This window comes from Copadichromis virginalis, linkage group LG3 (genome assembly GCF_057382275.1).
Source record: "Copadichromis virginalis isolate Kocher_CV1m ecotype Utaka linkage group LG3, C_Virginalis_male_GT1.1, whole genome shotgun sequence".
Classification (NCBI taxonomy): Eukaryota; Metazoa; Chordata; class Actinopteri; order Cichliformes; family Cichlidae; genus Copadichromis; species Copadichromis virginalis.
In genome coordinates, this window is record NC_140620.1 from 17,467,950 (window position 1) to 17,540,038 (window position 72,089).

At 40.9% G+C, this 72,089-nt stretch overlaps 4 protein-coding genes across 9 annotated transcripts in view; all 4 read left to right on the forward strand.

Moving 5' to 3' along the window:
* Positions 1-5,142: 5,142 nt before the first annotated feature.
* On the forward strand, positions 5,143-16,943 carry LOC146713127 (NLR family CARD domain-containing protein 3-like). Of its 2 annotated transcripts, XM_085452273.1 has the most exons (10): positions 5,143-5,198; positions 5,596-5,698; positions 6,067-6,180; positions 6,843-6,956; positions 8,205-8,317; positions 8,480-10,253; positions 12,790-12,960; positions 14,437-14,610; positions 15,146-15,180; positions 15,647-16,943. In XM_085452273.1, the coding sequence occupies exons 2-9, from the start codon at positions 5,625-5,627 to the stop codon at positions 15,165-15,167; spliced, it is 2,556 nt and encodes an 851-aa protein (XP_085308399.1). In that variant the 5' UTR covers positions 5,143-5,198; positions 5,596-5,624; the 3' UTR covers positions 15,168-15,180; positions 15,647-16,943. The 2 variants fall into 2 exon arrangements, with proteins under 2 accessions (XP_085308399.1, XP_085308400.1); XM_085452274.1 differs by lacking the exons at positions 14,437-14,610; positions 15,146-15,180; positions 15,647-16,943 and having other exon boundaries at positions 11,684-12,857.
* A 3,490-nt stretch (positions 16,944-20,433) lies between these two features.
* On the forward strand, positions 20,434-37,844 carry LOC146713128 (protein NLRC3-like). 5 transcript variants are annotated; one of them, XM_085452267.1, is made up of 10 exons: positions 20,435-22,431; positions 22,876-23,008; positions 23,552-23,671; positions 24,180-24,299; positions 27,240-27,379; positions 27,453-29,229; positions 30,375-30,545; positions 32,056-32,229; positions 35,079-35,107; positions 35,219-36,852. In XM_085452267.1, the coding sequence occupies exons 2-9, from the start codon at positions 22,908-22,910 to the stop codon at positions 35,092-35,094; spliced, it is 2,619 nt and encodes an 872-aa protein (XP_085308393.1). In that variant the 5' UTR covers positions 20,435-22,431; positions 22,876-22,907; the 3' UTR covers positions 35,095-35,107; positions 35,219-36,852. The 5 variants fall into 5 exon arrangements, with proteins under 5 accessions (XP_085308397.1, XP_085308393.1, XP_085308394.1 ...); XM_085452268.1 differs by having other exon boundaries at positions 20,435-22,362; XM_085452269.1 differs by having other exon boundaries at positions 20,435-23,008; positions 36,464-37,844.
* Positions 37,845-43,001: 5,157 nt separating this feature from the next.
* On the forward strand, positions 43,002-59,967 carry LOC146713129 (uncharacterized). Its single transcript, XM_085452323.1, has 3 exons — positions 43,002-43,247; positions 56,920-57,025; positions 57,476-59,967. Exons 2-3 carry the CDS (start codon positions 57,008-57,010, stop codon positions 58,457-58,459), a joined length of 1,002 nt encoding a protein of 333 aa, XP_085308449.1. The 5' UTR covers positions 43,002-43,247; positions 56,920-57,007; the 3' UTR covers positions 58,460-59,967.
* Positions 59,968-71,451: 11,484 nt separating this feature from the next.
* Positions 71,452-72,089, forward strand: part of LOC146713130 (butyrophilin-like protein 2) — a 3,632-nt gene continuing 2,994 nt past the window's right edge. The window contains exon 1 of the mRNA XM_085452426.1: positions 71,452-71,668. Within this exon, the coding sequence (XP_085308552.1) occupies positions 71,596-71,668 (73 nt within the window). The 5' untranslated portion in view covers positions 71,452-71,595. The remainder of the gene's footprint in view (positions 71,669-72,089) is intronic.

Below are 72,089 nucleotides of genomic sequence, written 5' to 3' on the forward strand. Positions count from 1 at the left end.
GAGCAACACGGACTTTCAACTCCCGCCACAGATTTTCTATGGGGTTGAGGTCTGGAGACTGGCTAGGCCACTCCAGGACTTTCAAATGCTTCTTACGGAGCCACTCCTTTGTTGCCCGGGCGGTGTGTTTTGGATCATTGTCATGTTGGAAGACCCAGCCTCGTTTCATCTTCAAAGTTCTCACTGATGGAAGGAGGTTTTGGCTCAAAATCTCACGATACATGGCCCCATTCATTCTGTCCTTAACACGGATCAGTCGTCCTGTCCCCTTGGCAGAAAAACAGCCCCATAGCATGATGTTTCCACCCCCATGCTTCACAGTAGGTATGGTGTTCTTGGGATGCAACTCAGTATTCTTCTTCCTCCAAACACGACGAGTTGAGTTTATACCAAAAAGTTCTACTTTGGTTTCATCTGACCACATGACATTCTCCCAATCCTCTGCTGTATCATCCATGTGCTCTCTGGCAAACTTCAGACGGGCCTGGACATGCACTGGCTTCAGCAGCGGAACACGTCTGGCACTGCGGGATTTGATTCCCTGCTGTTGTAGTGTGTTACTGATGGTGACCTTTGTTACTTTGGTCCCAGCTCTCTGCAGGTCATTCACCAGGTCCCCCCGTGTGGTTCTGGGATCTTTGCTCACCGTTCTCATGATCATTTTGACCCCACGGGATGAGATCTTGCGTGGAGCCCCAGATCGAGGGAGATTATCAGTGGTCTTGTATGTCTTCCATTTTCTGATGATTGCTCCCACAGTTGATTTTTTCACACCAAGCTGCTTGCCTATTGTAGATTCACTCTTCCCAGTCTGGTGCAGGTCTACAATACTTTTCCTGGTGTCCTTCGAAAGCTCTTTGGTCTTGGCCATGGCGGAGTTTGGAGTCTGACTGTTTGAGGCTGTGGACAGGTGTCTTTTATACAGATGATGAGTTCAAACAGGTGCCATTCATACAGGTAATGAGTGGGGGACAGAAAAGCTTCTTACAGAAGACGTTACAGGTCTGTGAGAGCTAGAGATTTTCCTTGTTTGAGGTGACCAAATACTTATTTTCCACCCTGATTTACGAAAAAATTCTTTACAAATCCTACCATGTGGATTCATGGATTTTTTTTTCACATTCTGTCTCTCACAGTTGAAGTGTACCTCTGGTGCAAATTACTGACCTCTGTCATCATTTTAAGTGGGGGAACTTGCACAATCGGTGGCTGACTAAATACTTTTTTGCCCGACTGTATGTGCTTAAACTCAAATTTGTAAATTCAAAACACAGATTCCTCTGTCCTCTCAAATTTCAGGCCTATTTCAAAGCTTCCCTTTCTATTTAAAATTTTGGAAACTATTGTATTTGTTCAGCTGCAATCTTTTGTAAATGGACACAATGTTCTTAAGAGGTTTCAGTCTGGTTTTAAAGCTCTTCACAGCCCTGAAACTGCACTTTTAAAAGTTCTTAACAATCTTTATTAGCCACTGACTCAGGAGACTCAGCGGTGCTTTTGCTTTTGGATCTGACAGCTGCCTTTGATATTGTTGATCACAGCATCTTGATCTCATGACTGGAGCATTGCGGCATCAAGCTCATTCCATTAGAGTGGTACAAGTCATACCTATCTGACAGGACTTCCTCTGTGAGCTTTGGAGATCTAGTTGTGGTGTCCCCCAGGGATACTGGGGCCAAATTTATTCTCTATTTATATGCTGTCTCTAGGTCAAATTTTTAGCAAATATAACATTTGTTGCCAGTGACACTCAGATCTATCTTTAACTGAAGAGAAGCTCCAGCACCTCTCATGTTAACCTGCAAAGTCCTGAGCCTTTTATTAAATTGCATGCCAAAAATTTGGGGGTTATATTTGACAGCAATTTCACCTTGGAAAAACAGATTGGCTCAGTTGTACAGTGTTTTTTTTTTAACTGAGGCTTTTATCAGGAGATGACCAGGGGAAGGACATTGCAGGTCACAATGTCCTTCCCCTGGTCATCACAGATCACCTCCCACACATTAGACACAAAACAGTCCTTAATAACCTCATCGCTCTCCTCTGACCATCTCTGCACTGTGCGGTTGATTTGTGGCTCTCAGCGCACTAAGGGTTTGTACACAGGGACAAGGTGCACCAGGCTGTGATCGGATCTTCCCAGAGGTGGATGTGATGAAATGTATGCCTCCTTTGTGCTGGCTTAATACAGTAAGTCCAATGTTTTATTGTCTCTGGTGGGGCATGACACATACAGGGTGAAGGTGGGCAGTGTGGAGTCCAGAGATGCATGATTTTAGTCCCCTGATATTAGAAAAAGGGTTCTCAGAGATTGCAATTGCAGTCTGCTGTTAGCTCGTCCATATTATTAGGGAGCAATCACACATTTCCCATGATTACAGAAGGGAGAGATGGTGTGTTTTGTCTCCCTTTTGGGTGACGACGCTCCTTCCCGGCACGACACCTCGTCTATTTCTCCTGATCTCGCTAGGGATGTCGGGTCTTTGAATTGAATGGGTGTCTTTGAATTAAATTTACCAAATAAAGTTATAATAAAGTTCCATTTAATTGTCTGGGTAACCGCAAATTATGACAAACCAGTACTTTTGATTTCTGTACCTTAGTAGCCACAATGGGCTTGCAATTGGCTTTAACACACACACATAAATATATGCAAGTATGGTTATAGGCATATATATATTTGTGTTACAGTTAACATTTTCTATCATAACAGACACATTGCAGTGTGATTATAGGTATATTTTACAATAGTTTTATTAAATGAATCTTAAAAAGAATACCAATGCACCACTATCTTTGTCCAAATTGCCTACGGGTGATCGTGGCTCAAGAGTTGGCAGTTTGTCTTGTAATCGGAAGGTTGCCGGTTCGAGCCACGGCTCCGACAGTCTCGGTCGTTGTGTCCTTGGGCAAGACACTTCACCCGTTGCCTACTGGTGGTGGTCAGAGGGCCCGGTGGCGCCAGTGTCCGGCAGCCTCGTCTCTGTCAGTGCGCCCCAGGGCAGCTGTGGCTACAATGCAGCTTGCCATCACCTGTGTGTGAATGTGTGAGTGAATGGGTGGATGACTGGATGTGTAAAGTGCTTTGGGGTCCCTAGGGACTAATAAAGCACTGTACAAATACAGGCCATTTACCATTTAATGAAGAAATCTTCAGAAGAAGGGGACAGGCTTTACTTGCTGCCAAGACTGATCACATTCACATTAAAGAACTGTGACATTGAGACATCAAAGTAAGACTGTTTCAGCTGCAAGACCAGCCAACATCTGTCATTTACTGATTCCTTGGGACTGAAGTAAACAAAACAAAACATAATTACATATTGCATATGTCCTGTGTTTTACTCCAAGAGTTCACTTATTTGTTTCATCTCATTTCTCTTTTAATCCGTTAATCTGTTTTACCCTTATCATACAGCATTTTAGCATCACATTCTATTTTGCCTGGTCTAAAGGTTAAATGCACTGTAAGAGGCTTTAAATCAAACAGAAACAGTTGTTCTGTGACACACACACACACACACACACACACACACACACACACACACACACGACCTTTATGTAAATACAAGTTTTAAATAACAGCAATCCCAAAATAAATATTGAAAACTTTCCAAATGACAAAGTGCTCAGTGAGAGCTTCACTCTTTCACTCTCCCTCTCATTTCATTTTTTTTCTTAAGTTGCTGATTTAAAAAAAAAAAAAAAACATTACTAACATATTAGAAACCCCCTGAATAGTCGTGTAACAGATCAAAGACACAACTATTAGTCATCTCTGACACACAACCAGAAAACATGTCTTGACTGGAATGCAGTTCAGCAGGTTTTGCTTTAGTCAGAAAAACGTCAGCTAAAGATTCTACAACACATTTTAACACAAATGTATACTTAGACTCTATCTAGAGCCACAAAGCTACACAGACATAATGTCAATATAGCGAGATATATAGCTATTTATTTTCAGTTGGATTTTATTTTATTTTATTTAATAAAACAATAGTAAAACACTATCGATGGAGGTCTGAGGACTGTGATTGAAAATAAATTGAGTTCAACTGACTGGTGTGTAGGTTGTGGAGCAGGGAAATTATTTTACTGCTATTGTTAAATAATCATCATCATTACTAGTGCATTAATAATATAATCTGCAGCATTGATATTGTATTCAGAGGTTTAAACAGTGTGTGTGTCTTTTAGAAAGACTAAGTTGCAGTTGACAGGAAGTTGCAGAGAGTTTGCAGGACTGAAACCGAAAGTTATTCTGAGCAGGTTAGACGAGGCTATTTGAATTACTAGGTTATTCAAATTGTCTGTTATACTTTTATATTCTTTTACTAAGCTCTTAGTAGAGGTTCTTGATTAAAACATTTATTCAACATAGTACATGTAGTTTCAGTTAGGTTATTACACATAAGGATGAGCCTCTGGTCTGGTAAAAGGTCAGAAGTGCAACGGGTGAGATGAGAGAACATTTAAGGTCGACACACACACACACACACACACACACACACACACACACACACACACACACACACACACACACACACACACACACACACACACTCAGTTAGAGAGAATCATTTATAGGTGGAAGTTTAATCATGTTTTGCTTGGGGTTGCAAAAGAGCAGTTTGTCGCAGAACTGCTGCTGAGGTGCCAAGATGACAAGCGAGCATCCGGCAGTGACAGGAAGTACCGGCCATGAAGATAGAAGACAACGTTCCTTTAAACTGTGTTAAAAGTCATTGTGGTTTTGATTTGACGTATGTATGTATTCTGTCTGTGACGTATGAAGGGGCGTCGTTAATTCAAACCCTGATGCTATAAAAATCTGTGTATGCTTTGATTAAGTCGAAGATTAATTCCTGTCTGCATACAGAATGGTCTTCCCACGCGTGTATTCATTAAAATCAATTGTTTGACCAAGATCTTCTGGACCTGGTTGTTTGTACTCTCCTTCCTCAATTATGTGAACCTTAACAAGGTCTATGTCTATGTTTGGATTATATTCATGTTTGTGGCTTTTAAGCAAATACATAATACTTCAAAAGGCCAATCTGTGTCTCACACCAGGAATGTAGTCATACAACTTCCTTTGGAGAAGGGAGGGACTGCTCTCTTTGGGTAACAAGGAAACAAAGTATTTGAAACAAAGTCCGGACTCTGTTTTTACAAAGCAGGAGGACGAAAACAAGGTGAGTTTTTTTGTGCATTAATGTGTTGTCAGAATGATTGGTTCCTGAATGGAAATAAGATATGAGTGTTTCTCAAGTTTGAACAAAAGCTCTAAAAGCTCTTTTGGTCCATTTTGGTACTTGAGTTTGTGACACTAAAAATAAATATGACACAAAAAATTAACTTTTGGTCAAATTGATGGACAGGACATCGTCATTCTTTTTCTGCCTCTCTGCTGTCTCTATGCAATGGAGGGTCTACTGGGTTTATTGTAGACTTGAATGTGTGTATCTCTGTTTGTTTATTTCTGTGTTGTATTTCCTGTTCTGCAAGTCATGGGTTTCTATATTTCTATGTTGAGGATTTTTGTCCCACACTCGCAGTCAGTGTTGCTGATTTTGCTCAAACTCTCTAAAGGTGTGAAGGAGTTTCCAGCATCCAGCAGTATGTCCATGAAGAATGATAATTCTCGAGATTATCCTCCTCTCTTCAGTCATGAACCTATCCACTCAGGCACAAAGTAAGATACTGTTTCTGTGAGTTCTACTTCAGTAGATCCAATGATAAAAATTTTTATATTACACATTTAGTATTTTACCAGTTTATTTCAAGGATTTGTGATTCCAGATGAATGAAAAAAAACTGTTCCAAAAAAACAAACAAAAAAACCCTAAAAGAAAACCAAACTAAAAAAATATTAACTAGGGATTCAAAATCAGTTTAAAAAAATGACCCTGTTTCCAGCTCCTGATATAACTAGCACAGTAGTTTTGAGAACATCCAGTGCTTCAGCTTCATGAATCTGACAGAGAAAGAAGCTGCCTAATGGCCAACAACACAAAGATATAGAGCAACAACATGTGCTTGATTCTGTGTTTGTGTTTCCAGACATCAGCAATACAGAACAGAGTTTCCAGGATCCAGCTCCATGTCCATGAAGAGTGACAACTCTAGAAATTATCCTCCATTCTTCAGTCATGAACCTGGAACCTCAGGCACAACGTAAGAGTTTGCTTCTGCAGTAAACTGAACTGAAGATGATTTTGGATTTTACAGTCTTTCATATTATTTTAAAGGGGTTTGTGGGAGTGGAGTCACTGAATTATCATTAACCCCCTCAGGAGCAGGTTAAGTTTGAAATTATGAATCAGTATATATAAAATGACTGCTTTTGGAAGAAGTATTGCTCTTGAAATTAAAGACACCGTTCTCTAATGATCAAGGTCCTCCACTTCTGTCCTCCATGATTATTTTCAGAATAGGTTAAATTTTATTAACATATCAGCTGGTTTCAAGTCACTCTGAATAAAACTCTTAACCATCTCACAGCTTCACTTAAGTTTTTATGTTTGTTTTCCCACACTTCTACTCACACAGTAGCTGTGTTGCTCTTAGTCTTTACTATGTGTTTTGCCTGTTTTTTTTTTCTTTTTTTGTCCTTGAAATTTTGTAATTTTTTCTTCCCTTGTAAAATAACTGTTTTCATAGAGTACACTTATATAGCAACCCAAAACCATTTACGTGAACATGCTGGTACAGTAGTTTTGAGAACATCCAGTGCTTCGCCCCTATGAAATTGACACTAAGAGAGAAGCTTCTTAATGGCCAACAGAAGGAACATGCACATCAACAGTGGTGTTGTCATTCCATGTTTTTATTTCCAGACGTCAGCAACGGAATGGAGAGTTTCCAGGATCCAGCTCCATGTCCATGAAGAGTGACAACTCTAGAAATTATCCTCCATTCTTCAGTCATGAACCTGGAACCTCAGGCAAAATGTAAGAGACTGCTTCTGCAGTAAACTAAACTGAAGAGGAGTTCAGATTTTATAGTCTTTAATATTTATTTTACATGGTGTCAGCTCTTCCTATTACAATGCATAGTGGTATTTTTCTGCAGGTAATTTGTGTAGCAATTTAAATAAAAAAGTATCGATAATGGCTCATTTCCTAAGACAATCTTCAAGTGTTTTTTTTCCAAAACACACTTTCTGTAGGAGTATTCACTGACTATGTCTTTTGGTGTTGAGTAATATAGCTTCGTTTTTAGCCGACTTCACAGTATGGTCTCTTCACCAGTCTCTCCTGTACTTTTCTGCCCAGTCTTTCAGATGTTTTGTTACTCCCCATTTATGAATAAAGATTCTTCCATTAAATGTAATAAATTTAAATGAAAACTAAATATACAATTTTTTAAAGATCTATGTAAAATGTTCTGTGATTTGGGGAAGAAAAGGCTAAAATTTATACTAGCTTGTTTCTAGTCTTTGTATTTGCAAGTTTCAACCAGCTCACATATTCATATAAAGTTGTTTTTTTCAGCTCAATTTCCACTGACACAGCAATTGTGTTGCTGTCATTCTGCATTATGTTTCAACCTCCTAATATTTTTCCTATGAACTTTTGTAGTTTTATCTTCCTTCATACTCCATTCCCTACACCACACCTTTCATGTGAATGAGTTTGTAACATCGACTGAAGAACCCTGATTTAGCATAGCAACTTGGTTAACCAGCTTTGCATGAGTACTCATTGTGCTTACCAATGTAAGGATTAGCGAATGCAGGCGAAGGAAAGATATCTTCAATTTATAATAGAATAAAACTATACAGAAATCAAAACTAATGAAAATCAACTAAAGATTCAAAGTGATTTAAAAGAATAGTCCTAGGTACTTCAAACATCAAGTAAAATACTATTTGTCCAGAACTGAGCTGGTGGTCAGATCTCACCACAAAGAATTATTTTTTTGCCTTTTTTTTAACTAATTAATTTCACATTTGCCTCAAAGTTTATATTATTTCTGCAATTGGCAAAAAAAAAAAAAAAGTGATTTCCACAATAAACTACAACAAACCTTCTGGAGTTCAAAGATGAGAAGAAATTAAACATACTTAGGGAAACAGACTAGGTGTACAGTGAGAGAAATAAAGATTTTTCTGGAAGCCAGTGCCACTAATAAACTTAGATATTTCTTTACTTTACTGCTTTTATTCGGTCAGAATAAATGGTTCTTGGTGTCCACAGAGAAAGAAAAAGGGCAGAGTTGCTGCCCTACTGTGCTTCGTGTCATGAAGTCCTGAAGGATTCATCAAGAAACTCCTCATGTCCCCAGTGTGGAGAAAGGTCCAGAATCAGAGGTAATCTGCAGACAGCCAGTCAGAGAAGCTGTGTACAAAGAAAGACCTGACATCTTTCTGCTAATGAACTCATTTTTGGAAAACTGGACTCCCTATTGTTTTGCTAAGACATTAAAGAGTTTTCTTGCTCTTTATTTTTCTTGTTTTTCTCACTGTCAACAGATCTGCGTCTGCAGAAAGTTTCTGATGCACTAAAGGTCAATCTGAGGAGAAGATGTGAACGAGTAACTGAAGGACCTGAAAAATCAGGAAGTGGAACCCTCCTCCACAGGATCTACACTGAGCTCTATATCATAGAGGGACAGAATAAAGAATTTTGCTTCCAACATGAGGTGTGGCAGGTGGAAAGCACCTGTAAGAAGATCCCCTGTGAAACACCAATCAGCTGCCAGGACATATTTAAAACCTTTCCTGACCAACAGAGACCCATCAGAGTGGTTCTGACATATGGTGTTGCTGGCATTGGAAAAACCTTCTTGGTGCAGAAGTTCACTCTGGACTGGGCAGAGGGCTTAGAAAACCAACACATCAGTGTGGTGGTTCTGCTTTCATTCAGAGAGCTGAACTTGGTCAGAGATGAGCAGTACAGTCTCCTGGAGCTGATCCATGATTTCTATCCAACATTACAGAAGGTCACAGCAGAGAAGCTCACTGTGTGTAATCTTTTGTTCATCTTTGATGGCCTGGATGAAAGCAGACTTTTGTTAAATTTCAACAACAGGAAGCTTGTGTCTGATGTCACACAGAAGTCAACCATCAGTGAGCTGCTGACAAATCTCATCGAGGGGAATCTGCTTCCCTCTGCTCTCATCTGGATAACTTCCCGACCCGCAGCAGCCAGTCAGATTCCTCCTAAATGTGTTGACAGGATGACAGAAGTTCGAGGCTTCACTGATACTCAGAAGGAGGAGTACTTCAGGAGAAGATTCAGAGATGAAGCATTCTCCAGCAGAATTATCTCCCACTTGAAAACATCCAGGAGCCTTTACATCATGTGTGGAATCCCAGTCTACTGCTGGATCACTGCTACAGTTCTGGAGCACATGTTGACTACAGAGGAGAGAGCAGAGCTGCCCAAGACCCTGACTGACATGTACTCACACTTCCTGCTGGTTCAGACAAAGAAAAATCACAAGTACCATACGGGGAAAGAGATGAGACGAATAGAGCTCAGCAGTGCTGACAGGGAGGTTCTTCTGAAGCTGGGGAAGCTAGCATTTGAACATCTGCAGAAAAAGAACATCCTGTTCTACCAAGAAGACTTGGAGCAGTGTGGTCTGGGTGTGACAGAGGCCTCGGTGTACTCAGGAGTTTGTACAGAGATCTTCAAAAGAGAGTCTGTGATCTTCCAGAAACCAGTTTACTGCTTTGTTCATCTGAGCATTCAGGAGTTTCTGGCTGCAGTCTACATGTTCCACTGTTACACCAACAGGAAGACAGAGGTGCTGCAGGACTTCCTGAGTGAGGACATCTCATCTCTGGAAGATTTTCTGATAAGAGCCATGGAGAAATTCTTCCTAATAGAGAACGGCCACCTGGAACTGTTTATTCGCTTCCTTCATGGCCTCTCCTTGAAGTCCAACCAGAGACTCTTAAGAGGTTTGCTGGGTCAGACAAAGAGCAGTCCACAAACCATCCAGAGAGTCATCAACAACCTGAAGGAGATTAAAACTTATGACAAGTGTCCTAACAGAACTATCAACATTTTCCACTGTCTAATGGAGATGAATGATCTCTCAGTACATCAGGAGATCCAAGACTTCCTGAAGTCACAGAACAAATCAAAGAAGGAACTATCTGGAATTCAGTGCTCGGGTCTGGCATATATGTTTCTCGTGTCAGATGTTTTGGATGAGTTGGACCTGGTGAACTACAATACATCACAGGAGGGACGGCAAAGACTAATTGCAGCTGTGAAGAACTGCAGAAAGGCTCGGTGAGTCCAGATGTGAATAACATTATAAATCACTGTACATTAGTAGGTTAGTTCTTAAATTATTCTGACTAAAACCTACTTGTTATTCTTATTACACTGTTCCAGTGATTCATCAGAGACATGAGATATCAGTTGTGGGCAGAGATGGGCAGTAACGCGTTACTTGTAACGCGTTACTGTAATCTGATTACTTTTTTCAAGTAACGAGTAAAGTAAGGGATTACTATTGCAAAATCGGTAATTAGATTACCGTTACTTTCCCGTAGGAACGCTGCGTTACTGCGTTACTAAAACCGTGATTTTTTTTGCGAGAATGTCTCATGACAGTGACGTCAGCAAGTGCGACGTTGGTGACAGCAGCTGTGTGCAGATCAACAATGGATAATATATCGAGTGCGGGAGAGAGTATGAGCGTGCAGCGTTTAAAGTGTGGAAGTACTGACCTTACTTTGAGTTTGATTCCATAAAAAGTGACAAAAACATTAGCGTCCATCGTGCGTGGGAAGAAAACTTCTTTTTACAGCGAAAAAAACCCCTAAACTTCTGAGCAAGCACCGAGTAGCTACGACGTGATGGGAAACTCACAGAGACACTCGCGCGGATTCTTCAACTGACCGCAGCACACCTGCACCAGGGTAACCCTCCGCCTACCCTGCTCCTGCTTTACAGGTGAAAATAGAGCAAAAGGACCGCTGAGTCTTTGACTTTATTTATTTTCTGCTGTGTTTTACTTGCATCTGTTTGAAAGAGTGAGTGAAAACACAAAAAATATTTTATTTTATGTGCTGGAATGTGTAGAAAATAGGTTTAAATGTTAAACTAATTTATTCAAGTCAGAGAATGTTGCATATAATTAAATGTTTTGCTTGATGCATAAAGTTAAAAGATTAAAACTGATAAAACAAGTTTTAAAAAGAGACTCATTTGATTACATTTTGTATGATGGATTATGTAGAAAAAGTAGAATTGGGCTGAAAGATCTATCACTTTATCACCTCTTCAGGTTGTAAATCGTGTTTTTAAAAAGTAACTAAGTAACTAAGTAATTAATTACTTTTGAAAATAAGTAATCAGTAAAGTAACGGGATTACTTTTTTGGGGGAGTAATCAGTAATTAGTTACTGATTACTTTTTTCAAGTAACTTGACCAACACTGGTTGTGGGGTGGTACAGAATAACTGTGACATATGACTGTTTTGTAAATACTTGTACAAAAAAAAAAAACACTTAAAGAATTGCCCGAATTTTAATATAAATAGTAATGTATACTTTCTTTCCTTTCTAAATTTGCACATGGGTTTTTGAACTTCATGATTTATTTTTCCATTTCAAGGTCTAGAAATAGTTCAATAAACACGTTTCTGGTTTTCACCATTAAAAAACTTACTTTTTAACCTCACAGATTTTTTGTTTTTTGTTTGGGATTTTAGGTCCAATATATTAACACTGTCATGGGCCGTGGTGCGCGGGCACGAAAGGATCCAGGCGCAGACTCCGAGCTAACAGAAAGACACTTTATTGAAACAACGAAAGGCGACCCGGGGAAATTAGAGAGCAAAACAGAAACTAAAAACCCGGGGAAACAATGACACGAGGAAGCCGGGATCGGGACGGCGGGGGGCTGCAATAGAAAGGGGAGATGATTACTAGGGAGCCAGGAAGCGGGGAAAACATATCAGGACTGAGTTAGAGTAGGGGCTTACGATAGAACGGGACCGTGGGAGGTCGGGAGGGAAGTGTGGCAGTCCGTGGGGGTAGGAAGTCCGTGGGAATGGCGAGTGGGCCAGGTGAGCACCGCGAGATCCAGTTGAGCCGGAGGACAGGCAGGTAGCAGACGCCGAGTAGAAACCTGGACAGAAGTAGGCAGGTTAAACAAAGTTCCAAGCAGAAGAGAATGCACACTTTTCGTGGAAGTCCACTGTGGGGATGACTAACGGACTGGCGTGGAGCATCCGTCAGCGCCGGATTAAGTGGATCTCCATGTAATCACCGTGATGGAGAGCAGGTGTGCTGGTGATGGCCCAGCCCGGGGGTGTGGCTACCCGAGCATCACGCATTCCACAGACACAGGACCACGGACCATGACAAACACTGTATTTCAAAGTGGAAAAATAAAAAAAAAAACTGTCTGTAAGGTCAGACATCTGAGGTTGTGTTGAAAAAAACTGTGTCCACTTAAAGTAAGCTAAATCATTTTTAAGGTAATAAAAAGGAAAAATCAAAAGTAGTCAGAAACATCCAGTTAAACCTTGACCACATAAGGTTAAGGAGTTGGTGCTAGATCACATTACACTGGATAACCACATGGAAGCCTGACTGGAACCCTTTGTCTGCACATTAAATCAAAATAAAAAATAAAAAAAAAATTGTGGGTCTGACAGAGACTGAGGTAATTAACTTTTTGTGTCAAACAAACACTTCAGTGGGAACACTGATGTGAAGAGAAAGTGTCCAGTTGTTTTTTGACAAGTGCATGAAGTAAACATAATGTGACTTTTTCATAATGACATATTTTCTAACACATATGTCAACACAGACTTCATGATGTTTGGCTCTCAGAGAACCACTGTAAAACTCTGACCTCAGCTCTGATGTCCAACCCCTCCCATCTGAGAGAGCTGCACCTGAGTTCAATCAACCTGGAGGATTCAGCAGAGACACTGTTTGCTAGTCTTGGGCAACCAAACTGCAGACTGGAGACACTCAGGTCAGTTAACTGAATCTGTTGTTATTTCTCAAGGTCTTTCAATAGTTTTAACTACAAAGTTCAAACTATACCCATAACTATAAACTATAAAAGCACTTATAATAATGGAAAACCCTACACTAAGGTACAGCAATGTAATAATCTTCACCTCAACATTGCACCAGTAAGTAACCTGGGTCAGCTCTAGTCTGGTGTCCTAAGTGGGACAACTGGAAATGTGAAGGGGACAATGTGGGTAAGACAAAGATCAGAGTTTAGAGCAGCCGACTAATAGCCTGCAGGTTGCTGAGTTGAGTGCTGTTGCACAGCTAATGACATTGTAAACTTCCTAAACAGGACAGTGTGCTTTTAAGCACAGTAGGGCTATTCAGCATGGATGCTAAGTAAAGAAAATCCCAGGGTAAATGAAGTGATAAAGTTTCGCAACCCTTGCACTTGTTGAAGAACTCAAATTTGGATGCTTCATTCAATCTATTCAATCCACTTTCAGAATCAGATTGATGAAGTGAACATTGATATCACAGATATATTTTAATGTTCTTAAAGCATGGATTCTCCATGACATTTTAGGCTGTGCAAACTGTATGTTTTGTTATTATTTTTTATTTGTGCTAAAAAAAAAAATCACAATGGGAAAAAACATAATTTAAAACCAGTATGGAGAACTTTTTTGTGTGTTCTTTTTCTTTTGATCTATTTACCAGTTTTATGTTCTAGGAGTCTTGAAATGATTGTGAATCTTGTCAAAAAATGCTATGAGTGGCTGGCAATTCTCTCGCTATGGACAAAACACAAAAGCAATTCTAGCCAATTGGAGCTTGGTTATTTATAATCAGTCTAGAGAGGTGATTGTGCTGCTGAATGTTGCAAGTTGTTGCACTTAGCATTAATCTATTTGCTGAAGTCTGTAAATTAGATGCTTACTTGATTTTTGTAAGCTTGTGTAATAAGTCTCTAGAAGCATTTGGTCGGGCTTTTGCTGTGACTGCTCCGAAACTGTGGAAAAAACTGCCTTTACATATCACAACCTCGCCAACACGGATTCTTTTAAAAGACGTCTAAAGACCCATTTTTACTCCTTGGCTTTCAAGTCGGTTTGAGGCTGTCATTATTTTATTCTTATAATTTTGTTATCCTTGACTTTACTTTCCTTTTAAATTTTATCTGATTATTCAGTTGTACAGTACTTTGGTCAACAGTTGTTGTTTTTAAAGTAATATATAAATAAGATTGATTTGATTTGATTTATTCTGATATTAAAAAACACTATTTAATCCAACATGCGATTAATGTGTTGGGATGAATATGTGTTTGGATGGTATGCTGATAACTGGATGATATATGCAGGAGACTGACATGATGATAATCATGTATTATGTTCAAAAAAACTAATTCATTAGGACATAATAATGCTAAGCTTAAAACATCAGATTACATTACCAATAATTTTTTCTACATGTTCTAATCTTTATTCAGATTTGAGAATTGCAGTTTGTCAGAGATCAGCTGTGCTGCTCTGGTCCGGGCTCTGAAGTCCAACCCCCCCTATCTGAAACATGTGGCTCTAATAGGAGACAACCTGCAGGAATCAGGAATGAAACAACTGTGTGATTACCTGGAGAGTCCACACTGTAGACTGGAGACCTTAAGGTCAGTTAACTCCACAACTGAGGAACAAAATACATTTCTTTAAATTTTGTTTATCAGTGTGACTATCATTCATTCTGAGTCTGCAGAGCAAACAAAGCAAAAGACTAAGGAGCACATGGTGCACATTAAACAATATTCACAGCATTTAGAATCTAATAATGCTGAATTGCACATTAAAAAATATGGTTCATTAAAATACAAGCCCGTTCAGATCCCTGTTGGCATGCATTTCACAAGGGCTATGGTTATGTGCTGGAAATGTTATTTCTAACACATTCATAATAGCAAGCTGCTCACTTCTTACTGAATCCACACCTCCCACAAGTGGCAGATCAGAAACAGTTTAACACAAAAAGTGAGTTTATTTCAAAGGCAAATCCTGCTAGTGGCTTTGTATATAGTCCTTTTTAATATTATTTGTTTAGTATTACTTCTTTTTCTGCATCTTTTCTGGACAAGGCTGTCATATAACAAAGGTTTAACATTTCATTTTCTTGCAAGCTTTTCTTGATCCTATCACACTGTGTTCCTACAGGCTGACCTCTACTTTGCTTTAGATGCTGTACTGGGGTGAGTATTGCTCAGATCTTTTAGTGGGATTAATTTATGTATTTTCACATTCATAGTAATTTTAGGATAACTCTTTTTATTTATAAATTTCATTCCAAGGTCTAATATATAATTGATACCTTGCATTAGTGTGGATGTTTTTTTTCTGCACAAAGCTTTCGAAGACTGGTTTTCTTTGATGGATCTATGCAAGATTTCACTATTTGGTGAATATAACTCAAAAGACTCCATTCTCTTCATTAATTGGTAATTGCTTCTATTGGTATTAGTGAGTTTTCAGTCTGCATTGACTGTAGCTGTTTAAATCCTTCTTTTTGGTGTTCTCAAAAATGTTCTTTTCAATGATGATGTTTTAAATGCACCCCATCAGTGTGTGAATAAAAATACAGTAAAACTTTTGGTGTCCTTTAAGGAAGTGAAGAGTACGCAACAATCATTTTAAGACAAATCTTTTACTTTTGAACAGATCGAGGCACGCAGTGACGTCTGCAGAGGGATTCTTTAAGTCAAAGACTGACTCTACCCAGACTTCCTGAATCTGTTCCAGAAGGAACAAAGACAGTGTGGCCTTAACTTCAGTGTCAAGCTTTGACTTATTGATACGCGTTTGAGAAACTACTGAAATTCTCTTCAGTAGATGGATTACAAGACAGAGGGGAAATACTTTGACCCCAGACTGTGCCAGTGTCATTTTCACTTCAGCTGCTGCTGTTTGCCTTTACTTTCTGGATGACTCTAATAACTCCAGTGGATGTGTCAATACTGGCATACTCACATTCCTAGAAATAAGGACTGTGCCTTGAAGAGTCATTAAACTTTGGATTAAGTGCTGGAATATGTTATTTGCACTACTGATCACTTATTTTTTGCCTCTCTCCTGAGTTGAATGTTGCTTTTGAAGTACTATGGCTGCTCTTTAACTGGTCTTGGAGCTAAAAGCCAGGCATTGCTTGGCCAGTCCTACTTTATTATTTTGCTATGGAACTTTGTAGTAATTTTAATGTTGCATGTTTATGGTGTTCTCTAGAGCTCCAGCAGTGTGTTTTTCAGTGCTGTGTTATATTACAGTTCAATCAAGTTTGTGTCATGTTGAAGTGGCAATCCAGTTTTGTAATCGTGCAACAAAGAGAAAATACAGGTACTTGGTTAAAGAAGTATTGTGCAGTAAAAAATAAAGTATTCACACCACTTAAGTTGTTCTACATTTTGCCATGTTAGCCTGGGGCAGTAGGGTGGTTAGCATTATTATCTTACAGAAGGTCTATCATGTCATGTGACCCTTCTGTCTGGAGTTTGCGTGTTTCTCCCACAGTCAAAAGATTTGCAATTAGTGGGGCTCGGTTTATTGGTGTGAATGTAAGTGTGAATGGTTGTCTGTGTTAGCCATGCAACAGACTGGCGATGTAGCCAGGGTGTACCCTGCCTTTCACCCCAATGCAGCTGGGATAGGCCCTGTGCAATGCTGATTATGATAAGTGGAAGAGAATGGATCAATGTAATCCTGTCTACAATTACAACTACTTCGTAGCTAGATTTGTGCTGTGACATACACTGTCAAACATGGGAACCTATCAAATCATAATAAATCACACCATTTCTAATAAACTGAATTTACCACAAGTGGACTCCAAGTTGTAGGAACATCTGGCAGGTGATCACCAGAAACAGGGTGCAGCTGAGCTCAATTCTGAGTGTCATGGTAAAAACTGTAAATACTTCAATACAATTCAATACATGTTTTATTTTAGGAACACACACACACACATACATGTGCAACAATTTCAAGAATGTTTTTGCTTGAATTTTTTCTCCCGTTGTCAATAGTGTGTAGAATTGTAAGGTGAAAAATGAATTCAGTGGAACAGAAGGAAATCCATCACTAAATCTTTTTTGCGGTAATGAGGCATTCAGGACTCTCTGCAGATTATTTTAACTGTGGACTTGAGCAAAATCAACAGAGGAAACTCACTTGATGTTAAATATCTCTGCTCTGAACTTAAACTTTTTGTGTTCACTCGACCAAGACTAAAAGGAAGCTGGCTACACTACACAGCTGCTCTGAAAGGACTGCAGTCCCTGCTGCTCTTTATACTGGATTTCCTACATCAGGAGCTGCTCTGAGAGCAGCTCCACTGTCACACAGTGCAGAGTCCAGCATCATCCCCTTTGTGTCACTCAGAATCTGACAAAGGGTCAATCGATGTATGCGGACTGCTCTGCTGCTGCTCTGTCCTTCTCACACTCTTTGTAGACACACTGCGACTCCTCCACACCTTCTCCTTCACACCCATATCCTCTACCTCTATTTTTACTTCATCTTTTAATTCAATTAAATATTCCAAAGCCAGAATGATCCTGCAGATTATTGCTATTCATGACACAACAACATATACAATCATGTAAAGAACGCAAAAGTGCTTCACTGTCTGTGAACTATTGTAAAAGCGGCAGTTACTACTGCATTGCTTTGTGTTGCAGCACCACCCTGTGGAATGATAACAAATTTCAGTTGTTTTTTACTGAAAGATAGACCAATTCCACAAGAATTAAATAAAACATATACATATGGTTAAAGTCAGAGTTTTCTTCGTAATTGTGATTGACTCAAAGGTTTCTTAAAGGTGCCAGTCACCTCTCTTCACAGAGAAGTCGATCAAAAGATATGAACAACATGTGTTTGTCCCACATAACACATATATTAAAACAAAACTAAACTAAACACACAAATAAAAAAGCACATTTCACATATTTTCAGAAAGACTGAAACTAGTCAGCATGTGGCTAAAATGCAGCCTGTCCCTACCTCTAAGTGGCAATTTGTTAGAAATCAGCAGGTTTTACAGTTGCAGCTCCTTTGCTGTAACTTCTAGTTTCACCAGTAGGGGGCGTTTTTATTTTTTTTATTTTTTAATTCCATTTCACGCTATATGGTAGGGTGACAATATTTTGATTTCTAAAAAAAAGAAGACACTTGGCCCAGTCATGAAGAACTCTGTGTCCTCTGGATTCCCATATACTTGTTTGGCGTTCACCTAGGGACCAATTTTGACCCGAGGACACCACAAGGGGTTTACAGGGTGCCTTCTTTGTGCGGTTAATGGACGGTGAAATGAAAGAAATGTCATATAGGCTTTTACATGTCAACAAGGGAAAAATAAACCTTAAAAACCTCTGGAATTAAATAAGGGCACAGAAATAAGATCTCATCTGTATGAGAAAAATTACCAGTACCAAGACTGTACGGGGGAAATTTCTTTTGCAGTTCGTTTGAAAAGCTGCAGTTGCGCTTTGGTAACCTTTCAAACATCATCAGGCGCGCTGCACACGCTGTCTGTCCCGTTTGTAACAACCACTCACAAAGCAGCTGCTCGGGGATGATGTCACACATATGGGTCCTCTGTAGACCTATAGGAAAACCCTGACATTTTCATTAAACATGTATGATTTAATTTCTTTTATTAAATCATACATGTTAGATTTAAACATTGTGTGAATATTTGCTTAGTCATTCTCACGAAGCACTAAAGTTCTCAGACAAGATCTGGGCTCTGTGCCACTGTTGAATTCCCCGCCTGTACAAACAATGACAGCACATAAGCAGACACACACACGCACACACACAAAATCATTAGATTTGTCAGAAGATCAGGTATTAGAACCATTTCATTACATTAACTGTATTTCTCAGTCATCATCACTCAAACTTTGATTTAAGTTTGATTAATAATACAAAATGATTTATTAGTAGCAAAAGCAGATATAGACTCTGTCATTTTAAACATAAAAGTCTGGATTTCAAACCCTTTTAGCCTGCAATGAGAATTAACCTGGTGAGAATTCAATCCTCCACGTCTCTAAATAAGAGGTCGACCTTGTTGTCAACATTTATGCTCATACACAGTGCTTATATTGCTGAATGTGTCAAAGTAATTTGTAATTGCATTTCTAAGAAAGTAAACGTACGTTATGGTGTGTGACAGAAATGTTTGCAGTTACAACACATCTACACTGTTGATACAAAACCATGAATCCACTGTTAGGTGAGCTAGAGTTTGTACCGCTCTACTATGTACTATGTGCTATTGGAGCGCACTAATGTTGCCTGCATGGTACAGCTGAGATGTAATTATTTTCTGAAGTTATCTAACAACAGTTCCTACAGTCACAGGTTTGCATAGTTACAACTGAGCTCATGATCATGTGAACAGATCATAAAGTGTTCTCAGTCTCATCTTCTTCGCAGTGAATCATGAAGTGGACCTAAAGTTACTTACAGTTAGTGGTGGTCTGTTTGAAGCTGATGGTGACAAAAAAAAAGGCAAAACAAAAGATTTGTAGTGTACTTTAAGCAATGCATTATACATATAAATAATAATGTGATATTATAGCAAAACTCACCTCCCCATTGGAACAGCACAAGAATATTTCAAAGCTTGAACTGTGCTGTACATTATTAAACATAAAGTGTGTGTGTGTGGTTTTTGTTTAATTCTATATTATTTTTTATCTATTCTGCAAACATCAAGAAGTTATAATCAAAGAGACCAAACCATCGCCTCTTTGCTTCCTACCCTCAAGTACATTCTCACAGCTGTTACCGCCCAGCTCAGGGACAAAAGGAGATAACGCGAGAGACTCGGTCAGTGTCTGAGGTTTGGACTTTATTAAATCAAATCAAATCACTTTTATTGTCACATCACATGTGCAGGTACACTGGTACAGCACATGCGAGTGAAATTCTTGTGTGCGAGCTTCACAAGCAACAGAGTTGTGCAAAATACAATAACATAAACAGGCAAAATATACGAATGGCTAAATCTGAACTAATAAATATATGTACAATATATAATAGTATATGCAAAAAAAACAACAACAAAAATTTCTGGATGTGTATACTAAATGTTTTTCTGCGTGTGTGTGTGTTTGTGTGTGTGTGTGTGTGTGTGTGTGTGTGTGTGTGTGTGTGTGTGTGTGTATACACATATTTTACAAATTAAATAGAGTCAACAATAAATAAAATATATAAAAATATACAGAGTTGAGACATGTGCAAAACAGTGGCATTAACAGTGGCAAACACAAAACATAAAACAACAAAGCTGGAGCAATGTGTAGGCAAACAGCCAGTGCACTTGTCACTACTAACACTCAGGCTGTGTGCAACAAACAGAGTCTCTAGAGGTGTCCGACAGGGAGGCAACTGGCAGGCTCAGGTGAAGGCGTTCCCCTTCACCTGGCACATTGTCCTCCTTTTAACAGCTGCACCGGCCCTTATCCGTCACACCATTGGCTCTCTTCTTAGCCCTGAACTCCAAGGTAGCCAGTCCTCAGCGAGCCCAGGACCACAGGAGCTTCCTTACTAGAGCCCACCTCCTCGTTCTCCGTCTTGGCCGTAAGAACAGCAAAGACACACACTCTCTATCACACACAGAAACACAGCACAAGAAGATGCATTGCTGACTTTTTGTGATCCAGGTGGTGTATGTTCATTTTTCTTGCAGGTGTGACAGTTGGTGATATATTGTGCATTTATATTTTTACTCTATTCTTTTATTACATCTTCCCCTATGCCTCCCTATCCCCTCTTCTGTCTCTCCTGCCTTAGTCATTGTCATACTGTATACCACATACCAGATAACTGAAATAAAATAAATTGAAATGATGAAATGAACAGGTAAAAGAAATCTAGAGGAGCCTATAGAAAGTTTATAGAGCTGATCTTTGAAAAGCAAAATGTGTTTGGCAGAACAGCGTATTCAGATCACAAGTCTGATTGCAAAAGCTACCAGAATGGGCAGAATTTAAAAATGAAAATAAAAATCTCTGAACTCAGTGAACATGTCCTAGCATGACTGGAATGCAGTTCAACAGCTTTTGGTAACACTCAGTAAAAAACATGTGGATCATATGATCTGTTTCATAAGGTCTCTCTTCCATTATCCACTTTATAGCCAACACTCATATTAGAAAGAATATAATATATACATTCATACATATAAGAAAGAATGTACTGTATCTCTGCACACACAAAACCCCCATCAAGTTTGATCTTCAGTTTCATGTGTTTGTCCCTAGTCAGAGGAGAATTGGGAGACATGTTGAAACTGTCACAGCTATCAGAGAACAACACTGTCTGTTTTTTTTATTCGCAAAGTCTTGATAAACTGTGTTATTTATCCTCACTTTTAATACCTCTCTGTCTATTTCTCTGACACTGAGCTCCTGTGACTGTATGTTTGTACTGTGTCAGCTCCTATTAATGGTTTCATTCCATTAAACGGTCAGAGTTAAAACCATCACATTGTTTTTTGTAATGTTTGGTGTTTCACCCTTGTATTTGGATTATTGAGCTTCATGTGCTCAATAAAAGAGCTCACTTTTTCTTTAAATCTCCTCCTACCTCTGCATCTTTATCTTGTATTCTCACATACCACACACTGTCACACCACATGGACACTGTATGTCATTTTTTGCTCCCCTGTGCATGTACTAGAAGTGTTTGCTCGCTGTCATTTGAAAACATGAATCTGTCATCCATAAAGCTTTGAAACTATCCCTACTAGTGCAGTGTCTTTCAATTCCACTACTTCCTTCTGATGGTGCCTATTTGCACTTACACTTTAGTCATAAAACTCACTGAACTTGGATGTGCACAGAATCAGCTTTTCCATGTTTGCATTATTTTGTTCATTGTGTGGCTAAATTTAGCGTGGCTGTGTGTCTACTGGTTACACAAAGGTACGTCACAGAATGCACAGACTGGGCAAGTACTCTTTACTGGCATGCTTTTGCTTTGCTTTCATTGACATGGTGGGGAATTGTTAAGCACATGGAATATTCTGGAATGTTCTATCCTATGTGCCTTAATACTGCTGGAGTTTCCTTCCTACCTTCCTTTGCTCAAATAAGTTTGTCTTGATGTTATTTTTGAGGGGTTTTTTTTGTTATTTTTTTTTCCTTTATTATTGTATGGTCTTTACCTTACAATATAAATTGCCTTGAGATGAATGTTGTTATTATTAGATGCTAGAAGGGAATTGAATTAAATATTAATTGATAGTGTTTAGGAGGTCTAGTCATTTACATTCATATTTGTTGTTTTCAAGCAAAGATATCTCTCTTGCACACTGGGAATGTAGTCATACAAGTTCCTGTGGAGAGGGGAGGAGCTGCTCTGCTGAGGTGAGGAGAAAACAAAGTACTATAATTTCAGTTTCTACAGTCATAGAAGCAGACGAGTGAAAAAAAAAGGTGAGTGTTATTGAGCATTTATGGGTTGTCGGAAAAATAGCAAAACTATTTCTTACTGGAAGATATTACATTAATGTTTCTCAAGGTGGAACAAAAAGCTGGAAATTGTTATGGTCTATTTCTGCACTCGAGTTTGTTGCACCATAGAACGAAAAAGAACGAAACATGATGGATGAAACTATATCTTTGGTTAATGGTGAGACTGACATTTTAACGTCTTGTGCTGAGCTGTCTCTCAGTGAGCTGTAGGAGAGTAAACTGGAGGGTTTAATACAAGCTAACTCTGTGTGTGTGTGTGTGTGTGTGTGTGTGTGTGTGTGTGTGTGTGTGTGTGTGTGTGTGTGTGCTGTGTTTCCTGTTCTGCCAGTTATGGCGTTCTTTAAAAATATTTCTGATGTTTTTTTCTGCCGTGCTCACAGTCACAGTTCCTTGTTTCTCTCCCAGGAAGCCTAAAAATAAGTGTTTTGGAGGGGAACATGGCAGAGTTTCAAGGATCCAGCTCTATGTCCATGAACAGTGACAAATTAGGAGATTATAATCCAGTGTTCAGTCATGAACTTGGACCATCAGGCAAAAAGTAAGAAACTGTGTCTGTTATAAGCAATTTGAAAATGGCGAAAGGAGAGGACAAACTTTAGTAACATAGTAAAGTCTTTCTGAAAAATGCTCTTAAAGCACTAAGACATTCATATCAAGTGATTTTCCTCAAACAACCACTGACGCTGTATTATGTATTTCAGTCTGTATTATGTTTTTGACTTCCTGATATTTGTTTTCCATTGAGTTTTGTATTTTATTTTATGAAGGAACATAATACAAGCTGTGACTCCTTATCCTGGTAACTGATGTTAAGATGATTGAATACTGATGAGGGAAAGATTATTTGCTTATATAACAGAAAAATCTAAATGGAAAGCTCTGAAATATTAAATGAAGATCTGAAAGTGAGTTAAAAACGATTACCCTGGTGACAGCCTGCCCTACAGAAAGTACAGTAGTAGAGAGAAAATTGAGTTTTTCAGTCTCCTAAATCTGACAGAGAGAGAGAAACAGCTGAATGCCCAACAACAGGCACATGTAGAAGAATAATCTGTTCTGGATTCATTGTTTGTGTTTACAGACATCAACAACACAAACACAGACCACAGTTTCCAGGATCCAGCTCTGTGTCCATGAACAGTGACATGTCCAGAGATTATCCTCCAGTCTTCAGTCATGAACCTGGACCTTCAGGCACACAGTAGGAGACTGATTCGGCTATAAACTGAGTGAAGATTTTAGTTTTCGAGTCTTTCACATTATTTCAAAGGGGTCTGCAAGGGTCCTTGACTTGTGTATAACCCATTGAAATGTTTTCCTATGAAGTTTTGAAGTAATTAAGAGACTGTCTTTATGTGAAAATGGTGAGTGGACACAATAAGCTTTAGTAACATTATATAGTCTTTATGAAAAGCCTCTTAACCATTAAAACATTCATATACAGTGCTTTTCCTCAAACAACCACTGACACAGCTGTGTTACTTTCAGCCTGTATTATGAGTTTGAACGCCTAATATTTGTTTTCCATTAAGTTTTGCAGTTTTATGTTCCTGATAAAATAACTATTGTACTACCAGTGCACTTATTTGTGACTGATTGGTTTGATGCTGCCAACTGCCTTTATGTGGATGTGCTCACAGCTAAACTGATAAATCCCTGTAAACATGGCACGTTGGTTAATTCTCTTCATTCTATGTTTGTGTTTACAGACGTAAACAACACAAACACCAAGCAGAGTTTCCAGAATCCAGCTCTGTGTCCATGAACAGTGACATGTCCAGAGATTATCCTCCAGTCTTCAGTCATGAACCTGGACCCCCAATCACACAGTAAGAGGCTGATTCTGGCTATAAACTGAGTGAAGATGATTTTAGTTTTCGAGTATTTCGTATTGTTTCAAAGGAGTTCGCAAGGGTGGAGTCACTGAATTGTGCTTATACTCCTCTGAAGCAGATCAGAGATTGGTAGGAATGAAATTACTGCAATTTAAAAAAACATGTGGCCACAAACATGTTTTTTTTTACAAACATTAAAGACACCATTCTTAAAAGATCGAGGCTAAACACAGTCTTTCTGAGAAGGCTCTTAACGCCCTTGCAATTAAGCAATTATTCCCCCAAAACCACTAACACAGCTGTGTTAATGTCTATTGCGTGTTTGGCTTAAATACAGCCCAGATGCAACACTTCAGAGTAGACTGGTTCCCTTGGTTAGTTAGACAGAGGAAGCAAAACTGGACATAACACACATGAGGCAATCTGTGATGTTATGGTTTAGGGCCCGGATGGCTTGGGGATAGAAGCTCCTCTTGAGTCTCTCTGTCCTTGCCCGGATGATGTGGAACCTTCTACCAGATTGCAGAAGTTGGAACAGTTTGTTGCCAGGATAGGATGGGTCCTTCAGTATCTGCGCTGCTCTAGTCTGGCATCTCCTGGTGTAGGTGTCCTGAAGCAGTGGGAGAGCAATCCTGCAGCAGCGTTCTGCTGTACGGATCACTCTCTGGAGAGCTTTTTGGTCCTTAACACAGCTGTTCCCAAACCACGATGTAATGTTCTGTTTGGGGATGCTCTCCATAGTGCCTGTATTGAAAATCCTGAGGATCACTGGAGAGACCCTGAACTTCCTTAGCTGTTGTAGGTGGTACAGGCGCTGCCTAGCCTTTTTCGTCTGGACCTGAATGTGGGCAGACCATATCAGGTCTGAGGAGATACGGACACTGAGATACTTGAAGGACTGCCCCCTCTCCACTGGAACTCCAGTCTCTGTGCTGACTCCTTCTGAAGTCCACCACCAGCTCCTTGGTCTTGCCAACGTGCAGCTGGAGGTGGTTATCCTGGCACCATGATGCCAGATTCTTCACCTCCTCCATGTAGGCCGCCTCATCGTTGTTGGAGATGGCGCCCAATACCACTGTGTCATCAGCAAACTTCACAATGATGTTTGAGCCGTGGTGGGCCACACAGTCTGCTGTGTAGAGGGAGCATGACATCCCGGTGCATTTCAGACCCAGCAACACGCTCAGACAAAAACTGGTTCACCCGAAAGACAAAACGCCAAAACACAAACGTAACAATGTGGTGTATGCTGTACAGTGCAGCGAGGAATGCTCAGACCTCTACATTGGAGAGACCAAACAGCCACTTCACAAGCGCATGGCACAACACAGAAGAGCCACCTCCATAGGACAAGACTCAGCAGTCCATCTGCATCTTAACGATAAAGGTCACTCTTTCGAGGATGCCAACGTTCACATTTTGGACAGAGAGGACAGATGGTTTGAAAGAGGAGTGAAAGAAGCCATCTATGTCTGCTGTGAGCGACCATCTTTGAACAGAGGCGGGGGTTTACGACACCAACTCTCTGCCATCTATAATCCAGTTTTGAGATCCCTTCCCAGACGCCTTAACGCCCACTCCCATCCTGGGCCATCTGACCTCAGGAATTCGCATGATAAGGTGGGCCAGGTTTCACAATGAACACACCCGAAACTCTGGCTGATTGGGACCCACACCCAGTTTCACACCTTGGCTCAGGCGATTAGAGGATCATCAGGGGGTCCTTTTGTCCCTCCGTGGGGGGTTACTCCCACTAGACTCTCCACCATTTGACCTTAGAACTGAAGAAGCTTCTCGGATGAGAGGTGAAACGTCTTCAAGCAACTTAAAGAAGTCCAGACGCTTTTCTTTGCAAGCTCCTTTGAGTAGAGCAGTGGCAAGAGGACATATCCCTGGGGTTCTCCTGTGTTGATGCTGATACTGTTAGAGACGCATCTACCCACCCTCACCACCTGAGTTCTGCTATAATTAACAGCTGATGTCGAGAGGTCCTAATGTTTGCACTGATATTTGTGTTCTAGTCGACTATCTGATTCTTTTTGAATTCAGATATGTGATCATGTATGGTAGACACCCTATTAATGTAACTGTACTGCTTTAAGAAGAGGAAGCAAAACCAGAGCAGATTGGGGAGCAGTGTTCCCTCTAAGCTGCTGACACAGTCTCCGCACACATCTGCGCTGCGCACAAAATAATCCAGTGTGAATTGAAATGAAAGTAAATACATGTATTTATTTTAATTTTACTGATTTTCTGTGTGTGGAAACCGTGTCAGCAGTGTGCAATTGCTCACGTGCTCAGCTTAGAGGGAACAGTGTTGGGGAGTGTGTGTGACCAAATACATGGAAACCAGGCGGATTGCTAGCTCCTCTGAGCAGTGTGGGAACCATAGCTGAACTCAAAAGACTCCAGAAAATGGAGAATTAACGTGAACAAACTGAGAGGGAAATCCTGAGCACAGCAGACAAACAGGTTTAAGAGATGAACTAGCGAGCAGAGGAGGTGAAGATGAAGGCAAAGGTAGAGGTGTGTGATGTTGGATGAGAGGCTGCAGGTTTTGTAGAGACTATCCTTGAGTATTCAGTTATGAACCTGGATCATCAGGCACAAAGTACAGATTTCGGAATAACCAGTTTTCTGAAAGTCAAGACAACATTCTTGGAAGCTAGGCTAAACCCTAAGGCCAATCTCCTTGTTTCAGTAGACCAAACAGCCACCCACACAAAAACTGTTTTGCTTCGATTAAGAATAAATGCACTGTTTTATACACGAAAAGGCAACAGAAAACACAATAAGTGAAAGATACTGAGGGGAAAAACCAGTAACTGAATGCCCACTACTATGAACCTACCACAGAAACAAGTGTTTGCATGATGTCTACAAATGTTTTTACTTCCTTTCTTTGGTCAGAATAATTTTTGTTTGTGTCCACAGAGAGAAGAAGAGGAATTTCTTTCTGGAGAAGCCAGTGTCATGTTGTGTGTGGTGTCAGGATGTCCTGAAGGATTCATCTACAGACTTCTGTCCCCAATGTGGAGTCAAGTCTGGAACCAGAACTTTTCAGCAGACAGCCAGTAAGAGCAGTTGTGCAAAAATGAAAACTTAAGTTTTCTTGCTCTGTTTAATTGTTTTCCATTCTTTCAACAGATACTGATCTAGAAAAAGTTTTTGATGTATTAAAGGTCACTCTGAGGACACGATATGAACATGTGATTGAAGGACCTGATAAATCAGGAATTGGAGCCCTCCTCAGATTAATCTACACTGAGGTCTACATCACAGAGGAGCAGAGTGAAGCTGTACACTTCCAACATGAGGTGAGGCAGGTGGAGAGCGCTTGTAAGAAGATCCCCTGTGAAACACCAATCAGCAGCAAGGACATCTTTAAAGCCTTGCCTGACCAACAGAGACCCATCAGAGTGGTTCTGACATATGGTGTTGCTGGCATTGGAAAAACCTTCTTGGTGCAGAAGTTCACTCTGGACTGGGCAGAGGGCTTAGAAAACCAACACACCAGTGCGGTGGTTGTGCTTTCATTCAGAGAGCTGAACTTGGTCAGAGATGAGCAGTACAGTCTCCTGGAGCTGATCCATGTTTTCTATCCAACATTACAGAGCGTCACAGCAGAGAAGCTCACTGTGTGTAATCTTTTGTTCATCTTTGATGGCCTGGATGAAAGCAGACTTTTGTTGGATTTTGCAAACAGGAAGCTTTTGTCTGAGGTCACACAGAAGTCAACCATCAGTGAGCTGCTGACAAATCTCATTGAGGGAAATCTGCTTCCATCTGCTCTCATCTGGATAACTTCCCGACCCGCAGAAGTAAGTCAAATTCCTCCTAAATGTGTTGACAGGATGACAGAAGTTCGAGGCTTTACTGACTCCCAGAAGCAGGAGTACTTCAGGAGAAGATTCAGAAATAAAGAGCTGTCAAGCAGAATCGTCTCTCACTTGAAAACATCCAGGAGCCTTTACATTATGTGTGGAATCCCAGTTTACTGCTGGATCACTGCTACAGTTCTGGAGCACATGTTGACTACAGAGGAGAGAGCAGAGCTGCCCAAGACCCTGACTGACATGTACTCACACTTCCTGATGGTTCAGATAAAGAAAAATCACAAGTACCATACGGGGAAAGAGATGAGACGAATAGAGCTCAGCAGTGCTGACAGGGAGGTTCTTCTGAAGCTGGGGCAGCTAGCATTTGAACATCTGCAGAAAAAGAACATCCTGTTTTACAGAGAAGACTTGGAGCAGTGTGGTCTGGATGTTACAGAGGCCTCGGTGTACTCAGGAGTTTGTACAGAGATCTTCAAAAGAGAATCTGTGATCTTCCAGAAACCAGTTTACTGCTTTGTTCATCTGAGCATTCAGGAGTTTCTAGCTGCTGTCTACATGTTCCACTGTTACACCAACAGGAAGACAGAGGTACTGCAGGACTTCCTGAGAGAGGACATCTCATCTCTGGAAGATTTTCTGGGCAGAGTCATGGAGGAATCCTTGGTTCTTGAGAATAACCACCTGGAACTGTTTGTTCGTTTCCTCCATGGCCTCGCTCTGAAGTCCAATCAAAGAATTTTAGGTGGTCTGCTGGGTCAGATAGAGAACAGTCCAGAAACCATCCAGAGAGTCATCAACAACCTGAAGGAGCTTAGAACTGATGGCAAGTGTCCTGAAAGATGCCTAAACATTTTCCACTGTCTGATGGAAATGAAGGACCTCTCACTACATCAAGAGATCCAAGAGTTCCTGAAGTCACAGAACAAATCAAAGAAGGAACTCTCTGGAATTGAGTGCACAGCTCTTGCATATATGCTGCAGATGTCAGAAAATTTTTATGATGAGTTGGATCTGAAAGAATACAATACATCACAGGAAGGACGATGGAGACTGCTTCCAGCTGTGATGAATTGCAGAAAGGCCCGGTGAGTCTAGATTTGATTAACATTATCAAACAGTGTAGATTAATAGTTTAGTTCTTAAAGTTATTCATACTAAAAGATTATCTCTTCTCATTACATAGTTCCAGTTATTTATTGGAAACATTGTGAACATGTTTTTTTGTTTTGTTTTTTTAACCAAAAATTATTTGGGTGATTACATTTTTAAACATCTTCAGCTGAAACAGTGACTGTGGCCAAATGTTAAAGTAATTGGATAACACTTCATGTTGTTACAGTGGTTGATTTTCAGCAATACAAATTAAATCAGTCAAGTGATTCAGTACAGTCAGTTTTAATAATATTATTATTATATTAATTACATCACAGTGAGTGGTCATAAATTAATCACATGAGACTGTGATAGGAAGGACCCAAGCACGTAGTGTTGCAAGATGAGTGTTTGTTTATTTATAAAGTGTTTTAACCAGTTTGCTTTTAGCAGCTTTCCAGGTGCACACTTCAGTTCACTTCTGTACACAGCTCTGTCCTGTTGTTCAACTCTCACTCCTTTCTCAGGCCCCAGCAGCAACTGAAATAGGGTAAACATGATTAGCATGCCAGACTTCCCTTGGTCCCTTGCAGTTGAGCCACAAACAACACCCTGCCCCAGAGACAAAGACTGACACTGCAGTCTTTTTTTGATTGACTTTTACTGATCCTGAGTCCAACTTTTCATTTTAGCACTGTGGAGTTAACAGGCACAGCAGCACTTCCAAATCACATGAAGGATTTAAGATGACATAGCAGCAAGACACACCCCCATTGCATCTCCATTGAAAGTGGGGAGTTCAAACTATTAACCAGTTTATAAATTGTGTTGATAGGACAGGAAAAAACAGACGTAATTAAGAAATAGTTTCAGAGTTTTCTTGAATGTTGTCACCATGTTTAGCACAGGAAGAAATGTTAGAAACTGGAAATTCTAAGGAAAGTGCTCCCAAGTAGAAAGAAACAACAAACAACAAAATGACAACCACAGAAATGATAAACTCTTGCACTTTCCTTCAGAGAAGGAAAAAATGTATCTAGTTGTTTTACATCAAGTCCACAAAATAAATAAAATGTTTTTTCTTCACAATAACATGTTTTTATTATTATATTATATTTGCAATTATGTGTCAACACAGACTTCATGATGTTTATATTTATGGGAAACGGTGTGGAGCTGTGGCCTCAGCTCTGACGTCAGACCGCTCCCATCTGAGAGAGCTGCACCTGATTTCAGTCACTGTGCTGGAGCCAGCAGATGAACTTTTTGCTTCTCTGGGGCATCCAAACTGTAGACTGGAGACACTCAGGTCAGTTAACTGAAACTGAATCTGTTGTTATTTATAAAGTTATTTCACTAATAAGTAATCCAACTCCAGTAATGTAGGATGGAGGACAGGGATGCACCAATCCAACATATTTATATACATATTTAATATGGTACCTTGGCTTCACCACACCAAGACTTGGATTTTAGTAGGTGATTTTGGAGACTGTATAATGAATGTATGTGCATAAACAGTCAAGCCCATAATTATTTAGAGCACTCGTAAATTTTGACTTAAAAGTTACCTTTGTTCAACCAGGTATTTTTCTTTAGTTGAATCTGGTTTCTATCGAAAGACAATAGCTTTTATTTATTATTATTATTATTATTATTATTATTATTATTATTATTATATGAGAAAAAAGTGCCAGGTCCAAAATTATTCATACCCATCACAAACTGTCACAGTCACTGGGAAAATCCAATGTTCTTTCCAAATAGTCAAAGCTGTTCTAAAGCATCCTACCCTGACTAATTGGAAACAGCTGTTTTAACCAACTCAACAGGGCTCTGCAGTTGGGTTGTGGACAGTCATGGCTAAGATAAAGGAGCTTGGTGAGGACCTGCAGCTGTGTATTGTGGCTGGTAAAAAAGCCATATCTAAATGTTTTCAAGTTCCAGTGGCTGCAGTGCAAAGTATTATTCAAAAATACAAGTTTTGCACTGTGGAAAATCTCAGAGAACATTGTTGATAACCAAAAGTGACACCTGTGCTGGCCAGGATGATAATGATAGAGGTGAAGAAGAATCATAGGATCACCATCAATCCTGGTCAATCTGTGCTCTGCTGGTATCAATGTCTCAAACAGTCCAACGGACACTGCACACTGCTGGGTTCCACGGAGGACACGGCTTCTCCAGAGAAGGCACACAAAAGCCCCTTTGGAAATGCTCATCTGGACAAAGAAAAAGATTACTGGTCTTCTGTGTTATGGTTAGATGAAACAAGAATAGAATTGTTTGACCACTATGATGCTTCCTTCATTTGGCATAAAAAAGGAGACGCCTTCAACCCAAAGAACACCATCCCCACTGTCAAACATGGTGGTGGGAACCTAATGCTTTGGGGGTGTTTTCCAGCCAGTGGACCGGGGAACCTAATCACAGTAAATGGCACCATGGTAGTTGGTTAATAGTTGGTTTTGTTAGCCACCACCTCCGTTCCATGATGGTTATTCAGTGGACATGGATGACATTTTTTTTTACTTCTCTTTCAAACCATCTATCTTCTCTGTCCAAAATGTGAGCCTTGACAATAGCATCGAGGAGGCTCTTCTATGTTGTGCCATGTGTTTTTGGAGTGGCTCTCTCCCTTATGTAGAGATATGAGCAGACACAAAGTATGTCACAGTGCACAATATGTAGGTTGAACTGTTTAAGGGAGGTTTGACTTTGGGATGACGCAGTTTTTGGGTAAGGGTGTTACTAGGTTTGAAATGCGCAGTGATGTCATGTTAAATGAACACTTTGTAACTCACATGATTGTTATTCAGCTTTGAGAACGTCACTTTGTCAGAGAACAGCTGTGCTGCTCTGCTCATTGCTCTGAAGTCCAACCCCCCCTATCTGAAACGTCTGGATCTAATAGGATGCAACCTGGAGGGCGCAGGGATGAAACAACTGTATTATTACCTGGAGAGTCCACACTGTAAACTACAGTTTAAAAGGTCAGTTTACTTGACTTAGATTATGAAGGAAAAATATTTCTTTGGTTTCTGTTTATCGGTGTCTGCAGAAAAAAACGACCACACATACAAAAAGAATACGGCTGTGCAGAAGGTTGACTTTGTGATGATCCACAGTAACAAAATAACAAAGTTACTGCACAATGCACATTTAAAGGTCTTGTGTCCTAACACTTTATGAACTTTTAGTTTCACATGTCCCCAGAATCTTCAGGCTTCTGTTCAAAATGGTAAATGGCCTGTATTTATATAGTGCTTTTCTAGTCCCTAAGGACCCCAAAGCACTTTACACAACCAGTCATCCACCCATTCACACACACATTCACACACTGGTGATGGCAAGCTACATTGTAGCCACAGCCACCCTGGGGTGCACTGACAGAGGCGAGGCTGCTGGACACTGGCGCCACCAGTAGGCAACGGGTGAAGTGCCAAGGACACAATGACCCAGACTGTCCAAGCCGGGGCTCGAGCTGGCAACCTTTCGATTACAAGGCGAACTCCCAACTCTTGAGCCACGATCACCTACCAACAACAACAAAACAACATACAGATCTTTTTTTAAACATGTCTGCATGCCTCTAGTTAGAAACTCCTTCCAGTATCTGTGGACTCAAGTCAAACTGGAATGGGCTCTCACACCTCTTTCTGTGGAAAACAGTCAACAGGAGCAGAGCAGGGCCCTATTTCAGGAAGCCGGTTTAGAAAACTCAGAGTGAAAAACGATACTCAGGGTTGAGTAACCCCGAACTGTCCAACTCGGAATATTCGGTTTCAGAAAGGCTGATAACAATTAGTTCAATCAACGCGGAGTTGCTTTAACCCCAAGTTAAGCGCGCGCACGAGGATACATAAAGCCCTGATTAGTGGAGCACAGATTAAGCGAGTCACCATGGAGACGGAGGGAAAGAAGACGCGGTCAATGTATTTTACAGCGCTTGAGGCCGAAATTCTGATGGCAGTATAGGGCTTTGGAGCGTGATGTCACGGGGGTGGGCGATAACATGCAAATTTAGCATGCATGGCAAAACATGGCCGACAGAGTCAATGCATGAGTGTTAATTTAAACACTGATCTAGGGATTTCCACCCATTTAACACGTTATTTTATTATATTTTATTTTATTTTTTATTTCATACATTTTATTTTGTGATGTGAGCGCAGGTGCAACCCAACAGGCCCCAAACGTTCCTGGCAGCAAGTAAAAATGAAATATAAAAATATAGTCCAAACAGGTAAGGTGTAATTGTATTATGAGCCGTAGTGCTTGGTCTGTTTGTCCGATGTAAATCAATTGCAGTTAGAGGCTACATTAATTTCCCCTCTGTAAGCACTTATTGAAATTATCTGAGCACATTACAAGTACATATTTGCTTACTCTGTATGCTCAAATGTGACCCGTTATAGCCAACAGAAAAAAAGCGGAGGCCTGAAAAACAGGTGGGGGTCCTCCACCACCACCACTCACAGAGGCTGAGCAGTTGGCTTCCACATTTGTGATAATGTTGGCAGCATCACATATGATCTTCACAGTGCAGAGAACACAAATTAGCATCCATTACTATAATGAAATAATTTGTTAGTTTGAAATGCTACAGGGAACTATGTACCTGTACATTAATGCTGTGGAAAGACTTCCTGTTCACATAGTCTCCTTCATTTACTGAAGGAGCAATGATTGGAATGTGAGTGCCATCTATACAGCCAATCACGCCTGGGAACCGTGGGAATAAATGTAAAATGTAAGTAGTAGTTCAAGTATCACCACATCATGAATTAAGTTTTGTTCATCCTGATACCTGCAATTTTGTGGAATCCCTCTTTGATAAATCTTGTGGGTCTATGACCGGGGAACACCACAAACGAGTACAGGAGACATTTCAGTGCAACTGTAACATTCCTGACTGCCCGACAGACGGTAGCCTTGGAAACGTGCTCAGCGTCACCAATATTATACAGAAAGCTCCCGTTTGCAAAAAACCGAAGTGCAATACAAATAATATGTACAGAACTGAGACAATGTCCGCGATGTGTCACATGAGCAATATTAGGCCTGAGGATGTTATTCAAATAAATTATAGATTGTGCTGAAAAACGGTAACGTTCACACAGGAAATCATCAGGAAATGATAAAATGTCCAAACGCGCTCTAATCACTCTCTCCCAGCGGAGAGCTCTGCGGAGAATTTGGGCTTCAACATCTACTGGCTCTTCAAGGAAGGAGCACGCCATGTCTGACACTTCCTACAGTCAGGTTTCCGACAAAGAGGCGGAAAAAGTTAGGGTTAGTTGAAGTAAACCTGCTAGGGGGCAGGTTAGCTTCACGGAGTGTGTCGTCATAGTAACTCGCTCAGAATTAATCTAAACTCGCTTTGTGAAACCGAAAACCCAGAGTTTTCGTTAACTCAGGGTATACTTACTCAGAGTTTGCACTAAACTGGCTTCCTGAAATAGGGCCCTGCTCTTTAAGTACAGTGCGTATAGCTTTTTGATAGAGACCTGGATTTGACACTGCATGACTTCTAACTTCAAATGCATCACATGTAAATCAATATTTTATAGCCATTATGTTCTCAGAAAAAGAACATTGTTTACTGAAAACAGATGAACTGTAAATGTGGCTGTATCAAAATAAAAAAAATTAGGAAATGTTATTTTTCTCACATTCACAATAGTAGGCTGCTCACTTCTTGTTGGACCTCCATCTTCCACAGGTTACACCAAGATGTTTATTTTGACTTTAGTGTCTTTTCTCACTTTGTTAACACAAAGATGTAACAATTCATTTTTCTGCTACCTGTTTTTGATCCTGTCTCCTCATTTTCCTGCAGAGTGACTTCAGTTTAGATGCTGCACTGTGGTGAGTAATCTGTCTGTCTATGTGGCATTTAAATTAATATTTACCCATATTTATCATGTTTGATGTGAAATGTGCATTAGTTGTCTCACACAAAGCGCTTTACATATCCAGTCATCCACACACTGGTGATGGTAAGCTACATTGTAGCCACAGCCACCCTGGGGCGCACTGACAGAGGCGAGACTGCCGGACACTGGCGCCACCGGGCCGTCTGACCACCACCAGTAGGCAATGTGTGAAGTGTCTCGCCCAAGGACACAACGACCGAGACTGTCCAAGCTGGGGCTCGAACCAGCAACCTTCCGATTACAATGCAAACTCCCAACTCTTGAGCCCCATGACTACTATGACATGTTGTAATAATTTTACTACTGTAATTTTACTGGTGAACATTGTCTCAATTGTGGTGTTGCATTAGTGATCCGGAAGTGTATTTTTTCCAGTGCCGTGTTATGTTACAGTTCAGAGAAGGGTGTGGCACATGTACTTTGTTTAATGGGAATGCAGTTTTTCTAATTTTGCAGTATTTGGAAAATACAGATATTTGTTAACCCTTTAGAGCCGGTCGGAGCGGGCACGCTCTGTTTTGTGTAACTATTTTTAAATCCCGGTAGCTCTGCAACTACGTAAGCTAGCGCAATAATTTTTTTTGCATATGAAACCGGAGGAGTTGCACTTAGATCTTATGCCATCAGCTTGTCCTCGGTCACAGTTTCCTTCCACATATAGCTTTGCAAAAACTGCATAAAAAGCACTTGCAGCAACAAAAACATAATATTCCAGAAACACGCTTTGCCGATCCGATCAGCTGTTCATAACACTTCCTACGTTGGAATAGACGTCAGCACGAACTTTTGCATGTCCGCCATTACCTGCCCGAAACCGGAAGTGATGTCATTTTGCAGAAATGTGTTTTTTTTTTACCCTCAGAGCCTATACTGGTGTTTTTAAAAGCTATGTTTGACTTTATGACTTTCTGTGTCGTTTCTGGGATGCTTAGGACTCATATTGCACTGCTGGAAATAGTTTATTTTGATGCATATGCTGTTTTCCCCTTGGGCAACTTCTACCCTCAGCTCAGCTTCTACCATCGCTCACATTGGTTTGGCAGAGATTCCTTCCAGACTTCTTCCATTTAATCATGATGGCAACTTCTGTGCTCACTGGGACCTCCAGTGCTGCAGAAATTGTTCTGTACCCTTCCCCAGATTTTTGTTTACATGAAATTGTGTCTCAGAAGTCTACATAAACTATTCATTTGACCTCTTGGCTTGGTTATGGTCTGTCAACTATACGATATTATCAAATCATAATAACTTATATAAAATCATCACCAATCAAATAAATTGTCCACAGGTGGATTCTAATCAAGCTGGGAAAGATTTGACGAACAATCAAGAGATGCACCAAAACAGGATTCACGTGAGCTCAATTTTTAGTGCTGATGCAAAGGTTGTACATACTCGCCTGTGAACAAATAAATTCATCCATTTTGGAATAAGGCTGTAACATAACAAGTTGTGGAACAAGTGAAGTGCTTTCAAATTTCAGGATGCTCTGTGTGTTTTGGTTTATTGCCTTACTGTTTATAAAACGTTTAAAATGAATTTCTATATATGTTTGAACAAAATACATTTGTCAGCAAAAGTCAATCTGTAGAGGAACAAATATTTATATGATGTGAGAATAACAAGACAAATACATGTACAGCAAACATATTAAATATCCGTTTATTATCTCCTCAACCTGCATTTTATGGTTATCTCTGTGTTGCAGCTCCACTCTGTGAAATGATGATGAACTTCAGTTAAAGTCTACTTTAAATCTCAGAGGTTGATGCTGGATTGCAACAGACAGTTAAATAATCAATAAAATGTAATCATGCTTTTCTTTCCTTCCCTTTTCACTGTCCATGTTGAACAACACCACTTCACAAATTCAACATAACATCATCAAAGGTGCATAGTGTTCTACTAAAAAAAATATATATATATAGAGATTGACAGACCACGTGACTTTCGCGCATTGCATGCCGGGAACTCGTGGCAAAACAATCCAAGTACCTGCATCAAATGAAAGCATTTGCAGCACCGCAAAACGTTCATTCTTCGGTTCCAATAAATTCTTGCTTTTTCTTTGCCCCCCAAAAAGGTATGTACAAAACGAAGGAGAACAATGCCGGTCCGTACAAAGACAGATTTGATGAAAAGCCAAAGAAAAGATACGAGGAAAAAATCAAACCAGTGAAAGGGTCAGACCCTTACGAGCACACAGAGTGGACAAAATACGTTAGCGTGCTGCCCAACTTTCACCACGCTCAGATTTATAATTATACGGTTCTTGGAGTGAGTGCATACACTCGTGAAGTTTAGTAACTTCAGGTCACTGCACCAAGCCCAGGTACAGTTTACCGACGGATGGGTGCAGGACCTTGAAATGCACCGTGTAGAAAGTAAAGACCATCGTACATATCATAAGTTTACCAGTCCCACAAATCGTCTTCATAAATACACATTCGTTAACCGTTTATTAATAGGACCTTTGAGCTCAACGGTAATTAACCCTTTAGAGCCGGTCGGAGCGGGCATGCTCTGTTTTACGTAACTATTTTTAAATCCCGGTAGCACTGCAACCACATAAGCTAGCGCAATAATTTTTTTGCATATGAAACCGGAGGAGTTGTACTTACATCTTATGCCATCAGCTTGTCCTAGGTCACGGTTTCCTTCCACATAAAGCTTTGCAAAAACTGCATAAAAAGCGCTTGCAGGAACAAAAACATAATATTCCAGAAACACGCTTTGCCGATCCGATCAGCTGTTCATAACACTTCCTACGTTGGAATAGACGTCAGCGCGAACTTTTGCATGTCCGCCATTACCTGCCCGAAACCGGAAGTGCCGTCATTTTTGCGGAAATGTAGTCTTTTTTACCATCAGGGCCTCAGGGCCTATACTGGTCTTTTTTAAAAGTTATCTTTGACTTTATGACTTTCTGTGTCGTTTCTGGGATGCTTAGGACTCATATTACACTGCTGGAAATAGTTTATTTTGATGCATATGCTGCTTTTTTGCAAATTTGCAGTATAATATTTATTTTCGTTTTTCCTGCAGTGTATAAAAATTGGTGTATTTCAAAAATAAAACTATGAAGACACTCAAAATAAATTTCCTGTGGTAGGAAACTATTTTGTGCAACTTTTTTGTATTTACAGTTTTGAGGGATAAGCCTCTTAAATTTCTCTAACTAGAAATATATGTTAAAAAAGCAAAAACGATTTTCAATTTTTTTGTAGTTTATTGCACTTTTTTGCAATTTATGTAATTACTATGCACTTAATGAATACATATTATTAAAATCTGGGCTATAATTGTTGTATTGATGTATAGCAACTTGAAATGCTCCCAAAAATGGCACTACAGCATGTAAAAATATAATATAAGCTCTGGCGGACTTGGTTCTATGGTAGGTCTTAAAGGGTTAATTAGTAGTGGAAATAATTTCTGGTACGCATCACAGAAATGTAGCAGTGACAATAATATTGTATGTTGTAATCGTACTGGGCAATTAGTGATACAAAACAACTATTTTATCCTGTGAATAAAAAAGTATATGTTTTTGTCAATGTACCATGGTAATAACAGAAGCGAAACGCAACATTGTGTCAGGACAATTTACTATTTATGCACAATAAACAAAGGAGCATAGCGCAATAATTTCTGTTCAGCGCCAGACTTGGTTGTAACCTACATCACCAATTATGTTAAGAAAAATGACGCATTAACTACAACAGCAGACTGACCTTTGTGGAAATGCTTAGAGCAGACTAACCTGTGAGCTGGAGTGTTCTGGGATGTTATATTTTGTCTTTGAATGGCTGCAATCTAGTCGCCTCTTTGTTACTTCGGAAACATGGCTCGAACAATTTCTCTTCAACGACGTAATCCGATAACAGCCGATCTCTTTACCCGTCGGCTTTCCGTGGCTGTCATGCGACCGGCTATTGCAGTTAATAATACAACAGCTTCTTGCCATTTTTTGTGTTTCTTTTTATCGCTGTATAACTGATTTCAATTGAAAGCCTGCGTGCGCTAGTACCTCTTGCCACGAGTTCCCAGAATTCTTTGCGGTTTTACCCCTGAGTGACGTCACATTTTCAATCTCTATATATAAAAATATCTAAAAAAATTATTACAGGCTATTCTGAGATCACACTTTTACAGGTACCTTAGTCATAAAGTCATGTATCAATCTGCATTTTTAAAAGCACACAAAGCATCCATGAAATCTATCAGAAAAGTATCTTGCAATACATTCATTTAGTTATTTTTGAATAAACAGTTTTTCCATCTAACTTCACCACCATATTCCATTCTTTTTTCTCTCTGTTATCTTCCTCATTCAAATCTAATCCAGTTTTATTTATAGAGCACTTTAAAACAACATGGGTAACCAAAGTGCTTTCCAGTAAAAAACAGTGATATAAGTTATAAACCATACATTAAACAGACAACGAAATTAAATGACAGTTCATCCTGACCTTGTACTTTCTCCTCACGTTCCCTCTTTCCTCTCTCCCTCTTTGGACTGGCAATCATACACAAATAGATTGTATTCAATTAGATGAAAAAATGACATTAATATAAAAAAATACTATTAAGATCACTAACAAAAAAGTCCTGTCTCAGTGTACTTTCAACCAAAAGGGAAATAACCAAACCACATGTACACCTAATAAAAGATATAAACATTGCAACACTGATCCAACATTATTCTTGATTAACGAATCATTTGATTTTACACTTTTACCTGAATGTGGCTCCTTTTTTTGAAAAAACTTCCTTATATCCATTATGAACCTGGCTGTCTCTCTGTACACACACACACACACACAACAGGAGTTATAAGGTTAATGGGCATTCAGTCAGTTAGCTAGTTAGTATCCATTTCAAACAGGACAGTGGTAACAACAGTAGGATACAGACAATTATACGTTTTAGATTTTAAATAGTCTGTATAAATTTCAATGTTAGCAACAGGACGGTCAAATGTCGCTGATTTTACTACAGAGCAGGACGGATTGCAGGGTAGCAAACATCGTCGGAAAACACGTTTTCAACACTGCAGGTTACCTATAATGTTTTTCAGCTAAAAAGAAACATGGTCGGACTCTTACCTAACTATATAAAGAGTAACTGAAGGTTAAATGCAGCCAACATGTCCTGTTTTAAGCCAGGCACTCACACCGCAGCTCCGCTGCCTCTCAGCCACCATCGCTCTGGCAGAAAGGACGCTAGAGTCAGAGTAGGAGAGACGAGCTGGAACAAACCACTTTGGGAGGGGGGAGGTTATCTATATTTTTGTTGTTAAAGTGTTACGTCTCAGCCAAGTACTGTATGCTTTTATATTTTTAGTAGTGTGTCACACAAACAGCAAATATTGTCAACAAAGTAAGAAATCTTTGGGGGTGCTTTGATTCATTTCTGGGGGTGTTGAAGCACCCCCAAAAATGGGCTAAAATCATCCCTGGTTTCCACTCCACGGCCGTATTTCATACGGGTCCACATTTCCAATGCACGCCATTTTCTGCAAGTACCGCTGCTTCGCCTCTGAACGAAATCAGTCTCTATACAATCCATTCTCTTTTGAGCTGCTTTTAAGCATCTTGTAATCGTCGTGTGTATGTTTTGATTCGTAGACCCCGAAAATGACGTTGCGCTCCCACAATGCATTGCGGCGTGACGTCAACTCCAAAGCGCTAAGCGCTCATTTTGAAATTACACCCCGCGTGGTAGAGGGATAAGGCAGGGATGTAGCAGCTCACCACTTCTGTTCATCATGGTTGCTGAGCTGTTGTCTATTTTGATTAAAAACAGTCACATTGAGGGGTTAACTGTGATGGGTGAACAGATAATAATCAGTCAGCTCGCAGATGATACCACCCTGTTTCTAAAAAATGAAGACCAGATTCCTTTAGCCTTACAGGCGATCAGCCTACAGCTGAATATTAATAAATGCGAAATTCTAGCTCTGCATGAGTGTACCCTGAAAGCAATAGATAATATACAGATTAAAAAAGAGGTTAAGTATCTGGGCATTGTAATTTGCAAGGATAAGACATCAACTGAAAATAAGAATATCTGTACCAATATAGAAAAGTGTAAGTCTATTTTAAACAGGTGGCTGCAAAGGGACATAACTCTGTTTGGGAGAATTTTGCTAACCAAAATGGACAGTCTATCCAGACTAATCTATCCAGCCTTTTCTCTGCCCATATCTCCAAAACTAATTAAATCTATAAATAATCTTAATTTTAGGTTCATATGGAGGAACAAATGTCATTATATAAAGAAAAATGATATGATTAAGAATTATGCCATTGACTTTGATGTTATGAATGGTGTACTAAAATTGAAATGGTTAAGATCTTTCATTAGGAACAAAAATTCCTTTTGGAACATTATTCCCAGTGTGATTTTTGGCAAAATGGGTGGAATAGACTTTTTGTTACGTTGTGACTTTGATTGCAGTTCGTTACCTGTTAAACTCTCAGCTTTCCATCAGCAGGTCCTTCTCTACTGGAAATTAATCTACAAACATAACTTTACTCCTCACAATACCCCTATATGGAACAACAGGTATATCCGTTTGTGTAGGAAATCTGTGTACGTGGATGAATGGAGATCTAAAGGGATTTGGGCTGTAGCTCATTTTATGGATGATAATGGGGTCTTATTAAAGCATGAGACGTTTTGTGAGAAATTTGATGTAAGATGTACTGTTAAGAGATATAAATCCCTAGTGAAAGCCATTCCAGTCCCTTTGAGATCAATGATAAAAGAAGATATTGTGCACTCTAAAATTTCTCCTGGACTGAGGCAGCTCTGCATAGCTGGAGTTGAATTTGGTGACAGCAGGTTTACAAACAAAGTGATCAGGAATATTTTGATAAACAAAATTTTCCCTAATCCGGTTAAAAGAAATTATATCCTTAAAGAATTTGAGACCATGGAGGTTAAGGCGATAAGAAAAAAGTATATTTCACTTCCTCTTTCCCCTAAAGCAAAAGAGGTTCACTTTAAAATCATTAATGAGGTTTATCCAACCAATGAATTCTTAAGACGGAAATTTAATTTAGATGTGAACGCCTGCACATTTTGTGAAAATGATATTGAAAGTCTGGATCACTTGTTTTTCAACTGTGAATCAGTGCACTCCTTCTGGACTGACATGTGGAGCTGGCTACAGTCCAGGAGAATTCAGTTACCACATTTGACGGTGACAGTAATAAAATTTGGAATACTTGCTGAGAATGCAGATTTTGACCTGTTGATTAGGACGATTTTGTTAATGGGAAAATTTTTTATTCACAAATGCAGATACTTTAAAGCTAAACCATGTATAAACAGATGGCTGAATGACTTTAGACTCTGGGCTAAATCGCTGAAGCTTGTGAATAACAAGAAAGCCCATAAACTTGTTGTTTTATTTAAAGAGTTTAACCTATGTTAAAAAAAAACAAAAAACTCCCTATTTTATAATCACGACTGCCCTTTTTTTGCACGTTAGTTTTTGCCTTTGGTTCGAATCCTTCAATGACTGTTCTTTATTTTTGTGCTAACTCTTTTAACTTTGTGCTTATTGTTGTTGTTTTTGGGGGTTTTTTTGTTCGTTTTGTTTGTTTGTTTGTTTTGCTATAATGCTCAACCGAGGATGTAACATAATCGGATTAATGATGGTGCCTTGTATGTTAAACTGTTGTTTGTAAATAAAGTTTAATTAAAAAAAAAAAATACACCCCGCGTGGTTACGTTGTGCAAGTGAGTCATGTGACCAAACCGAGTAACAAATCACGGCAGAGTCGGGAAAAAGGGGCGGAGAAATTGTGTGTGTGTGTGCAGGAGAGGTGTCGAGCAGAGAGAGAGTTACTTTTTCATGAAACTGGAGTAAAGTAGTAAACTTACAGGAATATATACCACTACCAACGTTGGGATCAATTTCTGCATCGATCTGCACACCCTTATTTCCTGGATCGTAGCTCAGATCAGCGTGAACCACGTGGGTCTCTGCTCCCTGATCTGTTTGTTAAGACTTCCAGCTTCATCACGGAGTTTCTCTCGGTTTGTGGGCTCATCTAAAGGTAAGCTTTTAGCTCTGTTGATAATAATAGATTGCTTGGTATACATTGGAGTTAGACAGACTGTAGAGTTTGTGATTGCTTGCAACATTACAATACGACGGGTTTTAGGGGGTAAGAATACATACAGAAAAACGGTCTTTGAATATGAACAAAAGGATTGGCTGCAGGGCAGGAGAACAACCAGCCCCCACCCCCAGGACAGAAAGCCACAGGTACAAGCGTGGGGGAGGGCAATCAGCCTTTAGAATAGGACTTAATAGGACCGTCTCCAGATGCATCCAGGGCTGGACTGGGACAAAAAATCGGCCCGTGTTCCAGATTAACTGGCGTTGGTCGAACAGATGTGTGGTAGACTTGCGCTTCAAGAGCTGCTACCGACAAACCAGCAAAAAAAACACCAAATGTGTCATCTGTGACAGTTGTGAGGTTAACTCAAACACACTCCGTCAGTCTTGATGCTGTTGAACAACAAAATGCTTAAAAATGTCGCGAGTTGGTGATATTGTCAAACAATTAACACCACGCCGGTGTTGTTCACAGGAAGGCGAGAGTAAACGATCGGGAGACTCTTGTCGTCGTTATCGTTCTCCTCGCACGTTTTATTTCTCCGATGTCAGCGTTTTTGCTTCACAACTAAAGCGAGCTACTTTGTTTGCACTAACATGGACTAGAATCAACCATGAATGAATGAAATAATGTCATGTATTTATTTTTGACCCACAGTTGTAAAAAAAATTCCAAATTATATACACAAAGTCATGGGAATTACCACCCCTGTTAAGAAAAACGTCTTGAACAAATATGACACATCAATATTTCATTAGTGTTGTCACATCACATCCTGTAAGCAGAGTCTGTCTGTGTCTTTTCCTCTGCAAATGATCATTTTAGAGTTGGTTGGTATATACAGTCTGTATAAGTGTGGTTGATGTGCCTTTCATAGTGTTTAACTTGAAGGCCCCGAGTACTTTCTCTCACAGTCAGCTGTTGACTGTTTTCAGTCGACTGTTTTCAGTGGATTTCAGCTTGCTGTGTTTGTGGATATATGACTGGCTTTAATTATCCATAAAATCAAGACATTCTCTGTAAGATTTACATACTATATATTTTACAGTGAAGGCTTTAAAACCATGTTAATGCTGAAAGTACATGGTGGTTGGTGATATTAAAGTCCTGTTTGTGGCACATTAGTATATGCGAGGGGGCAACTCCTCAAAATGGGTGGTGACCAAGGTGGCCATTTAGAAATCGGCCATCTTGGATACAACTTTTGTTTTTTCAATAAGAAGAGGGCCATGTGACACGTCACACTTATTGGTAATGTCACAAAAAAAAAAAACAATGGTGTGCTTGGTTTCAACGTAACTTGATACACCAACCATTCCTATTTTATTACGGTGTATCCATATAAATGGCCCACCCTGTACAAACATCACTAATGTCACATAACTTTGCCGACATCTCTCCAACAGTCATGTTTTAATGTTCTTTGTTTTTTAACATTTGCAATCAAATAAGCGGCATAGCATTCAGTACTTTTAAATAGAGCAGGGCTATATGATTAAAAAATATTTATCACAATATAATTAGAAAATTTGCGATAATGATATAACTGACAATATAATTGACGCTAGACAAAATACTTTACAACTCCACAATTTTATTAGTGCAAAAAAACCAAAAACAACTGTCAATGTATTTTCACTATTTTCACTGTCAATTTTCAGAAAAATCAAAGGATTGATTTTAGTGTTGTGCTGTATTTTCCAAAAAACACAGTAATAACGGTGGCCCGCTAGCACGTTCTACCAAAAATAGTGCTTTGTTGTGTATCTAATGGACGAAAGCTAAACCAGTTCCACGCCGTTGAAGTTGCAACATTTTTACAAACCAATTCTGGTTCATCCGTTTCATTCAACGATCCGCTTTCGCCCTTCTCATTCTCTGTCACCGCTGTGCTTTTTCCAGCCATGTGCGTATGAAAACAAAGGCAATGCGCATGCGTGTTTTACCCTTATTTTATCGGGGTATTTAATTTTCTTATCGTTGCCCAACATTATACCGGTATTACCGTGAGCGGTATGATATAGCCCAGCCCTACTTTTAAAAGTTTACTATTCGGCTGCCACACATCAACCATCCGCTGTTTGGTTGTTTTTTTTTTGGGGGGGGTCGAAAAAATTATCCACGCCAACCACTGCGCTATGAAATTTGTTGCGCTATGACAATTGTTGAATCTGACCCATCCTTCAAACGCAGGGAAATAAAGGATGGATCAGAGAAAAATTACAACCACATGTCACCTCCCTTAAAGTAGGATTTCTGGAGATCTTCCAGTCTACGATGGGTCCACTGTGAAGGTGCAATAACATGGGGCCCACTTATGATAACATTCTATGTGAATGCATACAACTGGTGAACACTAAAGTGAGGAAATAATATTACTATTACTAATGTGATATTATTAATACATAGGAAAAGAAATCTGCCACCACATCATGAAAATAGCATAGCACACGGTAAATACACACAGAAATGAACAATTACAAGATTAAGTCTGCATAGCCCACAAGTTCATGCGACCCTAGGATGTCGCTGTGATCTTCCTGTTCCTGAAAAAACATACATCTAGGGATGGGTATTGATAAGATTTTTTCGATTCTGTTTAACGATTCGATTCTTTATCGATTCTCTTATCGATTCTTTTTTTTTTTTTTTTTTTTAAAGGAGACCACTAAGGTCGATTAGCTTAGAACTTTGTTTTATATCTTCTCTTTGAACAAGATAGAAATTTAGGAGTAACATGGCCTTACAAACCCAACAGTGAGATGTTAAGAGATCCACAGCCTCTTCAATGGGGTGTCACAGGGTCCCCAGGAAAAAAATTTGTAAATGTAAAATAATAAAATAAATATTCTTCTGTAGCAATAACAAAGTATAACATAAATTATTCTGTAGCAATTACACAAGAATATTTAGTAATGTCCCTGCCTACAATTAAACATATTCACTACCGAAAATCGAGGGCATCTGCTGTGGCAAATGGGTGCAAGCCTTTGACCACAAACTTAGTCACTGCTCAGTGACATTCGTCTATCCTGGCCTGAAAGGAGACGCTACCGGTAGACTGCAGCGGGAACTGCCAGCATCTGAGCCAGCCAGACTCTGTCGGTCTCTCTCATCATGGTCACCTAAATGCACAGTAATGGCAGGTTTTGTAATAACGCAGATCGCGCTAACATAATTTGCGCTGTTAGTTGATTATTTACCTGCCGCATTAACGGGAGAGGACGTGCAAACGTTATCGCTGCTGCTGGGTTGAGATTCACGAGTCCGGAGCGGGATTAAAAACACCATTCATTTAAGGTTATCGTGTGTTTTGTGAGCAAATGCTTTTGCATATTCGTAGTGTTTTAATCCCTTAAATGAAATATAAATTTGGCAAGTATTGCAAGTTGCCCTGTTGTCATCCATTCTCGTAAAGTATAACCAAACTTTTGAGCGTTTGAGCCGTGTTTCCTGCCAGGTAACTGACGCTCCGCAACGTGGTGACGTCATTGGAATCGATAAAGGAATCGTTTGCAAAAATGGCAAACAATCCCAAGTAACAAGGTGTATGTCATGGTAAAACCTCCCCCACACACCAGGAACAAGAAACTAAGAATCTACTAGTCTCACTCATTTAATCCCTCTGCTGCATTCTGTTCACCCCTGCTATAATTCAATCATCTTTCCCAATATAATATTAGTCCACTAGTTCATATATTAGAATAGAATAGAATTAGAATAGAATTCAACTGTATTGTCATTGCACATGCACAGGTACAGGGCAACGATATTGCTTCTCATCCCACTAAGTGAACCATAAAATCAGAAACACAGGCTTAAAATACTATCTGGTCTTCTTGAGCTTCATTGCATGCGTGTATGTGTTAGTAGGATTAATACATTTTGTGCTCCTTAAAGGTTAAAATATCAATACTACACTCTCAATATCAGGAGAGGAAATCAGTATGTCCTTCATGTTTCAGAAACATGTAAAGTCAGGTTCAGCTAAATCCTAAGCGTTTGCAAGTTCACCAAGTGAATGTAAAGGTGTTGTTAACACCGTCAACAGGTACCCCCGTGTGATGTGTGCCACTTCTAATGTGATTTTTGACACCCCCATGTGGAGGACAACAAGAGCCACGCACATCGAAATAAAGAATTCTGTGCTTGAATAATGAATTGTAGAATATATTCTCCATTTGTAAAATTTTTCAATTCCTCATTAACAAAGGGATTTTTGAAATGGTTTTTTTTTTAACTCCTAGGATGATATATGTGTGTGTGTGTGTGTGTGTGTGTATATATATATATATATATATATATATATATATATCCCGGGAATAACATCGGAGATCTCTGTCCAGAAGAGCGCAGTCCTGGGAACAGCTAAGATACTGCGCAGGACCCTCAAGCTCCCAGGCCTCTGGTAGAGGACCTGAGCTTGAAGGATAAACCGCCCGCAGGGGCGTGCTGGGTGTTATTTATTTATTTATTTTTAATATATATATATACACACACACAATCTTACATTACCCAGGATATAAATACTTTTAGCCAACTTTTTTTAACATGTTCAATATGAGGTTTCCATGTTAACTTGTCATCCACTATTCCAGAAAATGGAAACCTGTCATTCTTTCAATTAATACTCCCTCTATAGATAATATTATCTCTTCCTCCTTTACATGGTTTCTGAATATCATAAACTGTCTTTTTTCCAAATTCAGCGTTAGCTTATTTACATCAAATCATTTTTAATTTTTTTTTTTTAAATTCAATAACCATAATTTTAGCCATTTCTTTCAAGTTTTCTCCGGAACAAAAAAAATTGTTTCGTCTGCAAACAACAAAGTTGAACATTTTTGACGCATCACAAACGTTGTTTATATATAAATTAAAAAGTGGTCCTAAAATAGAACCTTGAGGGACCCCACACTCTATTTTCATTCTATCACATGAATTGCCTAAACACTGCACATACTGAAACCTATTATCTAAATAACTGCTTAACCTGTTCAATAGTATTCCTCTCACACCACAAGTACTTAATTTGGGCTACGTTCACACTGCAGGCGAAAGCGCATCAAATCCGACTTTTTTGACCCTATGCAACCCATATCCAATCATGGTATGACAGTGTGAACGGCTCAAATCTGATCTGGGTCACTTTCATATGTGGTACTGAATCCGATACATATCTGATGTTTTAGAAAGCGACTGCTGTTTGAATGGTCATGTCGCATTAAATCCATCTTTTACGTCACTGACAGAAGACGGACGCCAATTATCAGCGCCGGAGAAGTGCCTGAGAAGACATCGCGAACGCTTCCTGTCCATCCCATGTAGATGTTAGTGAAACTGTTGGAAGGACAACGTGAACATTTTATTTATACTGTATAATCTGCAGATTCTGACAGAAATCTGCAACTATCCCTGCAAATTTCTAAAACGGCAATAAGGATAATTATTAGGCCATATGTAAATAACAAAATAACTTACGGCAAAGTTGGGGAAATGTAAAGTCCAAAATAAGTCTTTATATTAAGGGCCATCAGTCAAACAAACGGTTTGGTCTGGGTCTGAACCGCGTTGTGTGATGTCTTCTTTTGCGCATGTGGGCCGCTTTGAGGGTTCACACAGGAGCGTTTGCTGTCACATTTCATCTGTAGTGTGAACAAGCAGACAAAAAAATTGGAATTGAGTATTAAGACCTGCAGTGTGAACGTAGCCTTAGAAATCAAGATGGAGTGTTGCAGAGTGTCAAAAGCTTTTTTTAAATCAATGAATACCCCTATAGTATATATTATTACCGTATTTTCACGACCATAAGACACACTGTACTAAAAGGCGCAGTCTCAGTTATGTGTGCCATTACTGTATTTAACACACACATAAGGCGCACTGGATTATAGGGCGCATACAAGTACCGTATGCGTATTTAAAAATAAAGCGGGAGCAAACCTGAGTTCGGTACCTTACTCACATTTCTATTACTGGTAATCGTCATCATCAACAACACACAAGTATACAAGTGTGCATATTTAAAAATAAAGCAGGAGCAAAACTGAGTTTGGTACTCACATTTTTATCATCAATCAAACTCGCCCGGCGCTGCCTTCCACTCTTGGTGAAACTGTGGTCTCCATCGGTCATCCATCGCTCCCAAGCCGCTCGCAGCCTTACTTTGAACGGGCGGTTCACACCGATGTCCAGCGGTTGGAGTTCCTTTGTCAGGCCTCCCGGAATGACAGCAAGCTCACAGTTAATTTGTTTCACTAGTTTTTTCACATCGGCTGTGAGATGGGCACGCATAGAGTCACAGATTAAGAGCGATGGTGATGCGTGGAAAAAACCACCTGGTCTCCTTACATACAGTGGGGCAAAAAAGTATTTAGTCAGCCACCGATTGTGCAAGTTCCCCCACTTAAAATGATGACAGAGGTCAGTAATTTGCACCAGAGGTACACTTCAACTGTGAGAGACAGCATGTGAAAAAAAATCCATGAATTCACATGGTAGGATTTGTAAAGAATTTATTCGTAAATTAGGGTGGAAAATAAGTATTTGGTCACCTCAAACAAGGAAAATCTCTGGCTCCCACAGACCTGTAACGTCTTCTGTAAGAAGCTTTTCTGTCCCCCACTCGTTACCTGTATGAATGGCACCTGTTTGAACTCATCATCTGTATAAAAGACACCTGTCCACAGCCTCAAACAGTCAGACTCCAAACGCCGCCATGGCCAAGACCAAAGAGCTTTCGAAGGACACCAGGAAAAGTATTGTAGACCTGCACCAGACTGGGAAGAGTGAATCTACAATAGGCAAGCAGCTTGGTATGAAAAAATCAACTGTGGGAGCAATCATCAGAAAATGGAAGACATACAAGACCACTGATAATCTCCCTCGATCTGGGGCTCCACGCAAGATCTCATCCCGTGGGGTCAAAATGATCATGAGAACGGTGAGCAAAGATCCCAGAACCACACGGGGGGACCTGGTGAATGACCTGCAGAGAGCTGGGACCAAAGTAACAAAGGTCACCATCAGTAACACACTACAACGGCAGGGAATCAAATCCCACAGTGCCAGACGTGTTCCGTTGCTGAAAGCCAGTGCATGTCCAGGCCCGTCTGAAGTTTGCCAGAGAGCACATGGATGATACAGCAGAGGATTGGGAGAATGTCATGTTGTCAGATGAAACCAAAGTAGAACTTTTTGGTATAAACTCAACTCGTTGTGTTTGGAGGAAGAAGAATACTGAGTTGCATCCCAAGAACACCATACCTACTGTGAAGCATGGGGGTGGAAACATCATGCTATGGGGCTGTTTTTCTGCCAAGGGGACAGGACGACTGATCCGTGTTAAGGACAGAATGAATGGGGCCATGTATCGTGAGATTTTGAGCCAAAACCTCCTTCCGTCAGTGAGAACTTTGAAGATGAAACGAGGCTGGGTCTTCCAACATGACAATGATCCAAAACACACCGCCCGGGCAACAAAGGAGTGGCTCCATAAGAAGCATTTGAAAGTCCTGGAGTGGCCTAGCCAGTCTCCAGACCTCAACCCCATAGAAAATCCTTGGCGGGAGTTGAAAGTCCGTGTTGCTCGGCGACAGCCCCAAAACATCACTGCTCTCGAGAAGATCTGCATGGAGGAATGGGCCAAAATACCAGCTACTGTGTGTGCAAACCTGGTAAAGACCTATAGTAAACGTTTGACCTCTGTTATTGCCAACAAAGGTTATGTTACAAATAGAGCTGGGCGATAGAACGATAACGATATGTATCGCGATATAACTTTTACTCGATAGAGAAATTAAGCTATCGCGATAGACCTCGCCGCTCTTGTCCTCTTAAAAAAAAAAAAAAAAAAAAAAAAAGGTCAGCCGAACCAATCACAGCCGCAGCGTCACGTCGCGTGACTTGTTACGTACAGCACAAGTGCCAAGCCGCACGTGTGTTTGTTTGGGAAGCAGCCAGCGGGTAATGGAGCCAGCACGTAATGGAGCCAGCACGTAATGGAGGAAATGAGTGTGCCGACTAGAAAAATCAACCGAGCGTGACCGAAGAGAAAACAGATGATGGTTCCAATGCCGGAGAGATTGTCGAACGGAAGATCGGGAACGGAAGTTCCGTAGTTTGAAGGTATTTCGGCTATTTCAAGTCTGACAAAAAACAGAGTAGCGTGCACTGTAAATTGTGCCGAAAGCAAGTCTGGAAATACAATAAACTGGTGCATGCATCACACTGTGCGCCACGTTATTGTTTCGGTGAAATGAATTTCTACAATACTGTTACTGTTAATTCTACTCTCTGCAGTGTTTAAATGCTTACATATACACACAGTTACTGTCCGTCCACACATACGACTCGGTTCTGCTTCTATGCCCCAGCTTTGTTTACTTTTTCCCACCGAGGCTTCTAGACTTCTGATTGGCCAACATTTCTGCACGGTTAGGAATCTAGCTCCACCTGCTGCTTTGGCATGTTCATAGCAGCGTTTTCCTTCATTTCTGCCTTTACGTGTGAACGGGATTCTTTTTTAAAACGAAAACGGAAAATCTCCGTTTTCAAAAATACCCATGTACGTGTGGACGTAGCCTCAGTCTCTGACCGGAAGCGCTAATTCGTCATTCGGCTTTTGTCAGACTAAAGTAACTGTTAAAACTGTTTGAAAAGCTAAGCTATACAACAAGGAGAGATTGAGAATTTCCTTTTAGTTCTCAGTTTATTTGATATTGACAAAAGTTAGTCAGTTTTGTCTGTTCTTCTGTAAAACAAACTAAGATTTATTTTTAGAATTAATATTTTGTTTCTAAGTGGAATTGACAATTTAGTCTGTTTCGTTTGTTCTATTTTGAAACTTAAACGCTTTAGCGGCTGCCTTTTGTGTAGTTTGCAATATTTGCCTTTATTTATCTGAAAAAGTCTCATGTTCCTTAAGTACATCTACCCTGTTGAACTTATTATGGGAAATAAATATTTAAATAAAAACAAGCTGCTGATTATTTCACATTTTACTTGTGAGCAACGGCACATTTAAATCTTACAAATATAGTTATTTGGCTTATATCGTGATAGATATCGTTATCGCCTGAAATGAAAAAAACATATCGTGATATGAAAAAATCTCATATCGCCCAGCTCTAGTTACAAAGTATTGAGTTGTATTTTTGTTATTGACCAAATACTTATTTTCCACCCTGATTTACGAATAAATTCTTTACAAATCCTACCATGTGGATTCATGGATTTTTTTTTTTTTCACATTCTGTCTCTCACAGTTGAAGTGTACCTCTGGTGCAAATTACTGACCTCTGTCATCATTTTAGGTGGGGGAACTTGCACAATCGGTGGCTGACTAAATACTTTTTTGCCCCACTGTACACCTCCCTCAGCCACTCTTTCATCATTTCCTCATCCATCCAGCCCTTTTCATTTGCCTTAATGATGATTCCTGCTGGAAACTTCTCTTTAGGCAAAGTCTTTCGCTTAAAAATCACCATAGGTTCTGTCCATTAGCATGGCAGCCAAGCACAACAGTAAAAGAAGACTTTTCATACCCCGTTGTGCGTATCGCTACCGTGCTGGTCCCCTTCTTCTCCACAGTGTGACTCACCGGGATGTCGAAAGTGAGCAGGACCTCGTCCATGTTTGTGATGTGGCTGGGCTGGATGTTTTTGTCGCAGATGTGTTTGCTGCAGTAGGAGCGGAAGATGGCCAGCTTTTCCTTATAATCCGCTGGAAGTTGCTGCGCTACCGTAGTCCTGGTCCAGATGGAAAAATGGCACAGTTTCATAAAACGAAAGCACCAAGACGGACTTCCTTGGAAATGTTCAATGTTCATCTCTTCAGCTAGTGAAACTGCTTTTAGCCGAATGGTGACCGTCGAAACGCTTCTCCCGCTCGTTCTTTGCTCGATGATCCACCGCTCGAGTCTTTCCTCCAACTCGGGACACCTCGCCTTATGTCCGCGGAAACTCAGCTGCGTTTTCAAAGGAGCTTGCAAAGAAAAGCGTCTGGACTTCTTTAAGTTGCTTGAAGATGTTTCACCTCTCATCCGAGAAGCTTCTTCAGTTCTAAGGTCAAATGGTGGAGAGTCCCAGATATAAACCTAGTGGGAGTAACCCCCCACAGAGGGACAAAAGGACCCCCTGATGATCCTCTAATCGCCTGAGCCAAGGTGTGAAACTGGGTGTGGGTCCCAATCAGCCAGAGTTTCGGGTGTGTTCATTGTGAAACCTGGCCCACCTTATCATGCGAATTCCTGAGGTCAGATGGCCCAGGATGGGAGTGGGCGTTAAGGCGTCTGGGAAGGGATCTCAAAACTGGATTATAGATGGCAGAGAGTTGGTGTCGTAAACCCCCGCCTCTGTTCAAAGATGGTCGCTCACAGTGGACATAGATGGCTTCTTTCACTCCTCTTTCAAACCATCTGTCCTCTCTGTCCAAAATGTGAACATTGGCATCCTCGAAAGAGTGTCCTTTATCCTTAAGATGCAGATGGACTGCTGAGTCTTGTCCTGTGGAGGTGGCTCTTCTGTGTTGTGCCATGCGCTTGTGAAGTGGCTGTTTGGTCTCTCCAATGTAGAGGTCTGGGCATTCCTCGCTGCACTGTACAGCATACACCACATTGTTGAGTTTGTGTTTTGGCGTTTTGTCTTTCGGGTGAACCAGTTTCTGTCTGAGCGTGTTGCTGGGTCTGAAATACACTGGGATGTCATGCTTGGAGAAAACTCTCCTGAGTTTCTCTGATACACCGGCTACATAGGGGATGACAATGTTGTTGCGTCTGTCCTTCTTATCCTCCCTCACTGGTGTCTGGTATTCTTTTCTGTGCCTCTTTGCTGACTTTAAGAACGCCCATTTAGGATAGCCGCAGGTTTTGAGTGCTTCCTTTACATGTGTGTGTTCCTTCTTTTTTTCCTTCAGGCTTAGAGGGAACATTTTGAGATCCCTTCCCAGACGCCTTAACGCCCACTCACATCCTGGGCCATCTGACCTCAGGAATTCGCATGATAAGGTGGGCCAGGTTTCACATTGAGCTCACCCGAAACTCTGGCTGTTTGGGACCCACGCCCAGTTTCACACCTTGGCTCAGGCGATTAGAGGATCATCAGGGGGTCCTTTTGTCCCTCAGTTTTGTCCCTAGGTTTATATCTGGGACTCTCCACCATTTGACCTTAGAACTGAAGAAGCTTCTCGGATGAGAGGTGAAACGTCTTCAAGCAACTTAAAGAAGTCCAGACGCTTTTCTTTGCAAGCTCCTTTCACTACGATGACCTGGATGAACGAGAACCTTCACAGACATCAGCTGCGTTTTCTTGACCTGCCGGAGCTGGTTTTCTAGCTTCCTCCATTTGCGAACCATTGATTCGTTAATCTTAAATTCTCTCGCCGCTGCTCGATTTCCATGTTCCTCCGCGTAGCTGATGGCCTTCAGTTCAAACTGTGCTTCGTAAGCGTGTCTCTTTGCCATTTTCAGGGTTGTTAAAACAATGATGTCCTGCATAACGCACATACCTGTTCTTTTATACAGGTATGTGCGATAAAGTCAACGCACACACTTCACCCTTTAGCGTTCTCATGGTGTTCTCTACTACGTCCTCATTACAACACATAGGGCGCACTGCGCTATAGGCCGTGCCGTACTTTTTGAAGAAAATCGAAGACTTTTAAGTGCGCCTTATGGTCGTGAAAATACGGCGGTATTATATTTTCTGATGAAATGTTTTCAATAGCATTCATTAATGCTATTGCTCTTGATCTGTTCCGTTCAAATCCGTACCAGGGCTCGCAAAATCGCTAGCCCGACGTCCCGGGGCAAGCGATTTTTCCAGTCGGGCTACCAAAATCTATCGCTGCCCTGCCCATCGGGCTATCGTAGGAAGGAAAAATATATGTCAATGCTTTTGCATCCCTTCGGAAATGTAGCTGGGTAATTATGTCATTGGCATCGGTGAGCCACTGTCAATATGTGACATATTGAAATCGCGTTTGAATTTGTGCTTGTTTTTTGCTTTCACTTTGCAATCGCGCAAACTGTGTATAGAGAGCGACAGCACTGATTGGTGAGTGATGATAATTTGCGCACCAATTCCTCTGACATCGTCTTATCAATCGTTAGCTTACTATGCAAACATGACAAGTGAAATCTCCCGCAGCAAGCTCAAACCATGTGAGAGGTTGATCGCGCAGAGAATCGCTGAGCGTTATGTGAGTGCGTGTGTAAAAGCAGCAGGATATATATTTTAGTTCTGCTGAGCCAAATAAGACAGGTCAGGGTGAAGAAGTGACAGCCAAAGAAAAGCTTACCACAAAACAGAAAAGTTATGACAAATCAGACTATAAGGCAAAAAGAAAGTGCAGCTTTATGGTTTCATGGACAAAAGAATTTCTGTGGCTGCGATATGACAAGCTATATAACCAGGGGTGCACATAAGTGGTCCGCAGGTGCGCATTCGCTGTCAAAATGAAACCAGATAAGAAGTTGCAACGCGTGTTTGCTTACATAATATTTTCAGGAGGAGGACAGACATTTGTTTAGAACTTTTAAAGATTTCGAAGAAGCTCCTTTAAGCAATTACTGTGGTGTTCCTCCATCGCAGAAGAAGTGTCAGAAGGAGTCCGAACCACAAAAGAAGCATTCTCAAGCAAGTATTCTCGGAAAAGTGGTTGCAGGAGGTGAGCTGGCTTCAAACAAATGATGAACGCACAGAGATGTGTTGCAGAATGTGCCGTGAAAATCCCACACTAGCGGACAAAAACAGTGCCTTTTATATGGACGCAAACGCGCGTTGCAACTTCTTATCTGGTGCGCGTCTTTTATTTTGACAGCGTATGCGCACATGCGGACCACTTGTGTGCACCTGTGTAAATAACATAATGTTCTGCCGGATGTGTTATTGGTTTTCCCTTGATTTCTGAGTCGACAAGCGCCTTTGTTGCTGGGCCAGTCATTTTAAGAAAGGACCCCATTAGAACCCATGAGAAATGCATTATTGCTCAGTCTGCAATATCTTTCCCAGAACAAACACCAATTGCAAATAACATACTAAAAATAAACCTGAAAAATCTGTTTAGAACAGCGTACTATGTTGCAAAGAGTGAACTACCACTGGCACGATTTAGCAGTCTTTGCAAACTTCAAAAAAGCAAATGGCCTCGATCTTGGTTCCACTTGCCTCTTACCTGTGACTTCAGTGGAAATTTCAAATTCAGGATCTGACACAGACTGATTCATGTTCTACACAGTTCTTACAAGTTCATAGAAATTTCTGTTCAATTAGAACCAAGTATTTGAGTTGTAATTTTTATACAATGTTGTAATTTGTTTTTCCAAAATTTTATGATTAATATTTTGTTTCTGTTACAATATTATACTTTAATGTATAATATTGTAAAGGAAACAAAACAGGAAACCAAACATCAATCAAAAAATTATTCTCTTTTTTATTTGGGCTACTTAAATTTGTTTTGGGCTACCAAAAACCCTTCCCTGCCCGAAGGGTTACCAGGGATTTTGAGATTTTGCGAGCCCTGCACTGAGGAGTGTAGTAATGTTTATTTGCTCTGCTTTTTTTTGTAAGGGGTAAAATATGTCTATATACTTTTTGTGTCCCAGCTGAGTAACAGGAGGAGAAGAGTCTGGTGGAGCAGCAGAAGGACAATTTCAGCCATTTGGACTCAGCTCAGCCACTGCAGAGGAAACAATGACTTCAACACAAAAGGTGAGAAAAACATCACAGTTACACTGTTATTGAAACTGTGTGTGCAACTGGTTGGTTTTTAAAACACAATTAACAGCAGCTTTGTCTTTTGCATCCTGGGCTCCTCCATATATACAGACTCTACATTCACAACCAAAAACCACAGAAGTTAGAAGAAAATGCAAAGATCATATTTTATCAGCACATATTGAAACAACAATATCATCAGTTGAACTCAAAATATTTTATGAAGTAAAAGATTTTCTCCACTTATATATTTCTTCAATAATGTAATTTTCATTACACCTCTCATTGTGTCACATCATTGTAATGTGATACTATCACCAGAAGGTGGTGCTAACACACCAACAATGTGTTTGTTGACATGTTTGTTTCCACTGACGGAGGGAGTTTCAGTTCGTTCCACGACTGCATTTCACTCACTGCCTGTTTGTATCTCTGTCACTGCAGGACCAACATGGAGCAAGAAGTCAGCGCTCTCAGGAGGCTGACAAACGTCAAAGAAAGGGAGAGAAATCCTACAGCTGTGATGAGTGTGGGAAGGATTTTACCCGGAGTGACAGCCTAAAAACACACCAACTCATCCACAGTGGAGTTAAACCTTACAGCTGTGAGTTGTGTGGAAAGTCTTTTACCCTGGCTCGAATCTTAAAAAAACACCAACTCGTCCACAGTGGAGTTAAACCTTACGGCTGTGACTTGTGTGGAAAGTCTTTTATCGAGGCTGGAGCCTTAAAAAAACACCAAGTCATGCACAGTGGAGTTAAACCTTACAGCTGTGACTTGTGTGGGAAGGATTTTGCCCGGGCTAGAGGCTTAAAAATACACCAAGTCATCCACAGTGGAGTTAAAGCGTACAGCTGTGACTTGTGTGGGAAGGATTTTGCCCGGGCTGAAAGCTTAAAATCACACAAACTCATCCACAGTGGAGTTAAAGCGTACAACTGTCACTTGTGTGGAAAGTCTTTTACCCACGCTCAATCCTTTAAAACACACCAACACGTCCACAGTGGAGTTAAACCTTACAGCTGCAAATTGTGTGGAAAGTCTTTTACCCATTATCAAAGCTTAAAATCACACCGTATCGTGCACAGTGGAGTTAAAGCACACAGCTGTGAGTTTTGTGGTAAGGCTTTTGCTCAAAAAAACAACTTACAGAGGCATCTAATTACCCATTCTGGAATTAAGGCGTATAGCTGCAACTTTTGTGGAAAAAGTTTCAGCGACAAACACTACCGAAATGGTCACCTACGGATTCACACTGGAAATGATGTTTCCCGCTGTGATCAGTGTGGGAAACTGTTTATAACAGACGCACAGTTACAACTACACATGTTTAGCCACACTGAGGAGAGACCTTATAAATGTGACCTGTGTGAGAAGACTTTTAAATCTCCATATCACGTGAGAAACCACCGACGGATCCACACTTGAAAATAACTCTACAAGTGCAGTTACTGTGAGGAAGTATTGATTTTTTTATCTTGTAATTGTAACCCGAGTGTTTGGAACAAGTCTGATCAGTAAACTTAAGGAGTTATACTGAATGAACTGTTTGGAAAAATGAAGAGTCATTTTTGTTCAGTAAACTCAGTCTTATAATGTAAACAGTAAAATGTAATTGGACGTTGGCAGAGATGCTCTTTGTTTCAGGCAACATTGAGGATAAAAATAAATAAAGCAGAGCAACACAGATGGATCCAGTTCTCAACCCTGTCGTCACTGTGGTGGTGGGAAAGAGTTTCTTTTTAACATTTGAGGAAAAACCTCCAATCATCAACGGGACCTAAAACCACTGGAGACAAAATGAACTACTGCAAAGAATGTGGGAGAGGCTTCCACACACAAGTACATTAAAAATACAAAAACTCTTCCACAGTGGGGTCAAAAAGCACATCTGTGACCAGTGTGGGTCATCCTTCACCACTGGACATGACCTCAATGAAAAACCATAAGCGAATCCACACAGGAGAGACACCATACAAGTGCAGACACTGTGACAAAAGCTTCTCACAATCAGGTCATCGTAACAAACATGAACGTACACACATGGAAGTGAACTTAAGCTGTGACCAGTGTGATAAGAGTTTCAGGAATCTCAGTTCATACTCCGAACACAAACGATCTCACACTGTAAATAAACTGTTTCACTGTTACCAATGTGCAAAAACCTTCACTTCATTATCTGCTCTGTGCAAACATCAGCCTGATCATGCAGGACTGAAATCACTGGATCACAATGAATCTGAAGAGAGAGAAAGATCCTCTTCTGGTTTCAGGCTCAGACTTAAAAACCTTGAGATTAGGCTCCACAGAGTTCAGATGGAATCTCCTGTAAAGAGTGTCAGCTGATGTCACACTTGGATCTGATGAGGTAGCTCTTTCTGGACCTGCAGTGAATAATCCTGAATGTTACATTTAGGAAGCTGCATGTATAGATATGCATATCAAGTTTGTTTTTTCCTTTGAGGGATTTTAATTCTCTAAAATGTTATCCCTGTTACATTTTAACCTTTGTTCCCTTAGGACACAGTAGTGTTTAGTAGTTGTACTTGTTACTGTTGTTACGAGTTCAAAAATTGGGGATGGAGACAAGAGGAAAAACCACAATAACAACACTGGTCCGGCCGGGTTGAGTCAAACGATGATTTTAATGATCACACGCGTGGGAGATGGACACTGTATGCAGACAGCCTCAGATCTCAAAATGGTGGAGCATTAATCAAACTCTTATAGCCTCTGGTTCTCCCACCTTATCATAAAAGCCTAAACATTCACATGCTTTCTCTCACACGGCGCCTAAGCTATGACCTTGGCTCCCCGTTTATCTGCTCCTGCTGAGATGGGGCAGAAAACTCCAGTATGTTCTGTTCTCTTCTAATCAGACAAATAAGGCGATGACTTTCTGCAAACAGTATTTCTTATAACATCATAAAACAATATCATTCATCCACAATAAATCAGCAGTCTAATGTAATGCAAATCAGTTTAACTAATGCAATAGTTATCAGCTTCTTCTACTTCAGGAGAATACTGCAAACTAAAACTACATAATAATTCACAACCTTTAATTAGGGGTATAACATGGCATAAAATAATATTATAATTTTACACTCCCCCTGATGAGCTCTTTATTCTAAAGAGCTCACCAACACCCTGTAATCCAGTGTGGCCGGGTTCATTTCTTCTCACTCCTGAGGACCTTTGTCCCCCTGTTGGGCGAACCATATGTGAGATGACCTCTGTGTTTGCGCAGGTCAAATGCAAGACAAACTATTATTACAACAATATCAGGTACATATGACACTGCCCAGTTCTCCCACAGCTTTATTTGGTGCTACCTTATACCCTTCAGACGTACTCAGACTAGAACCTCTGTCCAAGGAGCTTTTAGCCTTTATTTTATTGCTGCAGCTACCAGTGTCGTCCAGTTGGGTGATCCTCTGCTCTTCATTCTTCAACCTTAGGGGTTAGACAACCCTTCAGTCGTGGCACAGATCAGGGGATTATTCTGCCCCGATTTCAAACAACGATCTGTGTATCCTCGGGTCCTGTGTGTCCTCCAGAAAAAGATCAGGAACGCGTCCCCCTTTTGCCCAATAGCCTCTCGAACCTCGTTGGTCTGGTGTTCCCGGATTTCCGCCAACCCCTTCATGGTTATTGCTGTGTTTATGGGATCCATCCTTTTGAAGTGACTAGCTGGAGCCCAAACGCCATCACCCTTGGACCCAGTTGGTGTCTCGGCAGTCACTGTGTCTGTCTCTGCTGCGAAGGATCCTCGTATCTCTGTGACCTCGTCTGGTGTCTGTTCCTTTCTCTGTAAGAGACAGAAAACCAAAACACCTCTCTTCCTAACCCTAATAATCTAATGTTGTTATCTACTGACTTTCTAGGGATTCAGAATTGGTTTAGAATATTCAGAATATCTCAGGGACTTATTCTAATCACACCTATGTGTGTGTAAGCGTGTTTGCATTATGCCCTCTGGGTGACATGAAATGCATTTAACCAATAAACAATAAACAATAAAGTTATAGGAATGTCTTTTTACCAAACAGACTTTGTATCAAAATTGCAGATATGGATATATATTTCAATTTCTTTCATTTGAACTTTCTTAGTGTTTCCAAAATTAACTTCTTTTTTTAAATGCATTCATTTAATGTGTTACCTCAGTTAAATTTAATCTCAGTGATCTGTAGTTTGGTTGATGAACAAATCCATTTTGTCCGTCTGTATCTGGAAGTCCCACGGGATCTTAGCTCGGTCATTCTCCACCACCCTTGGGGGCATCTCCCATTTTGACCTCGGGACTTCCAGGTTATACTCGGCACAGATGTTCCTGTACACTATGCCGGCCACTTGGTTATGGCGTTCCATGTATGCCTTGCCTGCTAGCATCTTGCGCCCTGCTGTTATGTGCTGGATTGTCTCTGGGGCATCTTTACACAGCCTGCACCTGGGGTCTTGCCTGGTGTGATAGACCCCAGCCTCTATGGATCTTGTACTCAGAGCTTGTTCTTGTGCTGCCATGATTAGTGCCTCTGTGCTGTCTTTCAGTCCAGCTTTGTCCAGCCACTGGTAGGATTTCTGGATATCAGCCACCTCCTCTATCTGCCGGTGGTACATACCGTGCAGGGGCCTGTCCTTCCATGATGGTTCCTCGTCTCCCTCCTCTTTCTTGGGTTTCTGCTGCCTGAGGTATTCACTGAGCACTCGGTCAGGGGCGTGCTGGGTGTTTTTTTTTTTTTAATATATATATATATATATATGTTTTTCCCTATGTTATTACTGTCCATATGTACATAGCGATGCAGAACTGTACCCCCCCAGCATGTTTACACTGAGTAGGAGATACTCTGTATCTCATTGTACAACTGTATAGTGACAAGAAAGGCATTCTATTCTATTCTAAAACCCTGCACTCACTTCTTAATTACCTGGAAGCACCTTAAAGACGACCGGTGTTCCAGATCAACTGGCGTTTAGATCAACTGGCGTTGGTCGAACAGATGTGTGGCAGTCTTGCGTTTCAGTAGCTCCTACCGACAAACCAGCAAAAAAACGCCAAATGTGTCATCTGTGACACTTGTGAGGTTATCTCAAACACACTCCGTCAGTCTTGATGCTGTTGAACAACAAAATGTTTAAAAATGTGGCGAGTTTACCTGGTGATATCCTCATGCGCGACGCGATCGCGAAAACAGCAAACAAGTAACACCACGCCGTTGTTGTTCACAGGACAGCAAGAGTAAACGATCGGGAGACCCTTGTCGTCGTTATCGTTCCACTCGCACGGTTTATTTCACCGAATTCAGCGTTTTTGCTCCACAACTAAAGCGAGCAGTTTGCTCTGTGCACTAACATGGAGTCGAGTCAACCAGCGCCACCTCTGGCCAAGTGCCACAGCCTACAGCCAGATCAACTGGTGACACACATCTGCAGCACGTTTGAATTCGTGTCATGCACATTTGTACCTTTCAATTGTGTGTTTGTGCGTCATGCAAATAAACCTTTGAAATGAATGAAATGATATCATGTATTTATTATCAGCCTACATTTGTACAAAATGCCAAATGACATACACATAGTCATACGAATCACCATCCTGATATCAACACTTTTGCCCATAAGAAAAATGTCGTGAACAAATATATGACACACCAATATTTCACCAGTGTTGTAACTCACATGTCGCCAGCATAGTCTGCCTGTGTCTCCCCTCTGCAAACGAACATTTCAGAGTTGGATGTGATATACAGTCTGCATAAGTGTGGTCAATCTCATAACGATCCGTAAGGGGATGGCAGCTACGCTGAATGTACAGCAGTCACACAGTGATCAGCAATAAACAGTCCCCAAAACTTGCATATAATCCCCAATGTGGAGCCCATCTACTGACTACCACATAGCAGCTGGACCAGTCCCCAATGCAGGTCAGTCCACTGCTGCCACCTGTGGCCAAGTACCATAGCCTACCACTAGATTAACTTGTGACACACATCTGCACCTGCTGCTATGATCACATTGAGTAAAGGCTGAGTGGCTGCACTCACACGTGGTGCATCTAAATCTACCCACAAATATGTTGAAACATGCAATGCCAGCAATGTGGATTGTCAACACTACAAACAATCAGTAAGCAAAGACTACACGGGTCAATTCCTTCTGTCCATCATCCAGCCAGATATACGTATGACACACATCTGCAGCTGGTCCCATCACCACGTTTGAATATGTTACCTGCACAACACATTTGTAATTGTCAATGTTGTCTTTGCTGTCCCATAAACCATGCAACCACATGAAACACAATTGTGTATCCATTTAAATCCCATCATATACATGAAGTTGTAGACATCACAACTCCTTCTGTTTATGTTATTACCCAACAACAATATGCACTCCACACATAGATCACATAGAAATATGTCATCAGTGTGCTCACAACACACCTTGTCAGAATAGGCTGCCTATGTCTCTACTGTGATTCTGTATATTTCAATTGTGCAACTGGAGTCACATGAGGCAATCGTGTGGTGTTTGCCAGGAACACTGGTAGCCAATATAGGTGATTAAGCAGCACAGCTGGAAAGAATTGGTAGTCATATGCAGTCTATATAAGCCCAGTGAGTACAACCAACATCTGTGGGTTTCGTGAGGTGGTAGCAGTCAGTGAATTTACAGCAGTTAGATAGTGATTAGAAGGCAACTATAGCCAGTGTGGTTGGGAAGAGCTTGTGAGAGAGTGGACTCATGAAAGTGAGTGACTGAGGTGTGCTAGTTGGTTTGTGTGGTGTGTCTGTTAGTCTGTGTGTTTGTGGTACAGTGGAGTAGGTAGATAGGTGGACAGGTGTAGGTGAGGGAAATGGATCCCAGAATTGTGAGGGAGCTTCTGGAGTTCAAGCTCCACGATCGCTATCCTGAAGGATCAACCAGCAGGGAAAGATATACAATCAAAAGAAGAGCTGAGACCTTCAGGATAAATGGTGAGTACAATGGATAATGTCATGTAAACCATCAGAGTGTAGTATTGTGCGTTAATGTGAACATTCCCTCTTGTCTGTTTGTTCTTGTCTCGCCCCACATGCCCAATGGAGATGGAGACCTGTACTATGTATGCAGGCAGAAGAAGAACAGAACGGAGAACCTGGCAAAAGTGGTCTGCACTGCCAAAGAGGCAAATGACATTTTTGAGGAATTTCATTCCAGCCACTTTGGTGGACACTGTGGATGGGAGAAGACCCACTGTGCCATCATGGCACGCTATTACTGGCCTGGCATGGAGGGTGACATTAAAAAATGGGTGAGCACATTCTGTATGAATGAGCCTCAAACGCATTGTGGAAACCCAAGAACCCCCCCCCCCCCCCCCCCCTTTGTTTTTTTTTTACATTTGTTTGTTTCTCTGTTGTTCGTATGTCTTGTGTTCGTACCCTGTTGCTCCTAACTAACCCATATAACCTACAGCTCCAAGGCACTTTGCTGATCATTAACATGTAATGTTACTTAATTTGGCAATAGGTTGCTCAGTGCCCACAATGCCAGTGTAAGCGGGCCAATATTAAGGAAAGGAAAGGATACATTCCAATCGAGGTACAGTAACACAGACAGCATATTTGTTACTGTCCAAATACATCAAATGTGACATGTTCTTCTTTACCCCCCTCACAGGTCACAGAGCCCTTTGAGCTCGTTGGAATGGATCTTGTGGGTAAACTGACCTTAACGGATGGTGGTAATCAGTACATTTGTGTGATGGTTGACTATTTCACCAAATGGGCAGAGGCCTACCCACTGAAAAACAAAACTGCAGATGAGGTCACCAGTTGTATTCTGGATTTTTTCTACAAATTTGGTGCACCTAAAAGACTGCTAACAGACCAGGGCTCAGAGTTCTGCAACAAGGTGGGGTATTAGTAGCTCAAGCACATATGTAATGTCAGCTTGGATGACCAATGTGATCACCTTTTCAAGGTCAACTATGGCCTGTGTAAAACCCTGGGCATCCGAAGAAGCCTCTGCTCACCATACCATCCCCAAACCAATGGCTTGGTGGAGAGATTAAATGGCACAATCCAGAGGTACAATACTGTCATTTATATATTGTGCTGTAACTATGTCACAACGATGGCTATTTAGTATATTGTATTCATGCATTGACATTTCAGATCCCTCAATAAACTGGTGAGTGACGAGCCCAAGAACTGGGACAAATTCCTGCAGTCAACCATGTTTGGACTGAGGACAAAAAAGCAGCTGACAACAAAATACAGCCCATATTACCTCATGTTCGGCAGAGAGGCAAGGTATCCATCGGAGATCCCAAAGGCATACAAGGTAAAATGGTGTAATGTACAAGAGAGAAGATGTCTCAATCCTAATCCAGTTACTCAGTCATTGTATTTTGGCAGGTTACAGAAGGCATGGTCACTAAACTCATTTCGAATGAAGACGTGTGTGAGGGCCTAAAATCCCAGGAGGTGGTTTACGCTGACGTAACCAAAAATGTCAAAACCACCCAAGACAAGATCCACAGGGGGAAGGCAGAAAGGGGAGAGGAGGATGGCTTCCAGGTGGGACACATGGTTTTGCGCAAAAATGTGAGGCAGGAACAGAGAAAAGGTGGCAAACTGGATGCTGATATGCTGGGACCCTTGAGGATTGTGAAGCTGGAAGGCAAAAGTGCTGACTTGGTGTCAGGGAAGGGCAAGCGGACTGTGAAGGTCAACGTTGACCAACTGACGCACTACTTCCAGCCTGAGGAGAGGGTCCCAGCAAAGCTAAAGAACCTGTCACCGCCACCCTGCCAGGGGCCATCAGCACCCCCACTGTCACCGCCACCCTGCCAGGGGCCATCAGCACCCCCACTGTCACCGCCACCCTGCCAGGGGCCAGCACTGGTGCAGTCTTGCTGTGACCCCGAAAATGGTGAGTAAGCAGACAATGTACAAATGATATGTCTGACAAGTTCCTGACAATGTTGTCTTCACAGTAATAACCAGAATCTGGGCTGGTGAAAGGGGAAAGGTGCTGTGGTCCAGAATTGGGCCTTACAAGCTATTTGCGGAGAACATTGCAGATTTGGCCCCTGGGAAAGAGTTGGAAAGTGAAGTATGTAGATGTTTTCCACATGAGTGGTCACCTCATTGGACGGGAATGACAATGTACCGTGTGTGCCCCTAGATCATAAATGCATATTTGACACTGGTGGGGCGCCAACACGCTGTATTGATTATGGACTCCTATTTCATGACATCAGTTTGGCAGGGGTCCATGAAAGGTTTCAGGAAGGTGAGTTGGCTTTGACATGTAACCATCCTCATTTACGACTATTCATGATGTAATGCCACGATCTTCACTTTGTAGCTGGATCTGCTGAATTATGACGTGGCAGCTGGGGCAGTCTGTGACAACAGACACTGGACACTCATTGTAAGACGCCACACAACCATCAGAATTTGACGTGAACCTACTAGGTTTAACATGATCTCCATTTGTTTTTCAAGATAATGTATCTGAAAGAAATGCGGGCTGTCTTTGTTGACCCATTTGGGGCAACACAAGCACAACTCGATAGGTGCAGGGATGTGACAAGGTACGCACAACAGGCTAATGTTAACCACAGCAGTCATATTTCTAACTTGTACATGTGGATCACATAAGGCTGCTGCACTGGATGACATTCAGTACCTGTTCCTTTTCTTGTTTTTTGTACCCATCTGTTTTTTCTTTTTTTTAACATTTGAAAGAGCTCTGGTTAGACGGAAATGTCCAGCCATCGGCAAATGGACATGCTCAACTGTTGCCCATCCAAAACAGCAGGACCTAACATCCTGTGGCGTCTTTGTATGCAAGGTTAGTACAATGCTCATGGTGTATTGTACCTAAATGGACAGATTCTGATGAGTAGACAATGTTCAGCTTGCAGAACAAATACTGTCGGGGACCAATATATCTTTCCCTGTTGACGAGGAGGGGGTTGCCAGGCTCAGACTGGAGCTAGCGCTCTCTCTGCTCCAAAACTCAGGTATACCCGGGAAACGGCATTTGGACCTCCATTTGTGACAGTTATGTGTGTATCCACATTGTGACATATGTATTTATAGATGACATTTCCCAGCTATGTCGTGCCTGTGGTGAGGCAAGCTCAGGTGCAGAAACCGATGACTGGGTAAGATGACAGAATCAATACCTAAGATGGACGCACCTTGACTGGGTTACTTCAACATCACTGGGTGACATGTCACTTTGATGCACCAACAGTGGAATTCTAGTTCAGGTGACCTGCATGCCTCTGCACTTCAAAGACACTAGAGCACCTACAGGACGCATGGAAACAGCAAGTGATGCACAGATGAGACTGTTGCACAGAAATATGCAGTATCTGTACACTGTAACATGTTTAGTTGCTTTACTCAAGAGCCTGACTCCAGCTGAATGACACTGACAATCTACTTTTCCTTGCAGATTGAATGCACCTTCTGTGGGAAGTGGTACCACACAGTGTGTGTCGACTTCCCCTCTGCAGTAGGCGACTACAAATGTAGCGGGTGTTGAATGAACACAGAAGGAATTGACCCGTGTAGTCTTTGCTTACTGATTGTTTGTAGTGTTGACAATCCACATTGCTGGCATTGCATGTTTCAACATATTTGTGGGTAGATTTAGATGCACCACGTGTGAGTGCAGCCACTCAGCCTTTACTCAATGTGATCATAGCAGCAGGTGCAGATGTGTGTCACAAGTTAATCTAGTGGTAGGCTATGGTACTTGGCCACAGGTGGCAGCAGTGGACTGACCTGCATTGGGGACTGGTCCAGCTGCTATGTGGTAGTCAGTAGATGGGCTCCACATTGGGGATTATATGCAAGTTTTGGGGACTGTTTATTGCTGATCACTGTGTGACTGCTGTACATTCAGCGTAGCTGCCATCCCCTTACGGATCGTTATGAGATTGACCACACTTATGCAGACTGTATATCACATCCAACTCTGAAATGTTCGTTTGCAGAGGGGAGACACAGGCAGACTATGCTGGCGACATGTGAGTTACAACACTGGTGAAATATTGGTGTGTCATATATTTGTTCACGACATTTTTCTTATGGGCAAAAGTGTTGATATCAGGATGGTGATTCGTATGACTATGTGTATGTCATTTGGCATTTTGTACAAATGTAGGCTGATAATAAATACATGATATCATTTCATTCATTTCAAAGGTTTATTTGCATGACGCACAAACACACAATTGAAAGGTACAAATGTGCATGACACGAATTCAAACGTGCTGCAGATGTGTGTCACCAGTTGATCTGGCTGTAGGCTGTGGCACTTGGCCAGAGGTGGCGCTGGTTGACTCGACTCCATGTTAGTGCACAGAGCAAACTGCTCGCTTTAGTTGTGGAGCAAAAACGCTGAATTCGGTGAAATAAACCGTGCGAGTGGAACGATAACGACGACAAGGGTCTCCCGATCGTTTACTCTTGCTGTCCTGTGAACAACAACGGCGTGGTGTTACTTGTTTGCTGTTTTCGCGATCGCGTCGCGCATGAGGATATCACCAGGTAAACTCGCCACATTTTTAAACATTTTGTTGTTCAACAGCATCAAGACTGACGGAGTGTGTTTGAGATAACCTCACAAGTGTCACAGATGACACATTTGGCGTTTTTTTGCTGGTTTGTCGGTAGGAGCTACTGAAACGCAAGACTGCCACACATCTGTTCGACCAACGCCAGTTGATCTAAACGCCAGTTGATCTGGAACACCGGTCGTCTTTAAGGTGCTTCCAGGTAATTAAGAAGTGAGTGCAGGGTTTTAGAATAGAATAGAATGCCTTTCTTGTCACTATACAGTTGTACAATGAGATACAGAGTATCTCCTACTCAGTGTAAACATGCTGGGGGGGTACAGTTCTGCATCGCTATGTACATATGGACAGTAATAACATAGGGAAAAACATATATATATATATATATATATTAAAAAAAAAAAAACACCCAGCACGCCCCTGACCGAGTGCTCAGTGAATACCTCAGGCAGCAGAAACCCAAGAAAGAGGAGGGAGACGAGGAACCATCATGGAAGGACAGGCCCCTGCACGGTATGTACCACCGGCAGATAGAGGAGGTGGCTGATATCCAGAAATCCTACCAGTGGCTGGACAAAGCTGGACTGAAAGACAGCACAGAGGCACTAATCATGGCAGCACAAGAACAAGCTCTGAGTACAAGATCCATAGAGGCTGGGGTCTATCACACCAGGCAAGACCCCAGGTGCAGGCTGTGTAAAGATGCCCCAGAGACAATCCAGCACATAACAGCAGGGCGCAAGATGCTAGCAGGCAAGGCATACATGGAACGCCATAACCAAGTGGCCGGCATAGTGTACAGGAACATCTGTGCCGAGTATAACCTGGAAGTCCCGAGGTCAAAATGGGAGATGCCCCCAAGGGTGGTGGAGAATGACCGAGCTAAGATCCCGTGGGACTTCCAGATACAGACGGACAAAATGGTGGTGGCTAACCAACCGGACATAGTGGTGGTAGACAAACAGAAGAAGACGGCCGTAGTGATCGATGTAGCGGTTCCGAATGACAGCAATATCAGGAAGAAGGAACACGAGAAGCTGGAGAAATACCAAGGGCTCAGAGAAGAGCTCGAGAGGATGTGGAGGATGAAGGTAACGGTGGTCCCCGTGGTAATCGGAGCACTAGGTGCGGTGACTCCCAAGCTAGGCGAGTGGCTCCAGCAGATCCCGGGAACAACATCGGAGATCTCTGTCCAGAAGAGCGCAGTCCTGGGAACAGCTAAGATACTGCGCAGGACCCTCAAGCTCCCAGGCCTCTGGTAGAGGACCCGAGCTTGAAGGATAAACCGCCCGCAGGGGCGTGCTGGGTGTTTTTATATATACATGTGTATGTGTATATATACATGTGTATGTGTATATATACATGTGTATGTGTATATATACATGTGTATGTATGCATATATATATATATATGTAGACAGAGAGAGAGAGAGAGAGGCTTCGGTTAGCTCTGCAGAAGGCTAACTGAAGCCGCCAAATTGCTGGTTCTTATTTTAGTCGACTGTGATTTCATAACCACTAGGTCTGGAAATGGAACAGAAGCTCTACTCTGTATAGAGATACTGTCATCAGCACACTGAGACTCTTTGTTTCAGTGCAACAGCAGAAATCACTAAAGTCTTCGTGTAGAAATGAGGCATTCAGGACTCTGCAGATGAACTTGAGTGAAATCTGCAGAGGAAAGGGACTTGTTCCTTAAAGTCTCTGTGCAGATCTGTGAGCGTCAAACTCAGTCATAATCACTCAGTTATTACCTCTGTTTGCTCCTCTTTTCTCTTTTGATTGGAATGGTGGTAAACAGGGTGGTTTGTACTAAGAGTGGATGAGCTTTGTACTGATGATTCAGAGTGGTTTAGACAACAGGAGCTTATATGTAGATGTTTTGACTGGGACATGTTACTGGTGGTTTGAGTACTTCATCCAGCAGTGACTGACAGATCGATGAAAATAAGATGACCACAACTGTCAGTGCTGCAGAGTGAAGTGCTCTGAGAGCAGTTCCACTCATGAATGAATGAATGAATGAATAAAATATAAAAGTAAAGTTACATGATATAATAACGTTATATAGATACTTTAAAACAGAGTTTTTAAGCGTGCTTAAATCAGAAGATAAAAGACAACGCATGGAATAGAAACAGTTATACAGCTGTAAGCCTCCATTAGGTTCTGTGGAAAAATACACAAAACAGTGTGCGATATTATTCATTAAATATCAGTAAATTAAAGTCCATTTAATTCTAGGGGTAATTATACCCTAAGCCTGCGTGCCATATTATAAAATGCTACCAAAATTCAGATATAATGCAAAACCCTGAAATGAAAGTTGAAAGACTTCATCTTAATCACATATTTATCGATTGACTTGCAATACTCTCCGGAGATCAACAAAGGGAAACCTACAAAAATGGTGTCTTTGCCTAAGACATTGTGGATGACATTATATACGGTAGCATGTGTGTATATTAGTGCACAAACTCTTTGTGGACTGGAAATCTCCCATCACTTTCTGCTGCTTGTATTCTGCAGTCTCCCATCCCTCCAACTAGTAAGTAGGCGGTGACCTTTACGTTTGTTTTCAGCCTCGGAACAAGTACATAATCCCGATCAATACAACAAGCGGAGAGTACTCATACTTGGAAAATGTTGGGAATGTGACAGCGGAAATGGCCTTTCTGTTGGAATGCTATGGATGCCCCTCCACACAAAGAAATACATTCTTTGTGCCAATTTAGTCGGATGATCAACCATCCGGGGTGTCCCCAGACTCTTCTCAACCCTAGCCTAAAATCACGTGATCAGCAGGGACGTCAGCAGCTTGTCCCGGGTGGTGACAGAAGTCAGATGAGGGGTCAAATCCTGAGGGAGGGAGACGCATCTAGACGGACTTTCAGTCTCTTTCAGCTCTATGTGAAAACTTACATGTAGTGAGACAGAATAGTTGTCTGTAGCACCGCCTCAGAATTACATCTGAAATGTCCGCTGGAACATCTGTACTGCTCAGCTGGACCCAGCTGTGGCTCTGCCTCCTTGTTTTGGTCCGTGCAGGTGAGACTTGACCTGTTAAATGTATCTGTATCTGTAAGTATTAATAAGTAAGAAATTTAAAAAATGACAAAGTGTTCCCTGAAAACGTCTGTCTCTAACTCTGATTAATCTAATATCAGTATAACAGCATATTAGTTGCTTGGAGAGTGCGTCACCACTTGCCTTTCACTACACCTTTGATTTAAACCACTTTGTATTCTTTTCTTTTATGTACTGACATCTAACTAACTTATCATTGATTCTAGGATCAATCTTTAAGTGCAGAGCCTACAATTAAAATTAAATTAACCAATTCACAGATTTCTCTTCCAGGTTAAGGTGAACCCTTTAGTTATTAAACCTACAGGTTAACAGTCAGTCATGTTTTTCAGAATTTTCCAAAGTATTTTGAACAATTATTTGTAGTGAAACAGATAAGAGG

Excerpts from the sequence above, each read along its gene's own strand:
- LOC146713128 (XM_085452269.1), top strand. The coding sequence starts at position 22,908 with ATGGCAGAGTTTCAAGGATCCAGCTCTATGTCCATGAACAGTGACAAA. Across the intron at positions 27,380-27,452 it reads AACTTTTCAGCAGACAGCCA|ATACTGATCTAGAAAAAGTT; the intron begins GTAAGAGCAGTT and ends TTCTTTCAACAG. Across the intron at positions 29,230-30,374 it reads ATGAATTGCAGAAAGGCCCG|ACTTCATGATGTTTATATTT; the intron begins GTGAGTCTAGAT and ends GTGTCAACACAG.
- LOC146713127 (XM_085452273.1), top strand. The coding sequence starts at position 5,625 with ATGTCCATGAAGAATGATAATTCTCGAGATTATCCTCCTCTCTTCAGT. Across the intron at positions 6,181-6,842 it reads CCTGGAACCTCAGGCACAAC|ACGTCAGCAACGGAATGGAG; the intron begins GTAAGAGTTTGC and ends TTTTATTTCCAG. Across the intron at positions 6,957-8,204 it reads CCTGGAACCTCAGGCAAAAT|AGAAAGAAAAAGGGCAGAGT; the intron begins GTAAGAGACTGC and ends TGGTGTCCACAG.